The sequence below is a fragment of the Tenrec ecaudatus genome, chromosome 13 (genome assembly GCF_050624435.1).
Source record: "Tenrec ecaudatus isolate mTenEca1 chromosome 13, mTenEca1.hap1, whole genome shotgun sequence".
Taxonomy (NCBI): domain Eukaryota; kingdom Metazoa; phylum Chordata; class Mammalia; order Afrosoricida; family Tenrecidae; genus Tenrec; species Tenrec ecaudatus.
This window is the reverse complement of record NC_134542.1, coordinates 124,359,360-124,431,448: the sequence shown is the minus strand read 5'-3', so window position 1 is coordinate 124,431,448 and position 72,089 is coordinate 124,359,360. Positions and strand designations below refer to the sequence as shown.

The 72,089-nt window shown below is 42.2% G+C and overlaps 1 protein-coding gene and 1 long non-coding RNA gene across 2 annotated transcripts; one reads left to right on the top strand and one right to left on the bottom strand.

Annotated features, from left to right (window-relative positions):
* Positions 1-27,206: 27,206 nt before the first annotated feature.
* On the bottom strand, positions 27,207-32,949 carry LOC142424306 (uncharacterized). The gene is made up of 3 exons (XR_012779362.1): positions 32,829-32,949; positions 32,435-32,546; positions 27,207-27,254 (listed from the first exon to the last, which is right to left on the bottom strand). It is a non-coding gene; the product is annotated as an uncharacterized LOC142424306 (long non-coding RNA).
* Positions 32,950-35,396: 2,447 nt separating this feature from the next.
* LOC142424704 (uncharacterized) lies at positions 35,397-62,805 on the top strand. The gene is made up of 5 exons (XM_075530095.1): positions 35,397-35,487; positions 35,936-36,113; positions 50,730-50,924; positions 58,619-58,745; positions 60,089-62,805. The coding sequence occupies exons 3-5, from the start codon at positions 50,910-50,912 to the stop codon at positions 61,543-61,545; spliced, it is 1,599 nt and encodes a 532-aa protein (XP_075386210.1). The 5' UTR covers positions 35,397-35,487; positions 35,936-36,113; positions 50,730-50,909; the 3' UTR covers positions 61,546-62,805.
* The last annotated feature ends 9,284 nt before the right edge of the window (positions 62,806-72,089 follow it).

Below are 72,089 nucleotides of genomic sequence, written 5' to 3'. Positions count from 1 at the left end.
CTACCTATAACCCCCTCTCAGGGAGACAGACAAAAGTAGTGGGTGGAGGGAAACATTGGTCAGTGTAAGACATGAAAAAATAATAATTTATGATTTATTAAGTGATCATGAGGGAGGGAGAGTGGGGGAAAGAGGAGGGGGGATGAGAAGCTGATACCAAAGGCTCAAATAGAAAGAAAATGTTTTGAAAATGATGATGACAACAAATATAAAAAATGGATTGTGATGAGTGATACTATGTATCACCACCATAGCATATGTGACCCCACCACTGCAGACCCTTACCCAAGGGCCAGCTCCAAGAGTAGATACTGGTGATGGAATAACCAGAGACCATACAGGTGAGGGTCAACAATGGACTGTGCTTGACCAGACCTGGACAAGACTCCTGAAGCAGCACCTGGGACAGTACACATAGAAATAAAGAAAGTAGGTCCCTGTCAGTCACATGCACTCACCACAGGCCCCATACACCAGCTTTGATATCTGAGGCCCTCACCTTGGGGAACTCTCACCTGGCACAGGAGAACACATAGCATCTTTGACCACAACACTGCTTTTCCAGAGGACCTATAGCACTAACTGAAGATGTGATGGCTTTCACAGACCAAGGGTGGAATTTTACCTCTACATTTAACGGTTGTCATGGACACTGCAGTGTCCTTTCCCCAGGTGAAATGGGTGCTTCTGAAGCATGAACATTCCTGCTCAGTCTCTTGAGTTGTGGTTTGTGCATGGCCACCGAATAACTGCTCAGAGAGCTCACCTTGAATTTATTAATCAAGTTCACAGATTGATCCATTTGGGAAAATTATTCATATTTTTGACAATGAATGCAGTGACACTATCTCTGAGTAGGCAGTTTTAAAGCTTATTTCCCATTCAGATTTCTCCTTCATTTTTTTCTTTTTGTGAGTCAGTGAATAAGAATGAGTGAGTCAGTCACTGAGTCAGTCAGAGAGTGAGAGTGAGTGAGTCAGTGAGTAAGAGTAAGTGAGTCAGAGTGAGTGGGTCAGTGAATGAGAGTGAGTGAGAGTGTGAGTGAGAGTGAGTGATTGAGAGTGAGAGAGTGAGCGAGAGTTGAGTGTGAGAATAAGTGAGAGGGTGAGTGAGAGTGAGTGAGAGAGTGAGGGAGAGTGAGTGTGAGAGTGAGAAAGTGTGAGAGAGTGAAGTGAGTGTGAGAGTGAGTGAGAGTGAGATTGAATGAGAGTGAGAGTGAAGTGAGAGAATGAGAGTGAGAGTAAAGCGAGTGAGAGTAAGTGAGTGAGATTAAATGAGTGAGAGTGAAGTGAGAGAGTGAGAGTGAGTAAGAGGGAATAAGAGTGAGAGAGTGAGTGAGTGAGTCTTCTCCTTCATTTCTGTCCCTCATATCAGTAGTTGTAAAAAGTTCCAGACTTAGGGTTGACCTCTACCATTTTCCTCCTTACTTATAGTCACTGTATAATCTCTAACATATTCTAATTTTTTTAAGGTTGAAATTAAATAAAAAAGTCGTACTCGCATGGCTTCTGTTGAGCAGATTCTGCTGATGGGAATAAGTAATGGCTTGGTAAAAAAACAAACAAACAAAAACCCAGAGGTTTAGTCAATATCCAGAGATTCAAGCACAGGACAGTTTCCTGGTTGTCAGTTGGAGATCACTGAGCTGGGTATTTTCTCTCCTGCAGGCTGGACTGTCATCACTTGATCCTGGTCACTGAAGCAGACTGCCATCTCATCCATCTCATGGCATCTGGGGTTGGTGGGTGTCTGAACAATGTAAGATTCCGACTGCGTGTATCTCTGCCCATTAGTCCAGGTCACTTTCTTTTCTTTAGTTCAGGTCACTTTCATTTCTGAATTTGATTGTTATGATTACCTCACATATTCTCCTAAGAGGAAAGATGTGGCTCTTCTGAAATTTAAATATGATGATAGTATCTGTGTTAGTCTGGATAGAGAAACAAACCCATGGACACATATATGTGTATAAGAAAGAGATTTATATACAAGAGAAATTGAACATTGAGAAAACATACTAGTCCAGTCCAGATCCAGTCCATAAGTCTGATATTAGCCCATATATCCGACAGCAATCTATAAGGTCCTCTCAGACTCACGAAACACATGCAATGATGCCGAATGTAGAAGATCACAGGCCAGTGGGTAGCAAGTCTTTGGATCCAGTGTCATTGGAAACATCTCAGTTCTGGCAGGAGTCTTTGCACAGCTTCCCCAGCACCCAGAGCTGCATCAAGATGGGTCCATGTGTCTTGGCAGCTGCTATGTCTCCCAGGATGTGAAGTGGTGATAGAGAGTCTCTCCTGCCTTCCAAGGAGGAAATAATGCATTTCCCAGAATTCTCAGGAGAAGGCCATGGCCACAGAGAGGCCTCATTGGCTATGATCTGATTGGCAGGCTAGACTTCACCCCTACATTCTTAATCCTCAAATTGACAAATGATTATAAAACTCCCACAGTATCCCTTTGCAGACGTTATTATCATGTGAGCTACAAAGTACCTGTGTAAGCTGGCAGTTTCCTTCCACAATGCAAAGGCATTGCTTGGGCTCGATACTCCATGATATGTTGTTTTTGGTTTTTTCCCACTGCTCCAAATCATGAGGTGATATATGGTCAGTAATGTAATCAATGTACCCATAGAACTTTCTGATTTTTGGAATTTGGAAGTGTTAGGCAGGGATGGGATGTCCATTGACACATGCCCAGGAGAGCCAAGCATAGAACAAAGGCCTAGGCTTTCCCACCAGTGGGCAGGGGTGGGCACTAATCCTGGATCAGCCCACCTGGGCCAGGTGAATTCAATCTAGGCAATGGGGTCGATCTGGGGTCGTCCACCACGCCTCCCCCTGGAATCCTTGAAAAGGCAGGAGCCAGGGGGAAAGAGGGAGAAACAAAGGAACTGGGGAGAGAACTTGAGAAAGAACTTGAGACAGGGCTTTATGGAGGAAAACTTGGGAGAGAGCTCTTTGCGTGACCCCGAGCATTCTCTGCCAGGCTGCATGGTAGAAAGGAGTCCTATGGGTGCTGCCTAAAACCTGAAGCTTCTTTTAAGTCTCATTAAATTCACTTGGATCACGAGCCAGGCTTCAGCATGAATTGTTCCTCACGCAGAGCCAAGTACCGAGGTGTAACTGTAGCACGAAGAGAGAGATTTTACAGAAGCAACCCCTCAAATAAGCTGGATCTTCCCCTCTGGGGACCAGCCTGACAGTCCCCAAATAGAGTACATCACAAGCACACACAAAGAGGGGTGAAACATATTATTGGTTTAAAACTCAAACCCAAGTCTGGTTGCTCAGCTCCAAGGAGCACATCAGTGGAGACCCTTAACATAAATCAGCATAAGAAGCAACCTAGCTAAGGAATGCCAGAACTCAGCTACAGGGCCTGGCAGCTTTTAGCATAACAAAGACCTGCTGTAGCAAGAGTCAGCTTTAAACAGCAAGGAGCTGCAGCCCAGTGACTGTGAGAGACAATTATATTTGAGTATACTCTAGCTGGCCAGGGAGATAAAAAAAATAAATTAAAATCCTCAGGCTCATTGGGCTTGCTTATTAACTTTTTTGTCTCCTCTTTGCTTCTTTCTTGGTCTCTCACATTCTACTGCTAAACTCCAGACCACACTCCTTAGCCTAGGGCATTTATACCTGTGCCACACCCAGTTAGGTGAGCTCCACAATGTGTAGCTAGCTAGGCTGGGAAAAGCCCTGCTGACTCCCACCAGGGGATGCTCTGCTCAACTTCTTACTGAGAAAGTCCTGCCTGTGTGCCTGAGTACATAAGGCAGCTCGGCCAACACTCCTCAACAAAGGCTGCTGAAGGAGCCTCTGCCCAACCTCCTCAACACCTGAGAGGGAAGCCACAGGAGGATAAAGTGGTAGGTTAGTTCCATAGTGAAATAAGCTATAGGCAGTTCAAAGAAGCACTCCTACAAGTCTCCCAGAGAGAGCGAGTGCTCTTTGACTCCCAGGAAAATGGCACCTGGCTCATCTAAAACAACATAACGCAAACAGCCATCAGCCCCAATGACCTCAACATAACAATGGGAGAAACAAAAGGTAACACCAGAAGATATGTCCTGAACATAATGACATGCATAGAGGAAGCAAACATTGAGCTGCCACAGAAAGAAATTTTCAGAATGCTACTTGGAGTCATAGACAATATGAGGGAACAATACAGAAAAAGGATTAAATGATAGAAGAGGTAAAAACTATAAAAAAAAGAGAGAGAGAGAAATACAGGAGCTTAGGGAGGAGGTAACAAAAACCAGTAGCATACTCCTGGACCTTGAGAAGCGACTGGAGGAATCAGAGAAACGTATCAGTGACTTGGAGGACAGCCAAGCAGACTTTAACAAACACGAACAAAAATCTAAAAAGATCATAAGAGAGCTGAAGAAAACCTAAGAGCTATGTCTGATGCAATAAAGCAGAACAAAATTAGAATTATTGGCTTACCGGAGGAAGACACAACAAAGAAGTCATCTGCAACAATAGTGAGAGAATTCTTGGAGGAAAGCTTCCCCAGCTTAGTGAATGAAAACCAGGGAACCATTCAGGAGGTTGAAAGATCCCTAGTAAAACTCGATCCCAAGAAGAAGTCACCAAGGCACATAATAGTTAAACTATCCAACTTTGAGGAAAAGGAGAAAATCATGAGAATAGCTAGGGAAAAACAAGGAATCACATATAAAGGTTCCAAATAAGAATATGCTCAGACCTATCAGCAGAAACTATTAAGAAGAGGAGAAAGTGGAGCAACATATTTCAAAAATTGAAGGAAAACAACGCAAATGCAAGAATACTCTACCTAGCCAAATTATCGATCAAGATCGATGGAGAAGTAAAAGTCTTCCCAGACAAGGAAAAACTCAAAGAATACGTTAAAAGAAACCCAGCCCTACAAAAGATCCTTCCCAACCCAGTCTGGGCAGATGAACAACACTCACCAAGCATACATAAGAGGCCACCACATAGAATCACCTCACCCAGGGGGCAAAAAAGAGAAAACAGACCTCAAGGTAGCATTGACTTAAAGATAGAAAGACTTGAAAGGCTGCTGAGGCAAGCTAAAAAATAAAAAAGGCAAATGTGGCATAGGGAAAAAGCTACAGTATACAAATATTCCTTGGGTGAAGGACAAATAATATGGCAGGGACCAGATCAAATCGAGGATACACATGGTAGACAACTAAAAAAGGAGGCGGGGAAAGGAAAATAATTATAATATTAAAGAAAAGAGTAGAGGGGGCACAGGGCACTAACACACACAAGGGGAGGGTTTGTTTCTGTCTCTACAGGGAAAGAGGGACCAGATTTCAGCCCGATGCTCCAAGATGTGAATGCAACATGCTGGCGTGGAGTAGAGAACCAGTGGTGAGGTCTGGGGGGCAAGCCCCTACCCCAAGTACTAAGGAGACATCTGCCCCTACCCTCATAATAATTTATTTCAGAGGACCGCAATGAATCTACAGCTCAGGAAGAGGGACATATCTGATCAGAGCGCATGGGGGCAAATGAAGGGGGAAGAGGAGAGAGTGGAGCACATCATGGCCCACCAGGCCATGAGGGCGATGTTCCCAATTAGAACAGTCAGTCGACAGAGAGGACCACATGGCCGTCCCCACTATGAGACAGAATGTCCTTCACTGACCCATAGTCCTACAGGCAACAACAACGGAGACACAGTGAAGGAATTGCACCCGATTGGATCTGCCACACCGACTCAAAACATTAAGGGGGTGCAACAGAAACAGCAAGGGAATGCTGAAGGTGGATGTTGGGGCCAGGGCACGGTGCCCCAACATACTGGACTGGAAAATACTCCCAGAGGCCAACAAACAATCCTTGAACTAACTACAAGCTTTTCTTTCTTGTGTTTTGCTTTATTTTTGTCATTGGTTTGTTGTTGTGGTTGTTTTGTTGTATATTGTTGCTTGGTTGTGCTCTGTCTTGTTTTTGTGCATGTTACTATCTCCACAGGTCAGTCTAAATAAGATAGGCTGGATGAACAATTGGAGAAAACAACAGGACTGATACTTCCATGGGGACATGGGAGACGGGGAGGTAGGGGGAAAGGTAGTGGTGTTAATAAACCCAGGGACTAGGTAACAATAAGCGATCCAAATCGGTGGTGAGAAGGGTGTGGGAAGCCTGGTTGGGCATTATCAAGGGTAATGTAACTAAGAGGAATTGCTGAAACCCTGGTGTGGACTGAGCCTGATAATGGGACAGGAGAGAATTCAAATGAAATAGAGGAAAGAGCTGGGAGGCAGAGGGCATTTATAGAGGTCTAGATAAAGACATGTATATATGAAAATATATTTATACACAAGGATGGGTAAATAGATGTGTGCATATATTTATAAGGTTAGTATTAAGGTAGCTGAGGGACATTGGGCCTCCACTCAAGTACTCCCTCAATGCAAGAATACTTTTTCCTATTAAATTGGCATTCTATGATGCTCACCTTCCCGACACAACTGCTGAAGACAAAGTAGGTGAACAACTAAATGTGGTTAAGAAAGCTAATGGTGCCCAGCTATCAAAAGAGATAGCGTCTGGGGTCTTAAAGGCATGAAGGGAAGCAAGAGGCCATCTGGCTCAGAAGCGATAAAACCCACATGGAAGAAGCATGCTGGCTTGTGTGACCACGAGGTGCTGAAGGGATCAGTTAGCAGGCATTAGAGAACAAAAAAAGTATCATTTTGTGCTCACCTCCCTGATATGATTACTGAAGACAAATGCATGCATAAGCAAATGTGGCGAAGAATGCTGATGGTGCCCAGCTATCAAAAGATATAGTGTCTGGGGTCTTAAAGGCTTGAAGGTAAACATGCGGCCATCTAGCTCAGAAGTAACAAAGCCCACATGGAAGAAGTACACCAGCCTGTGTGATCACAAGGTGTCAACGGATCAGCTATTAGGCATCATTAGAACAAAAATCTTATCATAGTGAATGAGCTGGGGAGTGCGGAGTGGAGACCCAAAGTCCATTTGTTCGCCACTAGACATCCCCTTACAGAAGGGTCTTGAGGAGGAGACAAGACAGTCAGGGTGCGACGTAGCAACGATCAAAAATACAACTTTCCTCTAGTTCCTAAATGCTTTCTCCACCCCCCTCCCACTGTCATGATCCGAATCCTACCTTGCAAGCCTGACTAGACCAGCGGAGGTACACTGGTACAGATGGGAACTGGAAACACAGGGAAGCCAGGGTGAATTATCCCCTCAGGACCAGTGGTGTGAGTGGCGATACTGGGAGGGCATAGAGAGAGTGGGTTGGAAAGGAGGATCTGCATGTGACCTCCTCCCTGGGGGACATACAAGAGAAAAGTGGGGGAAGGGAGATGTGGGACAGAGCAAGATGTGACAAAATAATACTTTATACATTATCAGGGGTTCATGAGGGAGGGGTAAGGGGAGAGGGAGGGAAAATTAGGACCTGATGTCAGGGGCTTGGGTGGAGAGCAAATGTTTTGAGAATGGTGAGGGCAACGAATGTACAAATGTGCTTTACACAATTGATGTATGTATGGATTGTGATGGGAGTGTGAGTCCCTTATAAAAAAAAGGAAACAAAAAGAAAAGAAAAGGTCTAATACTGGCCAATGCAGTGCCTCCTTGCATATCTTTATTGGTGGCTAAAGCATCAGCTTTTAAGACTGTATTCACATATACTCCCATATATACTCTCTCATGCTGCCTAAGGCTGTAAGATGGGAGTTACACCAGGGTTAACACAAAGATCTTGTTCCACCACATGGGGCCTACTACTTTTCATCCTGAGTGTGCAACTATATTGGGGGTATTTCATTAAAATGATTTTGTTTTTATATTTAAATAAAAGATCCTCTTGAGTTTCAGTGTTTAAATACTTTAGGAAAGGGGCTGGATTCTAGACTCTGTGAATGTCCTCCAGGAATAGAAGATGATGAGCTGTAGAGGAATGCCACATTCTGAATGATTGTGAAAGAAATACACTGAATAATTAGCTAAAATCAGAATTATAAAATTGATGAAATGGGGAGATCTGAGCAGATGTTTTTAAAGTTACCAAGTAAGCATATGGAATGTTGTGGTCCATCAATTATCATTAAGAATTGCAAGTTAAACGGTCAATAAATTACTAACACGTGCTAATTATTGTGCTTCTGATTCAAAAGACAGACTGATACCATGAAAGACTGGTGAGAGCGTAGAGTGCCAGAAATTCTACCAAATGCTACCGTCACATTAGAACAGTCTGGCAGCTTTTCAAAACAGCAAATGTAATTTTACAATATAATCAAACTACCATTCCCCTCAAATCATTAAAAATTAAAGCTACATAAAATATGCACAGCAATTTAAAGTGCTTTTATGCATAAGTTGAAATATACCAAACCCAACTCAGTGACACTGCATAGATGCCAAGTCATAGTGACCCTATAGGACAGGGTAGAACTGTCCTTGTGTGTTTCAGATACTGTAACTCTTTAAAGGAGTAGAAATCCTCATTTGTCTTCATGGAGTAGCTGGTGGTCTTGTACTGCTGAACTTGCAGCTAGCAGTCCAATGCATAACCACTACTCAACCAGGGAATCTGTGAAAAGAGGGGAGAAGGAAAATAAACTCAAAACCATCATCCCACAATGCTGGTATCTGTAAGACTGAGGTCAGGCACACTTCAGCTCCTCAACCATTCCTCCCAATGTACTCTTTGCCAAGACTCTTGAAACATGGTGTTCAGTAGCTGATGTATGTAATTCAACAGTAATAAAATTCTTCTATTTGTTATTGTCAGGTTGGAAATAAGACATTTTGATTTTAAATATATGATAAAACTTTAGAACTGAAAGAGTTAATGTAATTGTATACATTACAAAAAATTAGGGGATTTCAAGATGGAAAGCAAGATTCTATTAAAAACGCCGCTATTAAAATGAATAGAACATCACTCAGGGTGGTACGGTGCAGCACGCTAACATAAGTAACTTTTAGGTGATCAACGACTGTAAACCTAAAGCAAAATAAAGTGCACAAGGCACAGTGCTTTCTGTTTTATAAATGTCATTACCATGGGTATGTGTCCCCATTTTATGAAATCATTACAAGTCATTGAAGAATTACACAGTGCCATTGAAAAATACATAACTTGAAATGTATAACATGAAATGAAATGAAAACGTTTTCAATACATAAAAAATCTGGACAACTATGAAAAATAAAATACATAATTTAGAACTGTATTAAAATGGAAAGGATACAATTAATATCCCTGAGTCAATACCACAATAATAAATGATTTAATGAATAAAATTAAGGAGGGAAATGAAACTAACATCTCCTACATGAGAATTGCAAGTGATCTATGTATTTACCACTTTAAAATAGTAAAAGTTCTTCAGGATTTCATTGCACTTGGGTCCTAAATTAAACTATATCAAATTAGAATAGACTAAACTAAATCAAATCAAACCTAACTAAATGACATATTGCATTTGCTGAATCTGCTGCAAAATATCTCTTTAAAATTTTAATAATAAAGAGATTCTTTTGAGGAATATGGTGCACCTGACCCAAGCCATTGTATTTTACATGGTATCATAAATGTGACCACCTCATTCTCAACAATATGGTATTGTGTTTGCTTTGGGTCTTCCACTGCCTGCAACTGATCCCATTGACACCTCATGATCGCACAGGCGGTGTTCTTCCATGTGGACTTGTTGCTTCTCTGCTAAACAGCAGCTTGTATAACTTCAAGCCTTTAAGACACCAGATGCTATGTCTTTTGATAGCCAGGCACCATCTGATTTCTTCACCACACTTGCTTATGTGCCTATTTTGTCTTTAGCAATTGTCCCGGGAGTGTAAGCATCACAGAATGCCAGGTTGGTCAGAACAGAGACACAAACTCCATATGTAGACAATGGGACATCCACTTACACAAGGGTCACAAGGAAGGAATGAGTCAACCACCGCTCAAAATAGCAGCAATGAAATATACAATATCCTTCTGGTTCCTTGATGCTTCCTCATCCCCGACTATCATTACCCCAGTCCTTCCTTTCACTGTAGGCTAGACCAGAGCATGTGCACAGGTACAGATAAGAGCTCATGAACACAGAACATAGAAAAGGAATGGGAGTAGCAATACCAGGAGGGTAGCAGGAAGGAAGGAAGAGGAGGGGAAGAAGCGGGAACTGATTACAATGATTGACACATAAACCACACACACACCCTCCAGGGGGACGAACGACTGAAACTGCGAGGAAGGGAGACCGTGGTTGCTGTAAGATGTGAAAATAATAATTCATAATTCATCAAGGGGTCATGAGAGTGTTGGGGAAGAGAGGGGAAAAATGGAACTGATACTAAGGGCTCAATAGAGAGTGAATGTTCAGTAAATAATGATGGCAATATATATACAAATATGCTCGATACAATTGATGTATGGATTGTTATAAGATCTGTAAGAGCAACCCAGGTCGATCTATGTTGACCCTCTCCCCAGAAGGCAATACAGAGGATGAAACTGAAGATATAGCCCAGGGAGAGAGGCGGCTGTGTCCAGAGCACACAGGAGTGAACTAAGAGGGGAGGAGAGAGAGAAAGAACTTCATCATGGCACACCAAGCCCCAGGAATGACATCCTGCTCAGAACATACAGAGCACCATAGGGCCAGCCCCATCACAAGACACGACATTTTATCACTGACGCGGGACAGCACTGGAGAAACTGTGCAGGAAAGTGTACCTGATATGCCCCATACATAGTGGGGTGAAAGGAGAAGGGAGTGTACCTGGAAAGCAAGGGGAACAAAGTAACCAAGTCATCAAGGAATCCTGAAAATAGACTTCTGACCTGGGGTACAGGGCTTGTCACCTCATCAGAATTGATCGGAAAAAATACAGAAGGGCTAGCAGACAGACCTGGAACTATCTATTATTTTTTTGTTTTGTTTTATTATGTTTTGGTTTTTTTCTTTCTCCCTATGTCTATTTAGGAGAGGCAGAATGAGCAATCTCGAGGAGAAACTACAGGACCAGCAGTTCAGGGGGGACATGGGAGAGAAAGGGTCAGGGAGGGAGAGTGGAGAGCCAACAAACTCATAGATAAAGGAAAAACAAGAGATCTAAAATTGATGGTGAGGAGGGTGTATAATGCTGGGTAGGGCTTGATCAAGAGCAATGTGTCTGAGAGGAAATAGTGAGAGTCGAATGGAAGGTGAGCATGACAGTGGGATAGAAGGAAGGTGAAAGGAAATAGAGGGAAGAAATAGGAGGCAAAGCTATTTATAGAGGTGTAGCTATAGGCCTGTATATATGTAAATAAATTAATTTATAATGAAAGGGATAGAGGCCAATGTACATATATTTATATGAAAAGGTTTACAATAGCAGATGAACTTTTGGCCTCTACTCAAGGCCTCCCTAAACACAAGAACACTTTGTTCTGATTACCTGGCACTCTTTGAGACTCACCTTCCTGACATGAGCGCTGTAGACAAAATGGGTGCATAAGCAAATGTGGTGAAGAGAACGGATGGTACCTGGCTATCAAAACATATAACACCTGGGGTCTTAAAGGCTCGAAGTCAAACAAGCCGCCATCTAGCAGGGAAGCAAATAAGCCCACATGGAAGAAACACACCAGCCTGAGTGATCATGATGTTTTGACGGGATCAGGAATCAGGTATCAAAAGATCCAAAACAAACAACTGCATTGATCCAAAAGAGGGGATAATTGGATACCTCCCCGCCCCCAAGTTGTATTTACAATGAAAACCTTTAGAGCAGTGTCTTCTCTGATTTCTGATCTGGCAGATTGTGGTTCTCCTTCTTTTGTCATGATCAGGAAAACTGGCTATTTATCACTTCATCTTCTCAAAGAGTCAGCTTTAATTTAATTGGTTTACTAATTGTGTTCCTTCTATTTCAGTTATTTAACTTTTCATATTTATTTATTCCTGTCTAGCCTTCTGCCCTGCTAACCTATGATATGGCATTCTCACCGTTTTCTAGTTCCATTAGTATGAGTATGATATAGCATATGCAACTTTTTCTAATTCCATTAGTTGAAAACTGAGGTAATTAATTTCAGAATTTCATTTCTACATGATAAAGACATTTGTTGCTATAAATAGCCCACACGTGCTCTTCAGTTAAATCCAACAGTTTGTTCTGTTGTGTTTTCAATTTCATTCAGTCCAATACACTCACCCAGAATATAAAATCTTTAAATACATGTCATAGCTAACAATTATACAGGTATACATGCACACATACATTTTAGTGCATAAATAAAATCTAAAAATTAATGAATATTACAATATCCGTGACGTTTTGTTATGTAAATTAAGGAAGGGGGCATTACTGGAGCAAATATTTTGGTGGGAACGGAAACCCTAGACGTTAACAAGATGGTCCTGGCTCCCATGCCTCCCCATTGCTCTGGTCCCAGAAGTCTTGTCCCTGTGTTTCCTAAAACCCATGTGATCCCTATAGACCACTGTCATTACGGCAGGGACATTGTGTTTGTGATGGCACTGAGTCTTCTCACTGTTCCTCTCATACAGTATTGGGCAGCTGTGCCCTCAGGGTCATTGTGCCCACCTGCAGGGAGAACTGCTCAGTGGAAATTCTTCTGGAGCTGGAGCATCAGTTCCTTAGGGATGGGCGGGTTTTCTTCTACTAGAATATATTGCTCACAACTACTCCAACCTCGTCTGCAGGTTTTGGCAGTTCCAGCTCTGAAAACATGGAGTCACCAGAGACAGCAAAGCTTAGGGAGAAGATCTGTGAAGGGTTCATCACTCCTGGGTCCAAATCATGGACAACGGGAACAGGGAAAATAATCACTGATGACAAGTAATGGAACCCTAATTATGTCAACCTATTTTTGGAATCTTGACACAACTAGTGAGAAGTACCCACTAGGCAGAAGAATCTCCACAGGAAATTCATGCCTTAAGGACAAGGTCTGTGGATCCAAGAGAACCCTGCCCATGATGTAACGTTTTTCACTAAGTTTCAAATTTCAACTGGAAATGGATGAGGTGCTCTGCATATTAGAAGCCCAAGGAGTAAAATAGAGAAGTTCCTCATCTTCTCAGAATCTCAAAAGAGAATGTATGACCCCATGTTCTGGGGGGGATAAAACCAACATGAAATTCACTGCCATCGAGCTGATTCTGACTCAGTGACTCTAGAAGACAGAGTATAATTTTATGTTGAAAAGCACTCAGGAAAAAGAAATGTGTGACATGTTACCAACACGACTCTTGCTGAGAAACAAAGACAGGAGCTGCATGAAAGTGGAAGGGTCTGCTTTTCTTGGAGCAAGCCAGGACTGAACAGGAAGATTCCCCGAGGGAAGCTCATGAACAAAAGAGTGGACCAAGTTTACAGTTATAGACAACTATGCCAATACATTGGTATACCAATGTATACAATTAATGTTTAATACACTTCACAGGGATGGTCATGAGTACAAATTAGGATGGGGTTATGATTCTTCTGTTCCTGTGACCTGAAGGTTGGGGATGTCCTTTGTGGACATGTTAGCCTGGCCAGGTTTGGTCAAAACTGATACGCATGCGGTGTAATGGGATATTTTTCTGATGAAAGGGCTCAACAGAGGCAGGGTCTCGGGAAGGAAAATGCAGAATAATTATAGGCAATAAATGAGGCATTCCAATATCCTGTGGCAACATCCCACATCCAGGGGAAAGTTGGACAAGCTGTGGGATCTGCATTATCACACAAAGTTAAGCAGGTTGGGGAATGGTCTCAAACAGACTGTTCAATGTTCATGGTTGTTCTTATTCTGTAGGCAGATTCTAACTATATATTATATTTATAACAAATAGAATCTTGCCACAAAAGATTAGTTATTGAAGGCATAAAGATAACTTTTCCCAGAGATAGTAAATCCATTGTTATTTATTGTTTGTTCTCTCTCTCTCTCTCTTTTGAAAGGAACTGGACAGTGATTAGAAGACATCTTTTCTCAAGAAATTTACATAGTATTTCCTCTTCCTGTTCCTCCTTCCAAAGAACAAACTGGAGTTTGAGTTACTAAGTAGAGAGTTTATTGACAGAATCAAGCAATCCTGGAGTGGCCCATAATAACTGTAAGGATGCACCAAGTACTGCAGTGAAGAAATCTGTCAGAGTTTAAATTCAAAAAGATCCTGAAACGTACAAGAACACTCTAATTATTTGATCTTGAAGACAGGGCAATATCAAAGTCAATTTGTAAAATCTGAGCAATGTAAAACATTCTTATTTGTTTTGTTTTTAAATATTGGGGGGTGAGAATGAATGCTCTTTCTCACAGCTGTTGTGAGAGTAGGAGGAAGGAGGGAGGATGCCTGGAGGTTTCCTGCGCTATGCTGATTTTAAAAGTTAGTTCAAAATAAACAGTAATCGTATACAACTTTAAAAAGTTGGAATCTGGCCTGCATCTTTTGTAGAAGCCCCTGCTGTTTCAAATAGAGTGCTTTTGCTTTCTTCACAGGCAAAAAAAAAAAGGTATGGGGGGCAACCACAATATTGTGGCTGCTGGGGGATTGATTAAACACACCCTCTGGTTTGACTTTAAGATGAAGAGAGGGGCCATGATAAGGATAGGGACAACAATGACATTTTAAAACCTTACAAGATTGGATCACAGCCCTCTGTTTTACAGATGTGATTCACGAAATGTTAGCCTAATAATCCAATATTTGTCAAAGGCAATCCAGCATGGGTGAGTTCCTGAGAAAATGCTAAAGTGTGTCTTCTATCCAGAAAAGACTCACAAATATTCTTCAGAATTACTTTACATTACTTTTTGAATTGCAGGTCAGTGGTCAGAAATAAGCAATCGAGGTTGAAAGTATGTGAGGCTCAAACTGAATTTAGTAGTCTCATTATCCTCATTTGAATGAAGGTTCTAGTAAAAGGTACTGCTAAGACTATGGATTGCCAGAAGAACAAACCAATCTGCCTTGACTAACATTCAGCCAGATGCTCCTTGGGTATAAGGATGGCAAGACTTCGTCTCATGTACCTTGGACATAGTATCGGGAGAGGCAGTCCCTGGAAAAGGGAAACATGGATGGAAAAGATGCACAGCAACTGAAAGAGGCAAACTCTCAAGAAGATGAATGGACACACTGGCTACAACAATTGGCTCAGACTTAGTCACAATGATCAGGATGATGCAGGACTTGGCAGTGTTTCAGTCTGTGAGCATAAGGTCACTGATTCAGACCTGACAGGAGAGCACTGTGTTAGTCTGGGTAGACTAGAGAAAGAAATCCACAGAAAGTCATATGTATACAAGACAGAGTTTTATATAGAAGTTAAGTGTATATTAAGAAAGCATCCCAACCCAGACCAGTCCAAGCCCATAAGTCCAACATTAGCCCACATGTCTGACATCGATCTACGAAGTTCTCCTCAAACTAGCAGAATGCATGTGATCATGCCAAATATAGAAGGAAAGTCAAATCAGTGAGAGTGTAAGCATCTCAGCACTGGCAGGGGTCTCCACGCAGCTTCTCCAGCACCCAGGGCTGCATCTTGGTAGGTCCATGTGGCTTCTCCTCAGGCATGTCTCACAGAAGGGAGCCTTGCACTGAGATAAAGAACTCGCTAAAGCAGCCACACATTGGTCTGACCATCAGAAAACAAGAGCCCAGAGAACAAGAAAGGTAAGGCTCACCGAGCCATTTTTCTCTCTGCCTTTCAATTAAATTCACATGTGTTTATCGGCCAGGGTGGCACAAGAAACCTTATCAAAAGGACCTGACAACAACAGCAACATGTGCAAACCTTGGCTTCCACAAATGTAGGCCACATAAATTTATCCCTAAGCTAAACTTTTAATAGCAGTTTATTATAAACTAATGCAAGAATACAAAGTACATGTTTCTTAATTTGCTGTCTGCAGTGTGTACTCCTGATGCTGCAACCCATCACAGGACCTCACTGGGGCTTTGTGTGCTTCCCTTTTCTCATTTCAAATTTGAAATTTGTTAGATAACAGTGTGTTGATGCACCAGTGCTATTCCTCCTTTGCAGTACAAAACTAAGCCCACTTTTATCTGAAGGACAGAAGTTGTTAACGTCTTTAGCTGGGATGTGGATAGGCCCCTATGAACAAGTAGAAAAATCTGAAAACAAAAAACCCATTTCAAGTTGGCTGGTGCAAGAAAATCATCATCCTTAAACACTGTTTATAAACACTCCTGGACATGTTGCTCAGGGAGATTTTGATGGACAAGATGAACTGTGTCCTCCTGAGTTCTAGTATTAAATAAATATTTGTTTGCTCACTCCCATCCATGCTTTGTTAACTGTTTTACGTGGGGACAGGCTGCCCAAATCACTTTGTCTGCATAAACAAATTTAGATAGGTAAGGCCAATTATAGAGTGCTTTAGTTTGTGTGTTTGTTCAGACATACTCCTGTGGGCTCCCAAACTAGTAAATCTTTAAAGGAGCAGGAAGCCTCTTCTTTCTCCGAAGAAAGGACTAATTGATGTGGACTGCCAACCTTGTAGTTAGAAACACATATGTATATCACTAAACATACAGAACTCAGGAAATAAACTATAGTTTAATTATGGGCAGTGCATGCTGTAAATGTAAATTTAAACATGTCTCATATCCTTTAGCTTGGTTCATTGGACAGCGTGTGGAATTTACATGGTTACATAGGAGTAATATTTTTGAGGGGGTTTCTAAATTTGTTAATTGAGTCTGGAAATACCCCTCTTAAAAATTTTCTCTGTGACTGACTTATTGACTATTCACCCCACACAGTGAGCCTTGTCCTGCTTTTCCAGTGGCTGCCTCCATGCTGATGGTAAACAAGCCAAGAAACCACCTTCCTGGTTGAATCCTAGCTTGCCTTCCCTAAGGAGGGCCAGTGAGGCTTTAGAATAATATCCTAGGGGGACAGATGTACACAATGGGAACAGGTAAGTTGTTTCCTTGGTCATATAACCTATTAAAAATACTTTTACCACAGAACTCTGATCAACAGGGCTCTGAGAACAATGCAGTAGTAGGTCTGCACCAGACAGACATAAGTAGAAGAAACAGAGGAAGGCTAGATAAATGGAGATGTAGAACTAAGTTCTGGAGACTCAATGTCTTTAGCTGTGCTGGGGTACAATGAGACACATCCTTGTGTTCAAAATTTCATCATACATTTAGGACACTGGTTATTTACAGCATGACAGGGAGGTTGGGGGAAATAGGGAGCTAATAACGAGTACAATCAAGTAAAACGTGTCCTAAAATTTGCTGTGTTGATGATTGTACAACTCTTCTTTAATATGATTGAACTATTGAATTGTATGATGTGTGAATTATATGTCAACAAAACAGTTAAAAGACAAAGAAAACTCTCAAGCTATAACCTCTCCTCCAGGCAGTCTTTTGTAGGTGTCATCAGTCAGATTCCCACTCATGCCAGAGCCCTGTGGCAGGGTAAAGCTGCCCCACAGGGTTTCTCAGGCTATGGTCTGCAGGAATCAGTGGCTAGGTCTTTCTTCCACAGCGCAGCTTTCAGTTAGCTGCTGAGAACTACTTAACATAGTGCCATCAGGGTGTCCTCCACACATACTCTGGCTTGCCATGAGCTACTTTCCATGTTATAACTGGCACAATCATTTGAAAGAGAAAAGTGCATTATGTCAATCTTCAGTCTAAAATATCCCAAGTGCCTCCACTCTCTTTGGGAATGGTCCCATCTTTCTGCAAGATGCAGGCATCAGCCTTCCCTTTCCATTTCAGAATCGAAGCTCCAGTAACAATGATCTCCTTGAATTCCCTCAAATTTGCCAGCCTCTTGCCTACCTCACAATCATCCTGAATATCCTTGGTGGCATAGTGGCTATGTATTGTGCAGCTAACTACAGGTCAGCAGTTCAAAATCATCAGCTGCTCCTTAGGTGAAAGATGAGGCTTTCTACTCCAGTAAATAGTCACAGTCCCAGAAGCCCACAGGGGCTGTTCTATCATGTCCTAAAAGGTCGCTGTGAGTCAGCATTGAGTCCATGGCAGTGAGTTTGTTTGATTTTTGTTCTTATTTTTTCTCCTAACTGGATTCCTTGGATGGAACGGTCAATTCACCTGACTGATCAAGAGATTGACAGCTGAAATTCCCAAGCATCAACACCATGACGAAAATCCTGGCATCATACTTCAAAAACATAACGATCATTGAAAACCCCAAGAAGTGTATCTTTCCTATGACACACGTGGGTCACTGAAATCTGGAATCCCCTGGATGGCAACTGGTTGACTTTTGGTGAACTAGCTTCTGCTTAAGGAGCCCACGAGGCATAATGCATTATGTATTGGGCTGATAACCACAAGGCCAGCAGTTCAATGCCACCATCTGCTCTGTGGGAAAACAATGAGACTATCTTTTCCCAGAAAGAATTTCATAAGTTCTCAAACTTATTTGGCCAACTGGCCCTTTACAGAAAAATAATTGCTCAGCACTTCCCTGGCAATTGAAAACTTCTGTAGCGTAGCCCATAACCTGAGATAAAGTGTAGGTATCTGTGGTTGCAATCTCCCTGCATCATTCTAGGGATCCCCACCTCCACCTCAGGGGAGCGCTGTTGCCCACTTTGGGAAACACTGACTTACAGGCTCAGGAAACCACAGGAGGCAGTTCTAACTGTGTTCTAGAGCGTCCCAATGAGTCAGAATTGACTGTTGGTAGTGTGTGGTGTTAACTCCCACTCCTGCAGGTCTCAGCAGCAAGGTTGGTTCATCTAGAGTCAGACTGAGGAAGAAATCTCAGCCTTGCTACCTACTGATGTATGAGTCCAGGCAAGTTCACCTAAGTGTCCTTGCTGCTATGAGGATTAAAGGATTCCATCCTTCTCAAGTTTTCCTAACACGTGGCCAGTTCCCACATATGTTCATTGTTCTTGTGAAATCCTGTCTTGGGAATAGCCTACACGTTTTGAGTTGTTTTATTAATAGTTCACTTATAAAAAAGACTCCCTTTGTAGTTTTGACAATGTTTTACCTCACATAAAAATTACTTCTGAGTAAATTTCTAGTTGATTTGATTGTAGTTGTTTGTTTATAATGGAATTAATGCACCGTAGCCTGAAACTGCAGTGTTGTGGGGGAAAGGCCAGCCCCCCACAACTAATCACAGGTTTGATAGGCGTAATTGTATGTTTAAGATAAAGAGGATTATAATAAAGTCATGGAGAACATGAGGGATAGAAGATAGATTGAAATAATAGAGTAAGACATATTTCTTGGTAGCATGCTCACCGCAGCCCCGCTTGGTGGTCCACATGGACAGAGCCAGAGAGAGCAGGAGAAAGGGATTTTTATTGCTAACCAAGGCTTATCTATCTCTTTAGGGGGCGTGATTGTATAATAGGCAATACAAGCATTAGGAGGTGGATATACAAAAGCATAACAGGAAGGGGAAGAACTAGGGGTGTACACATGATAGGAAGGGATGGAACGAGAGGTATCTATGTGACAAGAACTGCAGACCCAAAATTCATAATGGCGGCCTAACCTTGGTCACCCTTGAGTGGGCTTGACCTCCCTGGGCTCTCCTTCAGGGCAACAATTTACTACTATCCATATCAGAAGGGAGTGGGCCCTACTTGTGGCATAAACAGTGGTATCTGCTTGCACTGGATGGCTGATAACCCTTTGGGAGAATAACCCCTGACCTACTCCTGTTGACCTCCAAGTGTATAGTCATCTGCCATGCCTCACAAACAGCTAAGTTTAGGATATATTTGGGGAAGACAACTTGGGAGGAATCTTTCTGTTTCCCACACAGTGCTAAGTGTGTCATCGTGTCCTGATATCTAGTCATTGAAACATGGGAACATAGGCACAATGTTTCATTCTTGCCTCTATGAGTGCTGTCTCCAGGGATTGTAACAGGAGAAGTCCTGGATTTCCTGGACATCTAACAAATAAAAAAGTGAATAAACTTGGTCTTGTTTTCAAATAAAGAGAAATGATGCAACAAAACAAATTTTGCCTAAGAAGGAGCTTATAAAACACATTTGTGGGCGGGGGGGTGTCTGGAAACGAGACCAATTAGCAACCACAGTGGGCTTCTGAGGTAGGTAATGCTGTCTCCTGTTTGAAGACTTGTGTGCATGTTGAGAGGTTGGAGACAGAGGCATGGATGGAGACAGAATTTAGGCAGGAATGTGAATTTAAGAAAGGTTTTATTGAGGCATGGAAAGAACTCCCAGGAGGGAAGGGACAGCAGAGAAAGGAACGGGGACATCTTGAGCCCCCAGGCAGATTCCAAGACCCAACTAGTTAGGCCAGGGAACTGGCACCTGGCAGTGAGGCAGTGGGACATATATAGGACTTGAGTCAAGGACATATGTACTGATAAGGGGAAGGAAGGCCTTCTGGCGCTGCAGTTGCAGGGTCTGAGTCAGGATGTGGTTGGTGAGTAAATCATCCTGGAATACTGAGGGAAGGGGCTGTACAGACCTGTCCTGGAGAGATAAGCTCCTTGGAATGCTGGCTCCAGGGACTGCACAGTCTAGCTCTGGACTTGAGAGGCAGAGGGAAGAGGCCATACACCCCAGCAGGTTATCTTTTGGGAGAGCTGGGGGAAGCCACTGCATGGTCCGTACCCGGCCCAAACACATGTGATTTGTTATCTTTGCTTTTGGTGAGGATTGAGGTTGGAAGAACTGACTCACAGTGGGGTGGCTCTAATGCCTGGCTACACAGTATAATCACCTATGACGGAGCTTTTAAAAACCCTAACAGTCCAGACCACAGTCCAAATCCATTAAACTTCTGAGATGAGAGCTAGGTGATTCCTGAGAGCAGTTCATATGAAGAAAATTAGGCTGTCCGCTTGTGGGGAAGTAGCCACTGTAAACCTCATGAATAGCAACAGAACTCTTTCAGATGTAGTGCCAAAAATGAGCCCTCAGTTCAGAACTCAACTTGTTGCCATCGAGTTTATGTCAACTCTTAGTGACCTTATAGGACAGGATAGAACTGTCTCTCTGTGTTTACCAGACTGTAACCCTTTATGGGTGTAGAAAGCCTTGTCTTTCTCCCAAGGAACGATTGGTGCTTTAAAAATGCTAATTAGTCGTTAGTAGACCAATGCATAACCACTAAGGCACCAGTGCTCCTTCTCAGGATGGAAGGCAGTCAAAATATGGACAGGGAAGAGCCGCCAGCTCAATGGAGAGTTGATCATACTGACGTGGATGGAATAAGTCCTTTGAGACCTTGCTGATAGAGGAAGACTCAATATAAGAAGAAACAGTGACAATAATCTCATCATTGAAACTTAGAATACGAAGCATTAATATAGAAAAGTTAGAAGTTATCAAAAATTAAATGGAACTCAATAGTTGTTAGTGAGAGGAAATGGACTGATATCTGCCATTTTGAATCAGCCAGTGAAACAGTGTGCTATGCTGGGAATGACACATTCAAGAGGGATCACATTCATCTTCCTAAAGAACATTTAAAGATCTACCTTGAAGTACAACGCTATTTTGATAAAATGCTATCTATCTGCATACAAGAATAGCCACTCAATACAATTATTTAAATTGATGCACCAACCAGTAAAGCTGATGATGAAGAAACTGATGAATTTTACCAGCATCTTCAGGTTGAAGTTGAACAAACACACACTCTAAATGCATGGATAATTATTGGCGACTGGAATTCAAAAGTTCTTGGTGATAAAAATAATGCTGGGGATTACATGATAGAATTTTACAAGACTAACAACTTCTTTATAGCAAACACTTTTTGAGAATACACAGGAATTAAATTGACTAAATCTATGGGAAGAGAAGATAGTCTGGGAGTCAACTATGGAACTGACCATCAATTCCTCATAGTTAAGTTCAGATTCAAGCTGAAGAAAATTAAAACAAGTCCAGGAAAGCCAATTACAACCTTAAGTCTATCTCACCTGAATATTAACATGTCAGAGACTGATTTGACTCACTGAACACTAATGACAGGACATCTGATGAGCCATGGAATATCACCAAGAACATGAAGAAAGCAAAAGGTCACTTAAAAGACAGGTAAGAAAGGATCAAAGTGGATTTCAGAAGAGAGTCTGAAACTTGCTTTCAATCATGGAGTAGCTAAGGCACTTCATAAGAAATGAAGTCAAAGAGCTGAACAGAAACTTTCAGAAGGCAGCCTGAGAAGTATTATAATGAAATATGCAAAGACCTACAGTGAGAAAACCAAAATGGAAGAACATGTTCACTTATATCTTAAATTAACTGAAGAAAAAGAAATCCAAGCTTTGAGGTGCTATATTGACATATTCCATGGGGAAAATATTGAACAATACAGGAAGCATCCAGTGAAGATGGAAAGAACACACATTACTCTACCAAGAAGAACTAGTGGGCATTCCACATCTCAAGAGGTGGGATATGAACAAGAACCAATAGTACTAATTGAAGAAGTTCAAGCAGCACTGATGGAATTAGGCAAAAACAAGTTGCCATGAATTGACTGAACACGATGAAAATGTTTCAACAAATTGATGAAGCACTGGAAGTGTCAGTGAAATGATGCTTTGGAGTCCAGGGACCCTGCTGGAATGATGCTCTAAGGGATCTGTGATCCCACCAGAACGACGCTCTGGGTTCCAGGACCTGCCGGAAAAAAATTTTTGCGCATCTGAGACGTCGCCAGAAAGATGCTCTGAGAGTCCTGAAACCCACCGCAGAGATGCTCTGGTGGACCAAACACCTACGGAACTATCACACACCTGGAGCATGTTTCTATGGGGATGCCAAAAACTCCCTTCCCCAAAGCACACTTCTTGCGGGATGGCCGCTCCACAAGACCCCATCCCCCCACTGCCAGCATAGACTGGTGCCAACAAAAATTAAGAAAAATTATTGTTTGTAAACATTGTTCTCAGCCCTCGAGAATCTTTATTTTATTTTTTTTTGAGAATCTTTATAGTAAAATACTTACTTGAAGCATAAACTCTACCAAGGAAAACAAACTATTTAGATTATAATAAATGTGAAGTTAATGAATAATATGCTGTCGTGGAGCAGAGGAGTGAACTTTACATAAGATGTGAGAAGGCTTGACATTTAAACTGAGACCTGAGCAAAAGTGAGCCATGTAGAAAGCTGAGGTTTTCATGGATTGGTAGAATGATTATCATCCAGAGGCAATATTCTACAATTGATGTACAGACTCAACCTAATTCCTCTCAAGGTTTTCATTTTTTCCAGAAAATGACAAGCTGATTCTAAAATTTCTATGGACATGTGATGGTTTAAGTGTAGCTAAATAATCTTGAGAAACAATAAAATATAGGTGGAGAATGCACATTGCCGGATATGAAAACTTACTAAAAAGCTATAGTAATTAAGACCATGTATTACTGACATAAAGGTAGATGGAATATAACTGAGATTCTTAAAATTCAACCTCATACATCCATAGCTAATTGATTCCAAGAGTGCCCAGAGAAGTCACTGTGCTTTTAGCAAATGCTGTCAAAACAACTAGATACTCACAGGAAACAAGAATGGGCTTTGACTCCTACCTTGCACCACATAAAAACACTAACTCAAAATAGATCTGAAGACCTAAATGTAAGAGCCAAATGTATAAAACCCTTAAAAGGAAACATACACATAAATATTTGTGACCCTGGATTAGGGAATGGTTTCTAAAGATATCTTCCATTTTAGGCAATAATGACATCTTAAGTATAAGCAGCCCAAGGAAAATGTGCATAAATTGAACTTTGTCAAAATTAAAGTCCCTTACGATCAGAAAGACACAATCAAGAATTTCGTGAGATATCTAACAATCTAGTATTCGGAATATATAAATAAGTTTTACAAGTCAACAACTAAAAGACAATAAACTAAAAATTATTAAAGAAGTTAGTCAGTAATCTAAAGATATAAGTATTTTAAACATAAACCATACAACTCTGGTATAGATTTAGTCTAAATTTTTGTACATTGTTTGAAACAGAAGAATATAAAAACAAGTCCACGAGAGCCAAAATAATATTTTGAGGCTATCCGATCTGAATTTAGGGAACATTTCAAGAACAGACTTAATGCAATGAACACTAATGACCTGATGAGCTGGGGTGGGTAGGGGGGCCGATATCAAGAACATCATATGTGAAGGAAGCAAACACCATTAAAGACAGAAAATGAAGAAAAAAATGAAAGTGGATATCAAGTAGCTAAGGCAAATGGAAGAAATGATGAAGAGCTGAACAGATAATCCGAAGCACAGCTCAGGAAGACAAAGTATTTAAGAATTCATGATTTGGCAAATGCAAATCAAAATCACAATGAAATGCCTGTGGTAGTCTGGGCACTTTAGAGAAACAAATCCATAGTAACTCATGTATAAGAGAGTTTTATATAAAGGTTAAGTGTGCTTCAAGAAAACATCTCAACCCAGTGCTGCCTAAACCCACAAGTCCAACATTAACCCCTTAATCCTCATGTCCAACACCAATTCACAAATTCCTCCTCCATCTCACAAAACAGACACAATGACACCGACTGCAGGAGGAAAGCTGAGTCAGTGAATGTGAAAACATCTAAGCTCTGGCAGTGGTCTCCACGTGGGTGCTCTAGCACCCAGGGCTGCACTGGGGTAGGTCCATGTGGCTTCTCAGGGATGTCTTGCAGAAAGTGAGCTTGGCCAGCAGAAGCAGGAAACTGGTTAAGGCAGTTGCTCCCTGGTCTGACCATCACAAAGCCAGACACCCAAGAACTAGAAAGTCGATGCTTACTGAGCCATTTATCCCTCCACCCTCCAATTAACTCCACATGTGTTTATCAGCCAGGTTGGCATTATAAACTAACAACCTCAATGACACTTACAGACACAAGAAAGCTATAATAAAACAAATAACATAAATTGTCTAGGATGTTGAAAAATCAAGTGTCCTCATGCACTGAAAGAAGGTACAGCCTGTTTGGGAAACAGTCAGGAAGTTGTTCAAAATAGTAAAGATACCACCACGTGGATGTTGTTAGATGCCATCCAATCAGTTCAGACTCATAGCAACCCTATATATAATAGAAAGAAACACTGCATGATCCTGAACCATTTCATCTTGTTGGGGGTATTCTTTGTTATCCTTCTAGCAAGCACGATGTCCTTCTCCAAGGACTAATAACGTATCTTTCTGATAACATCTTCAAAGTATGAGAGAAGTGTTCGCATCATCGCTTCCAAGGGCCATTTAGCTGTACTTACTCCAAGACACACGTTAGTTCATCCGACACGCTATTGTAATTTCAATATTCCTCACCAACACTTAGTTCAGATGCAGCATTTCTTCTCCGGTCTCCCTTACACATTGTCCATTTTAAACATCCATGAGGTCACTCTAAATACAACAGCTAGGGTAAGGAGCACCTTAGTCTTCAAAGTGGTGTCTGCACTTTTAACACTTAAAAAGATAATTTGCAACACAATTCCAGGCAGCAGTGTTCAGGCAGAAGATAAATGCAATGTCATGCCTCTTCAATATTTAATTCCCAGCATAGTAAACCATGACTGCAAGATTCAAAATGGCCTGTAGCAATCCATTTTTGATGACTTCAAATTTTCCAAGACTTTTATTTCGCACATTCCACACCCTGATTAATGGATGTTTCAATGGTTTCTACTCAGTTTGCGTTATGCCATATTAGCCAATGAAGGTCCCCCAAGACTTGCTTCATCCAGATCACTAAGGTCAATTCTACTTGGAGAGAATATTGGAAGTGACCTGTCAGAAGAATAACCCAAATCTGTCTCCGAGGAAGAACAGCCAGAATGCTCCTAAGACGTGAGGTTGGTAAGCCGCAGTCTCACGTATTTACACATGTTGTCAGGAGAGACCAGTTACTGGAGAAGGATATCACACTACGTAAAATGGAGGGTCACTGAAAAAGGGGAAGATCCTGAATAACAGGACTGGCACAGTGGCTGCCACATGGGCTCACGCACAGTTGTAAGGATGGCCCAAAACGGACCAGTGTTTTTTACACAGTGACTGAGTGGGAGACAACTTGAGGATCTCTGAGGACCTATCTTTTGAGGAGGCAACTCGTCCCTAATCCTAGTTTGAGTGTCTTCCTACCTGATGGACCATCTTCTGGCACTCTATCAAATGACGTGCTGCTGCTATTTGTGATGTTTTCAGTAGCTAATGGTTCAGAGCTGGTCTGCCTCTCAATCTTTGTCCGTATGAGTCTGAAAACCCTATTGAAGCCTGATTACCATGGGTGGTATTTGAAATACCAGCTGGTCTAGCTGCCAGCATGACACAAACCACCAGAATCTGACCACCTGACGGATGAACGGTGACATCCACTCTGATTGTGCATATGCCCAAAAGACTTGAAAGCAGATCCTCGAAGAGAGACGGGAATGCCAGTGTTCATTGCAGCAATGTCAACAATAATCAAACAGCTTCAGTAACATTAATGTTCAACAGATGAACATACAAAATGTGATAAACACAAGTACTGCTCTGACAGTAAAAGAAATGTAGTCTTGATACAGTACAGATAGAGCTTGAGGTCCTTATGCGGAATGAAACAAGCCAATCACAAAAGGGCAGATACTGTAGATCTACACTTGTAAATAAGACAAGTAAAGGCAAATGTATAGATATCCAAGTTTATTAGTGGTCACTAGGGTCAGTGTACAGAAAGCTGGGATGGAGGGTAGGGGTGATGGTAAAACTACAAAGATCATGGAATGTTACCTTGCAAACCGATCCTTGTAATTGCTGTCAATAAGGCTTAAACCTGTAAATAACTGAACAGGCAAAAGTTGTGAGACAGATACACAAGGAGGCTTCAAAACGTTGTGGGAAACTTCCATTATTTTCAAATGTATTTAGTCATCACTGGGGCTCTTTCTTGCTGCTGGTTTCTCTGCTGGCCTGCTCTTCCACCTGCATGACCAGGACCGGGGCCTTCTTGAAAGTTGGAATAACATGGTCCACTGGGGTGAGTGGTGTCCCCCAGGTCCCATACTCACCCAATACACATCTGGCAACACCTGTAGTTGTCCAGGAGCCAGCAGAACCCCACCCCCACTCCCCAGCCCTGAAACCTCCAACCTCCCTGCAGCCAGCCCACCTTGCAGGTACTTGGGAAGCATAGCTATGGTGGATTCTGCTTTGCTCTCAATTTTCTCTGGCTGCTTGGCCATCTTGGGAGAGTTTAAGTCAGGTTGGCCCTTGCTGAGTCACAGAGGGAAAAGACCCAGCCAGTTTACTAACTGCCAGTCAACTTAGCAAGTTATTCCTGGGCCCTTCCTCAGGTAAGCAACACAAATGCCTGCATAAGATGCCCACATCCTGCCTCCTGATCCACATCCAGGAGGTCCCCAAGCTTTGCCTACATCACAAAGCTGAGTGTCAGCTTTTTTTTTGGACCCTATATGCTACCACATCCTGCCAGACACCCCTCTCCACCATTTTGCCCCAACCCAAAATGGCTCTGGTATTTCCTGTCAGCCCCAATACAATCCCTATGCCACCACCACACCTCATTCTTGAACTATCCCAACCACCTCATACCTGCTCTCCCTGCATCCACACCTGCACCCCTTCTCTAAGTACCTGCACCAGGCTCCACACTGAAGCCCAGTGATAAACCTAATGCTGCCATGAGCATGTCACTGCTCTGCTCAACTCCCTCCAAAGGTTCCCTGCACTCATCAGGAAGCCAGAAATGAGTTCTGGGAGGTCGGTTAGCACCAGAACCTAGCTCCTTGTCCATTCAAATGCCTGTTCCCTAAGGCATTTGAAAGGGAGGACAGGCCCAAACAATTTCCCTGCACCATTATGCTCAGGTTTAAATCTCCCATAACCTTCATTTCCAATCAGCCCATCATTAGGATGTGTTTGCATGCCTCTCGGCAGCACAGACCACAGCAGAAGCCACTGACTGCCTGGCAGACCCTGCCCTGAATCACTTAACCCTCAAGTGCAAACATGTGGCCCACTTGAGAGACAAACCAATAGAGGCCCAGTGAGGCTCAAAGACTTTCCCAAGAAAATTACCTAATGAATAGAAACACAAGAATTTGATTTCAATTCTGACTGTAGGGCCTATCAGCCTACACAGACATGTTGGAGGGCTTTGGTCTCTACACAGGAGCTGGCATCTAGAAAGTAGTGTGAAACTTCATGGAACGAACAAGAGCACAGGTCTCTGCACATGAATCACCCCCTCCAAACTCAGGCAGGGACTGGAGCAGAACTTCCCCCTGGCCAGGGGGCTGTAGGAAGTCCCGTGTGCTGTGCGTATTAGCTTTCCTAACACCGCTAGATTGCGAAGTGGAGAATGAAGACTACAGTTGCGAGCAGGTGTCCTGGTAGTCTGGTGGGTTGCATGCACAAAGTCATCAGCTGGAAACCACTGACTGGAAAAGATGAGGCTTTCTACTCCTGTGAATTGTTACAGTCTGGGAAACCCAGAGTCAGTTCTACCCTGTCCATATGGTTGCTGGGTCAGAGTCGCTGGCAGGGAGTTCGGAGGGGAGTACTGTCACATGTCCTGCAAGCACGTGGTCAAGGAATGGTGTCGAGCACCAGGCCAGCTGCTCAGTCCCTCACTGGCCAGAGCCTCACCCACCTGGATGATCTCCTTGAGCTACTCTACGGCCCCCTGCAGCTCCTGGATCTGGTGGCTCATGGCTTCGTTAAAGCGGGAACTTTTTCTAAAATCTTATTCAAAAACAAAACCAAACTGAAAAGAACCCCCCCAAACCAAGCAACACACTCAGGGAATTCTCATTAGAAAAGGGATAAAATGATTCCAGGTGGGAAAACACAGTTGAAATAGAGTTGGCATAGTTCTAAACATAGGACAAGCTACTAGAAACTTCTTCAGAGGTAACAAAAACAGAAATTTCCCTTTGGGCAATAAGCAGGAACAGCTCCCCCACACTAACAAATTTGCTGAAATAATGGCTCCAGGTCAATTCCCTGGCTGTCGTTTACTGGCTACTTTCTTTGCATGAAAAACAATTATTGGTGGCAATTCTCTCCTGTCCCTCTTGAAGAAACCTTCCCTCCAGCTGTCTGTGCTCCAGTAAGAAAGCTTTCCTCCAGCTTCTTTCTCCTGTTAAAATAACAGGGTTTTGTAAAAATGAAACAACAGGCAAAATTTCTGAAGAGTGTATGTGGGTACGGGGCATCTTTTGTAGTGGAGGGGTCTTGCCCTTCTATGGAGACCTATTAATTTTCCAAAAGACTGGCTCTCACTTTGGGGGAGTTCCTGCTCACTGAACCCCATCTTTGTACAGCTGGGCCCGCCTCATTCTGCTTTTACTTTCCACCTGCCAGACTGCTGACGGATAGCCACCAAACTGGGCCATCTCTGTGAGGTCCCCAGTCCTGGAAGGACTTAGCCCAGCAACCTGGAAATGCCTATCATGTCTCAGTGCGCGGTGGGTGCACGGGAATGTCACTTCAACACCCTCAAGGCTGAGTATGCTCCCTGCAGAGGCCCAACCAGCTGCGAAGGAGCCAGGGAGTTTCCAGACCTGTAACTTAGGTTCACCCAGCTCCTGGGGGAAGTTACTTCTCAGGCAGTTTCTGGACTGGGTTCACCCTGCACCCCCACCTCCCTGTCCAGCCCCCAGGAGAAGGTGACAAGACAGGACAAACCTCAGGAGGAAGTCCTAACGTTTTGTTAAGGTGACCAGATTTTAACATTGGTAAAGCGGGACACCATTGACGGAGGGTGGGGGTAGGATATTAGGGGGTTCTTGACCAAATATTTGGTCTATATGGAGCAACAAAAATTTCCACAGAACGCAAAAATAGTATTGTAATATATATATTTTTTAATTTCAACGTTTAGGTACAATTTACAAATATAATACATTTTTAAAATTATGCATAGTAGTTTATTCTTTAGCATCTTTCTCATTTGAGTGAATTTTTTTAGCAGATTGTTGTCGTTGTTTAAAAGGCCATGAAATTTTCACAAGAAGTTGTTAAATTATATTTCACACATAAAATGGCTTTCAAAGTCTCAACACTTAATTGTGATTTTTCTGATGTCCACACTTTATTTACCATAGAAAGAAAACACGTTCAGTCGCAGCATTAGTTCCTGGTAAGGACAGCGCATATTCCACAATTTTTAGTGCATTATTGTATGGAACATGGGTTGTTTCAAAATCATGAAATATTTCCAACCATTGGTTCTCTATAGTGATTTTCGCTGATGCCTAGATTTAACCTTTTCCTTATCAATACATTTCATGATATCTGCACAATTTATTGCACCTTGTTCTTCTAGCTGGCTTATCCTATTACGGATAGTTAATGGAAGAAAATTATTTTCTAACCGCTCCTGACATTGAAATTTTAAATTATTAACTTCATTTGCTACTTCGATTACCAAAATTTTGTCATCTTCAATAAGTTTTATAGCATTTTGAAAAAGAGCTGCTTGATTGTGTACGAACTCTAGCCAAATTTTTGAAGATTCTTTTTCAAAAAACTCTTCTAAAATTCTAGGACAGTTATCCTGTGATAGAAAGTAGGATTTAAAAGGATCGTATATTTTCAAAATTATTTCAACAGCTGGCAAAAGACCTAACCAGCACGTTTTACTGTATACATGGTTCTCATATTCAACTTCTGCAGTTTCACAAAATTCTTTAAACATTCCAACGCACACAGTGTATATATAGAATAAGAATATATTTTAATAACAATATTTTCCACATTTACGGGCAACCAATCAGCAGCTGTTTGAATGGCGCTATGTATTATGTGCGCTGCAAAACCAACACCAATATTTTGATTAAGGTTTTTGTTTAATAATAAAAAATATTATTTGTACCTCTTCTCACTTTTCCTCCAAAATTTGCATTTGTGCTGCCTGCACAATATGCAATAATTTAATGTTTTAAATTTTCTCAAAATATTAATCGAACTGAAAAGTATTTCAGAAGTTTGGCCAGACACAGAAACAAAATCTAAAATTCTAATTTTTATTCCAGTTTCCAAATAAAAAATCTAATAATGGTTTGAAATAACTTTATATCCTTATGATTAGATGTGTCAGAATATATGGATATAAAATTAATTTTCTAGATTTTTGTTTAATTCTGAAAATGCAGATGGGGAAAGCACGTTACACAGAATTGCCTCGGATTTTGCTCTAGCAACGGCAAAATTTTGGTTGATTAACTTTTTGAAAACTTGTGATGTACCGGCCACAGATCTGAATGATTGTGATTAATAGGCATGAAAAGACCTAAGTCCTTCTGCTAATGCTAATTTCTTTTCTTCGTCTCCATAAGTTGTTTTCTGAAAAATGTCCCTTATTTTGGAGGAAGATGCAGCAGTATGTTCTATGTTTTATGTTTCCTGTCTCCATGTGCTCTGAAATACCATTCTTCCCGCCGTGCGACACAAAACATTCACCATTACATTTCCCACATTTTACCATGTAATCGCTTGTTTTATAAAGGAAATCCACTTCTTAAATCATTTAATTTGCATCCTCTTTTCTTACTCATTATGTTAAAAACAAAAAAATAACTTAAAATTATATTATAATTATATACCTATTGCTTCAAAACAAAGCAAGTAGGTACAAAATTACATGAACACATTTTATTGTTAACTTTATATATTAAATTGATAAAGTAACTATATATTAAATTATTTAAATTTTAATCTTATATTTCTTTCTAAATAATACAAACTTGCATCATTTTTTCTCTGAATTTGCCGTAAACACAAGTCGTGTCACTTTCAAGGCCAGCACCAGACTTTTTGTGGCCACTATAAAATATAGAGCAGTCTGCTAAATTCAAGAAAATGTATGTATTTATGAACTAAATTAATAAAATTATTTAGCTAAATTATCGGATAGCTGATTTCTTGCCATCACTTTTCTATTTATTTATTTATTTATTTATTTAACTTTTTATTTTTTTATTTTAACAATTTATTGGGGCTTCCATCACTTTTTTAACCAGCACTAGCACGCAGTACGATGTGTATCGTCTGAGAGACATTTACAAAATATTTTCGTCGTTGCCAATGCCAAAAAATGCCATTGTTCATTAAGTCCAAACAATGGTGGCGAACTCTAACAACTGGTCAACAGTGCGAACTTTGATAAGCAGTTCTCGATAATCAGTTCTCAACAACTATTTGTTATTATTAAAGTTTAACATTATAAAATTAACAAAAATATAAAACTCATATCCTGGCGAAATAGCCACATGGCAGACGAAAACCGTGTATTTCCTTCCCAGTCTCCCGCCGTTCCCTAGTTTGTCTGCATTCTTTCCAAAAATCGGGACTTTTTTAAAACGCTGCGGGGCGCGGGGCGATTTGTTAAAAATCGGGGCTGTCCCGCCAAAAGCATGGCGTCTGGTCACCTTAGCGTTGGGCTCCAGCTGCAGCCACTCGCTTCCTGATCGCATTCATCCTTCGTGGTGAGAGAAGCACCTGTGAGCTGCAGACGTGCAGAGACTCCGGGAGGGGGCGCCGCTGTGCGAGAGGAAACAAGGAGGGGGGTGAGGGGAGACCTGCAAGGCGATGAGGGAACCCCGACGCCCAAAGCGCCAGTGGGATCCCCCTTTCTCCAGCAGGGAGTCTCCCCACAAAGCCCTACCAATCCCAACACTGAGGGATGGGACCAGTCTCTGGGACACCCCACCACATCCCAACACACTGCTGCTCGGGGAGGGGGAGGGGGAGAAGGGCGCTTGCACCCCAGCCAGGCTGCTGTGTGCACCAGCGTCACCCCAAATGGTCCGGAGCGACCCCCACCTGGGCGCGCCCACTACACACAGCTCCGGCTGCTGGCGCTCCTCTGGCACCACGCCCCGGCATGGCAAGTAAGACTCCCACTCCGACCCTCACTTCCGGCTAGGACACCGCCACTTCCGGCCCATCTCAGCGTGACCCGGAATGGGAGGAGCACAGTCATGAAACCATGTAAGTGAAAAATCAGTGCGAAGATAAGACTTCATTAAGCATAGGCATTTAGGAAAACACGTATCGTACGTGATGTGGAAGAGATTAATGTCACACAAACGGCAGTGCCTAAATTGCCACCACCATATTTGAAAGTTTGTTCTTCATAATACTGACCATCCAGGAAGGAATTCCAATGAATTGTAAATAATACAATGTGTAGGTCTTAGAAAAAACAAACACCCAGATTCTTATCCTGACAAACGGTTAGATTATTATCAGATGTATGATCAAAGTCACATACCTCAGTGACTGAGCTAAAGGCATCAGCCTCCCTATGCGACACTGAATATCCACGTCATAAAGGGTGACACCGGAGTCACTTTGATCATGGATCAGGATATCATTCTCTTACAACCAGAACCTGACAGCTGTGCTCAGGGTCACGCAAAACAATTGACAAAGTACTTCTACCATATCAACACAATTTTAATGTTACACAAAACAAACTGAATGTTTTCTTCATCTCTGGGATATTCAAGTAAGCTTTAACTTCCATGTGGTGTTGATCCATGTCTGAGACTGAAAAAATAAACCACTACATCACCTGTCTAATTTTGGACTATTGTTTAAGGACACTACCTGCTATGCTAAAGATGAAACCGTATGTTCTATAAAATGGAAAAAACAAAAGCCTAAGGAGCTTTTACTCTGCTCTCTATGGTTCTATGAGTCAGAAATCATATAAAAGTTCTGACTTTATTGTTCTTATTTTAAATACATTTTCTTATTCCATATAAGTAAAACCTTAGAGTGTTTGTGTATTTGCAAACCAGAGGCAAATACAAGAGATACATCGCTTCAACCGTGGTGCTATGTAACATAGAGGGGCAGCAAACAAGAGGAAACCTTTTTAGATAGTCAAAGGCTGAAACCACGGGTACACAGGGAGAAACATGATTTGGAAGTAGTTTAGTGACACCTAACAACCACCTCCCTTGTACAGGGACTCTATGTACAATAAGTACTGAAATGTTAGAGTGTATCTTTTTAAAATAAGCCGTAAAGTAATTATCATTCTAGAATCATTGTTGAAAATATATAATCATAGTTTTAATATATATACCTGCTAGATGAATCAATCGTCAAGGACAAAATTGAACAATGGTCGGTTTGTTTGAGAAACTATATTTATCTATTACGTTAATGCATTAGAAACTTTATAAGAAAGCTTTAAGACTACAGGGGGTAAAATTATTTATAAAATACACTACAACAGGATATATTATACTGGTGTTTTAACAGTAAAGTAATATATTTGATGCTTACATAACTCTATTGCTTTAGGAGAGTGATTGGATCATACATCACAACAGTTTATCTTTAGATTTGTGGAAATGGATGGATTGAGTTAGAGAGCACCTATCTCCGCCTTTGAGTTCATATTTTAATTTGACTAAGAAGGATTATTACCAGGGATGCAAGGATCTTTCAATATTAGTAAAACCAACCACATAAATAGGACAAAGAATAAGAACCATATGATCATATCCGTAGATGCAGAAGAGGCATTTGATCATATCAAACACCCATTCCTGATGTAAAAAAAAACACTCAATAACATAGAAACAGAGAGACCTCAACACATGAAATGTGTTAAAGGAAACACAGTCCACAAAGGACAATTAGTTGAATGGAACTTGCTGAAAAGAAAACACTTATTCACAAAGAAAGGTTTCATCAAAAGAGCAATAGAGAACCCACAGATTGGGAGGAAATAAATCTGTAGCAGTGAGGAGAGAGGACGAGAGCAGGGGAGGAGAAGAGGAGGGGGAGAAGATGGCAACTGAAGGACGGTGGCTTTTTCAGGAATTCCCCATCTCCATGCTCACCTGCACATGCACAAGGAAAAGGAGCCTTGAGTCTGGGTGCTGAGGCACTGGGAGCAGAGCCTGAAACCCGTGTCTGAGGATGAAGCAGGTTGTGAAGGGTCTTCCCGTTGTGGCTCTTGATTCTACAAGGGTCAGGCCTCTTCTTCGACTTGGGTGGTTGAGGAGTGTTCAGGCGGAAGCCAGGAGAGAAGTGGTCATGGGGAGCAGATGGCATCAGACGCTGTCAGTGTGGCTCTGTGGTCCTAGCAGCTGGATTGTCTCTTGGTGAAGTTCCCATTTGGGAAGCAGGCCTTCCACCCACCACGTTCCTTTCAGTTTGTCTGTGTGTCTGGGCTTGTGTGTTGTTGTGATTCAAATGCAAACGCGTCCCAAATGCAAGCAGGGCCTCCCAAAGAGGACAGGTTTCAGCAGGGTTTCCAGACTAAGAATGAATGAATCCATTGCCACTCAGGGCCCTGAGCCTCACCTCCAGGCCCCGCCCTCCCCAACTCCCCCATTATCTCCAGGTCCCGCCCCTTCGCACAGGCACCGCCCCTCTATCCCCACATGATGCAATTTCCTGAGGACCCCGCTTCCTCCGCCTGAGCAGATCCGAGTGAGCGTCCCACGTGTTTCTACGGGTGAGTGGGTTTCGTGTTTCTGTGCTGGGCCCAGGTGCGGAGTCCCCGCAGGCCTGGCTCCCCAGCTGTGTCCGGGGTCCTGCGGACGTTACGCTTCCCGCACCCCGTCCGCCAGTGTTCCAGGTCGCCGCCAGCCCCTGGGACATTTCCAGTGAAATCCTTTCGGAGCTGGCTACAGGCCTCTGCCCTGGGCCCGGGAGTCCTCTGGCCGCTTTTCTTGCTCAGAGCTCCGCCTGCACCCTCACCCCTCCCTCCCGAAAGGCGTGGGTTCTTCCTGGGGCCGGTCCTTTCCGTGTCAGGTCACGGGCCTGAGAGCATGGGGACCCCAGAGTGGCCTTACTAAGAGTTTAACTTCTCAGCACCTTGCTTTGCAAAATGGTACCATCGCAGCACGGTCCCAAATCCCCGCATAGTTTAAGTCCTCACAGAGATTGCAATCTCCCCACAGAGTAAACCTCCATTGAGTGCTTTCTGCCCGGGAAGCAAGATCGTAGCTAATATGACCGCCAGGCAGAGGGGGCTTTGGAGTGCGGCCAGCTCCAGGAAAGCTTTTCATTTGGACCTTTTCGGTGTGGACCTGAGTAATCTTGAGACCTGCATAGAAGTTTCTTGGAACCAAATTCTAAGTATGTAAATTCTTTTTTCCTTTTGAATTATTTTTTCATATGTTAACTGGTTCTCCAATTTGTTTGAATTTACTGTGTAAGAACTGTGTCCTACTAATAGCTCCTCATTTTAAAATGTGTCATAATTATTTCTAATACAAGATAACTTCCAGATATATAACTCTTACATATCGTAAGAGAGGATCTTATTAAAATAAGCTACCATTTTCTCTATGCCCCCACTGCATGGTAATGCTGGAATGCGCTAGCCTTTTATCAAAGTGTTCTTGATAGAGGTTTGTGTGACCCTCTGCACTGCAGTGGATTCTGGGAGTGATGCCATAGCACCTTAAACTCCTCCTTATTGTTTCTAGAATATAATCCACGTGGTACCAGATGGCCACCTCATGGGACACAACTGCTTTCATTTCAAGGAGCTGCCAGTCCTGTAACCACTGGAGCAGAAGGGCTTCTTCACAGACTAATTTAGATAGGCCACGCTGACATGTTTTTCATTATGGACATGGTGATTCTTTATGGGAATTGTTTTTGTTATTTTGATTTGGTCATATTTTCAACATGACATCCATGTGCATACTTAGACATGCATATGTGATCATGTTCAATTTCCCCTTTGGTTAGGTGTCATGGAGGTAAATCCATCTCGTGGCTCCGTCGTGTTACAGAGTAGAACAATTCCATTGTGTTCTGGAGCATCATATTGGTGGAAGCAGATCTCCTGTTCTTCCACAGTAATGCAGGCTGTTTACCCCTTGAAGCCTCAGGGGGGCAGTCTAGTGCAAGCTGTTTATGCCACCTGGAAAAGTTCATTGTCCCTGACCCACCAAAACAAACTCACTGCCACAAAGTCAATTCTGACTCATAGTGTTCCTCTGTAGGTGTCTGAGATCAAAATCAACACAGGAGCAACCAGCCTCATTTTCCTCTTGCAGATGTGCTGGTGGGGTTGAACTGCCAGCCTTGAGGGTAGCAAATGAAGCCAGAATCCATTTCTTTCCCCTTAGAAATGAACCAAATCAAGCAGATGCCATCAAATCCGCACCAACTCCTGCAGACTCCATGTGTGTCAGAGCACAGCACTGTTGCAGAGGGGTTTCAGTGACTGGTTTCTCAAAGTGCATCACCCAGACTTTCTTCCCTGGAGACTCTGAGTAGACACAAACTTCCAATCGCTCCATGAACACTTATCCATGGTAACCATCTGTAATGCTCAGGGACATCAAAAACAAAGCAAGATACCCATGTGTGCGCATACACACAATTAGAAAAGCCAGAACCTGTATCAGTTGGAAATATTTCAGAGAAGGAAAACTCAAAACTAAAGTGAAGTTGAGTTTCGAACTATAACATGAGAAACCACACAGTTGAATTTGTAAAATTTGCAGTGCCCAGAAAAATAAAGTCATTCTGTTAATTTTCAGCTATCAAGTTTTTATATGAATCATACAGATATACTGTAACTGAACTGGACTTTTTACAGTAGCTACAGCATAAAATTAATATCAACTTTAATAGATCTTCAAGAGAGATGTTATATGTAAATAGCTTAATGTTCTTTCTGAGTTTTCATGGAAGATAAATCCTAAAGATTTTTAAGATGTACAGTATTTGAGGAATTAAAAAAGATTTATTACATTATTCTCTTTAGCATAATATTGTACTGTTAGAATAATCTCTTAGGAATAGATCTGCAGCAGCTTGAAAAGGTTCATGGATAAATTGCATCATCTTTATTCCATTTTTCCATGACCTTTTTGAAAGCCCCTTGTGAATTCATGGCATGAATGATTGGCTACCAATGAGCTCCTGTATCTCAATTCGATAACAGTTGGATAAATAGCAGTCATTTTTCCTAACATATGATTCCCTATGGTGACCATATGTGGTTTCAGAGTAAAACTCATCGTAATATTTTCAGTGGCTAATGTCAGAAGTTGGGTGATTTCTTCTAAGGTACTGCTACTTTGCCTTCAGTCTCCAGTCTTTTGTTTGATAGCTGAGCACTCAGTTGGTCGCATTACTCGGGACTCCACTTAAGGATCTACATCTTGAAGTGTGAGTGCTTAATGTCAGAGCCCTGTATTTCCTGATGTGTCATGAATTAGCTTCCCTTACAAATTGGTGAGTGTTTTCTCTGGGGCAGCTTTTCTTTTTCTGTTGGTCTTTCATGTGTTACTAGAATGGTACTTTATTGTATGTGGAATATATCAACAAAAGCACCCCTTTGTCACAGTGGGTTAAACATTGGGCTGCTACCGCAAGGGCAGCTGTGCAAACTCGGCAGACATGCGCAGAAGATGAGTCTGCCTGCTCCAGTAAAGATGTACAGGCGTGGGAGTCCCATAGGGAGTTCTACTCTGATAGCTCTGCTGTGAGTTGGACCAGATGTGGTGGCAGGCAGTCCTGTGTGGACAAGTCAATGGCTTATTCTTGACCACTTATTGGATATTTGACACTAAATGCAGTTAGATTCACATTTTTGTGCACTCTTGTGAAGTGCAAAAAAAATTGCAACAGTTTTGGGAACTGATCTATTTGTGGAGGAGAGTTGTTTTGGAAATGCTACCTTTTTATTGACTTCAGTCTTTTTGTATATCTTCATTGATGAGTCAATGACACACCTTTCTGACATCCTTTATCCTTATTAAAATTCATTTGGGCAACCTGGGGCTTAACTATTCTTAAAACATGTGAAGTACACTCCCTCCTGATACCCTGTGGTCTGGTATTTTCTCCTCCAGGAACAAACTCTTGGTTAATTCCTTAGTTAATTCCATCAACAAACTCTTGGTTAATCCCTTGGTTAATTCCATCACATCCTTCAAATCACTGTTATCAATGAGTTCAATTAATTCGAATACTAAGCACAGAGGACGAAGCTCTCCCCTAAACAAAAGTGTCCCATAAGCAGACACGCGGAATGATTTCACTGTAGAAGTCAGCTGAGAGAGTGCCTGTGTGTCCTTCCCCCTGTTTTGAGGACAGAAGTTTGCTCTGGGTCCTAACTAGATGAATTCATTAGAGGCAGTGAAAAGAATAGCTTTCTGGTTGTTAGCTGCCATCTAGTTTCCCCACTTTAGAACGACACGATGCACCCATGCAGTGGGTTATGCGTTGGGTTCCTCACCACACATCTCAGCAATTCAAAACTACTAACTGGTCCCCAGGAGAAAGACAAGGCTTTCTATTTCTTTAAAGAATTGCGGTTTCAGAAACCCACAGGGCCTGTGCTACTCTGCCCTGTAGGGATGGTTTGAGTCAGAATTGACTCAATGACAGTGATTTTTTTTTAATATACAACAGAACAAAACCGTGCCTTGTTCTTTAAGAATGGAATGGTGAATTTGGGCTCTTCACATCTTGGTCATAAACCTGAAAGCCCCCATTTGCATTTCTTATTAACTGTTGCTTGTTTTGTTTTATTTTCTTGCTAGTGTGTCTTCATGCTCTTTTTATTTTTCCAGTGTGGGCATTTCCATGTATTCTTACTGCTAATGAGCTTTTCATTTGGTGAGTGAACATGGAGCTTCCCTTTCCTGGCCATGAAGACCTGGGCGCTCTTTGACTCCTTCAGCCTGTACATTGAGAGTTGAAGTCTTTGAGCAACTGAAATCTGAGCATTTGCAAACTCATCACAGGACCCTCCCATGTTGTTAAAATCTTGATCGTGCCAGGGTTTGCTGTTCCCTAAAGTGATCATTTTTGTTTCTCCCTACACTAGCTCACGACATGTAAACATGATTGTGTTACTGCATAGATTCCACCTCTGTTGCATTTCTCATAAAAGTTAAGTCCATTGACCTTGTGTTTTTGTTCTTGTTAGTTGTTGTGGATTCATTTTCAACTCATAGCCACCTCACATGTCCAGGGTAGAACTCTTGGCTTTGGAATGGTGTGTCCTCTCAGAACATATTTGCCTTGTTTTGTTTTGATTTGTTCAATGTTGTATCTGCTTTGCCTGGTGTTTATATTATCTCAATCAATCTAATAAATGAAAGAGCCGGATATATGGGCCTGAGGTAAGCTGTCTTTGTCTGACACTCATGGCTTTCTGGGGAAAATGAGTTCCAGTTATCTGAATTCAATAGTTTGTTTTTTCCATCTCCTATTCGTACTACACAGAAGATCTCCAGATCACCTCTGTAACTGATGACTGACAGACTAACAAACTCATGGCATATGAACGGAAATGTAGCTGCCAGGCATTTAGCTGTATACTCATGGACCTGCATGCCGACCTGTTTCAACAACTCCCCATTTGAGCAACACGGAAATGTACTTACTGGTTGGGGACTTTCTTCAGCTGTATCCTATTGAGAAGAACATCTGCTTAAAAGACACAAGAGGACTAAATGAGCCAATGTGGCTAAATCTTTTTGGAAATTGCTTCAAAATTGTGGTTGCGGAATAAATGCACTGTTACCATGAACATGCTGTGTGAGAGACCCTACTGGTTATTGGTGTAAATGATTGGTTGCTGACCATGGCCTCTGTGGTTCAAGCAAACCGGGCACATCAAGGGAGGTCGATGAGGCTGTTTGCGCCCATAAAGAATGAGTCTTGGAAACACTACTGAGCAGTTTCACTCACTGTTTTATATTCAGAATGGGTTAGAATTGACCCAAAAGCACTGCATGTGGCTTTTGTTCATCATAAAGGAATGGAACTTAGACTTGTGAAGGCTTTAAAATACGTCACTTGGTGCACTGTGCGGATGAGACTTTTGAGAGGCTAATTGGATTGACATTTACATTCCACTGTCAGAGCAGAATTGTAGAGTGACCGTGGCCACTCGTGTCACTGTACATTATAGCTGTGCTGTGAAATTTTAGCATCAAAGTACAGCCTTTTCTATGCTGTTGTTAGGTGTCATCGTGTCCACTCCAACACCTAAAACACTATAGCAGAACGAAGCATGGCCCTGTCCTGCACCATCCTCACAAATGTCCCCATGTTTGAGCCCATTGTCACAGCCCCTGTGTTTGTCCATTTTGTTGAAGGCCTTTCTATTTTTTGCTTCTCTTTTCCCTTACCAAGCATTATGGCCTTCTCCAGGGACTGGTCTCTCCTGAAAAAAGTGGGAACAAAAGTATGACAAGTCATAGAGGCCAGCCTCACGGCTGAGAGAACGCTAGCGGTCATCATGTTCAGCTAGTCTGCTTTCCATGATCTGTAAATGTGAAAAAGTCTTGGAGTGGCCCATCTCAAAGCCTGGTGTGTAAGTCCTTGCACAGTTTAACAGTTAAATACAGTGAAATTCAGTCAAAGTAAAAGAAAATTGAAATCTTAACTACTTTTTGCCAATCAGCCAAAAGAAGGGTATGTTATACAGAGTTCTCTAGAGAAACAAAACCAGGACCCTTAGGATTTTATGTATATTTATATAGGTAGATAACCTAAGAAATAAACAACTAATTAATCTACACAGCAATACAAATGGCTCCATGCAACTCACTTCCAATAGACAGTTAGTGCACTGGCAGTCCTTTCAGTCTTGAGGGCCACCGGGTGCAAGTCAAGGAAGCACACAGCTGAGTCCCATGTAGAACAATTCAGACTGTCCAGCCACAGGCAGCAAACAGCAAGGCAGGTCACCAACAGCCAGATGACGGTCCAACAGTCTCCAGCCCAAACGATGTGCACTCCAGTAGCGTGGCGAAGTAAGTCTTGAAGATGCCTCAAACTACAGCGACACATTCCACAGGTTAGGTGTCCCACAGGTAGTGTAGCTTGCAAATTGAGGCAGAGAACCAGCTAAGGCAGCCACACACTGGTCCGATCATCACATAGCAAGAGACAAGAAAGGCGAGGCTTGCAAAACCATTTATCTCTGCCCTTCAATTACTCCCACACATTCATTTGCCAGGTTGGCACAATAAACCTACCTATCACAAAGGGCATGCTATTATGATACTTCACATATTGTGCTCTTTTGTCAGTATATCCTGTGAGCTTAGTGTGTATTTATGTGTGGATCCAGGTCGTTTTTGACGGGAGCAGTCCATAATAATTACATGACAGTAGCTTTACGTCTCAGAGTGGGAGAAGTTTTGCGAATACCTATGTTCTATTGTTACCTTTCACTGTCGCCCTATTTCCCTTTTCAATAGCCTAGTCTCTCCATGAAGGTACAAAATACACAAATGTGCAACCATAGAGTGACTGAAAAGTAGGGGAGTAACATGGAAACACTATAGAAAATGTCATAATTTCCCCCAAATAATGACCTGTTTCAGTAGGTAATATGCCAGCTCTTCATCCAAGAGAATACCATGAATTCAGGGCTTTGGGTTGCTACTTTGTTGGTTCACATCAGTAGCTCTCCAGTGGCTAATGAAGGGCTACAGGAAAAAATTTAAATTCTGCAGTGTTTTCCTGTTGTTACCTTGCTTTCACCCTGTGCTTCATGTTCTGATAAATATTCTGGGTGGTCTGGTGCAAGGAGGTGAATTTCTCTCCTCCCTCCAGTAGAAGAGGGGATATAAATCTCGAGGCTTTTATTTTTGATCATTTGTCTGGTTTATGTGATCTGACTGTTCTCTTTTCTGAACCATAAAAAGAGAGAGGAATTAGCTTGCACTTGGTCACAGACAAACTGTCCAGAGATAAGCTCATTGTGCTAGAAGAATGCAGTCCTTGGGATAGCATGCCATTAGTGAGGAAGTGAGTGTAGGGAGTGAAGGGATGAGGCTGCCAGCTAAACCCTGATGGTGATCCTTAATAGAACAAGACCCCTGTGTCTAATCGCCATGTGAAGTCCCAGTTTCCCAGAACTGTCCTCTTCTCCCTTTTCACATATTGCAGTGAATGGTACCTTGCTGAACCAGATAGATGGGATGTTTTTTGACACCGTGACGGTTGAACAGGTGGCCGTGGACTTCTAGGGACAATAGGCATTGCTGGATCTTTCTTTTTTTTTTTTTTCCTAACCCTAACCCTAACCCTAACCCTAGCTGGATCTTTCTTAGAGGAAACTTCTGTAGACATGTGATGAAGGAAACTTAGAAACCTGGCCTCAGTAGGCATGAGTATTTTCATTGAAAAGACAAATGTCTTACTCAGTGATGCTACTCTATATATGGACTGAGTCATGGGAATACCTTGTTAAATGAACAGGTGTAGCAATCTCCTCTCAGGAGCATGCAGGTCATGCTTCCCCCATGAATATAAGGCTCTTTGTATCATACTAGTGACATCGAGTGTCACTGAGTCTACTAAGTGTCCTTACATGTTAGAAATGTGAGTGTTGACTTTTGGTGCAGAGAGAATATGTGTGTTGTTCCATGCAAGTGCTCTATGTTTTTTACAAGGTGACCATGATTCTTTTATTAGAAATAGAATTACACCCACCTAAAACCCACAGACCTAGAGGAACAGAGCATTGACGCGGTGTCAGGGAAGTGTTGGTTATCTTTTCAGATTTTCCTTGTGATGTGCCTTTCTCCAAGAGCAGCTTGTCAGATTCACATTTTCGCCATCATGACACAGTGTGGTGGGGGGACCTTAGTTAGCTTAGCTTGTCTAGGACAATAAAACTATAGACACTGACATATGCATAAGGAAGAGCTTTACATTAAGAAGTAAACTCCCCCACCCCCATCATGATCCGAATTCTACTTTGCAGGTCTGACTAGAGAGGATGTACACTGGTGCAGATAGGAGTGGAGGCACAGGGAATCCAGGGCGGATGATACCTTCAGGACCAGGGGTGTGAGTGGCGATACGTGGAAGGTAGAGGGAGAGTGGTTTGGAAAGAGGGAACCAATTACAAGGATCTACGTGGGACCTCCTCCCTGGGGGACAGACAACAGGAAATGGGGTGAAGGGACACGTCGGACAGATCAAGATGTGACAAAATAATAATTTATAAATTAGCAAGGGCTCATGAGGGAGAGGGAACGGGGAGGGATGGGGAAAAAAAGAGGACCTGATGCCAAGGGCTTAAGTGGAGAGTAAATGCTTTGAGAATGATGAGGCCAATGAATGTACAGATGTGCTTTACACAATTGATGTATGTATGGATTGTGATGAGTTGTATGAGCCCCTAATAAAACATTTTTTAAAAAGGTAAACTTTATCAAGAGAATATTCCAACCCAGACGCCATGGGTCCAATGCTAACTGGAGCATCCATGGCTCGGTGTGTTCCAGTCCCTAAACTTTAGTTTTGCAGTGTGCATCAACCCTTTCTGCTGTCCAGTTCAATACATGTGTATGTATCATATACATATATGTGTCTATATATGTAACTATGTAGTCACTATGTGCACAGAAATTCCTTGTTTTAGTTCACAAATTCATCAGTATATAAGTAGCTTCAACACTACAGAAAAATATAGGACTCTAAATCCATGATTCATCATAAAATGGGTGGAAAGAAATTCCTTGTTTCAGGGTCCTAATCTCAATAATTTTGTACGTCCTTTTCTGTAAGTTAAATGCTGTAATCTTTATCATGCTGTATTTTCTTCAATCATGTTTAAAAGACTTGTTTTATTCTGAAAGGCAACTCGCTTGCAATTGTGTGCCCGTCTCTTCGGTATGGGTTTAGAGTACAGCTTGATTATTGCAATTTCATTGTCTATCAGTCAGTACACATACATCTTCACTGTTTGAAGGGTGTTCACAGCTGTTAGGGAACCTTCATAGAGCTGGAGTAGATCTTGTGACCTTGCTGTAGGACAGTAACATTTCCCTATTGCACATGTTATATTCACAGCTATGAGAGATAGGCGCAGAATTACAAGACACGTTCAGCACTCCTCTAAGGCAGCTGCTTTTCTAGGGTTTGTTTACAACCTAAGGGAGATCCCTCCCTTCAGACCTGCAGGTAAAACCTTCTTTTCTGGTCATCGATTTCTATACTTTCTCTTGAATGAAAACTGGCTCTGACCGAAGTGATGATCTCTAAAGACAAATAGTTCACATACAGATTATTTTAACTTCTAAGGAAGCCCGATACATGAATTCATAGATCTCAGGGCTTTGGAACATAATCATACAAATAGAGATGTTTTCTTGGGGAAACTATGAAACTGAGAATTCCCAGACTACAACAGGAAACCCACCCTGACAACCCATCTCTCCCTGCCTCAGAGCCTGGTTCTTGTGCTCACTTGATCATAAACATCCCTGTAGCCCATTCCTGAAGGTGAGGTTTGTCCCTGGGTTCACACTGACTTCCCTCACTGTGTCTCACACAGTGCTAGCTGGCCATGTCCCACATTCCAGCTATGGATTTGCAGTTATAGCTCATCCTTGACACCTCTGTAACTGGTCAGTCAGTTCTTCCTGGAGCCTGCATATTCTTAGCACAAGCATCAGGTTATATTGGGCAATCCACTGCAAGCCTTGCCGTGGAGCCTGACACACCCAGGACATCAGTGATTACTGAAGAGGAATGCAGAGGGGGCACAGCTCTGAGGCTGCCCCAAGTCTCCCCTAGGCTCCTCCAGAGTCATGAGTATACACTTATTTGATGTTAAATAGTTTCCATGGTCTCTTACTTTCACTCGGCTTCGCTTAGGTGTAGTTCGTATCTGCTACCTGTTTAGTGTTTCCTGTGTGTGTCTGCGATCAAAGGTGTTCCCAATGCTGCCCAGTGTTCTCTAAGAACACCCCCCAGAAGCAACCTACCGTCATCAACCTTGGGTCTACTCTAGCTTCATCTGGACTAACCCAAGCATGGCTGTTCCAATAAGCAAGGTACTGGAGAATAAATTATATTGATTTGTTGATCATGCTGACGTAATTTCTGGGTAATCACCATTTAATCTGTCCCTCACCACCCCTTTACTTCCCAGTTTGTGCTCGGAACCCAGGTGAGCCTGGAGACAGATAATTCGAGGTGCTGAAATGGGGGCAGATGTGGGTCTTAGATCAGGCTATGATGTGTGGGAAGGTAATAGATCGTTCTTGGTTATATGTTTTGTGCTGCCTGGAAGGTAACAGATCCTGGAACCTGGGCAGAGGGCCTTATCCTAGGCCAGGTACCCTCAGCCAATAGGTATGTATGACAGGCTCAGGGAGGAACTCTGCCTTTTGCCTCTTGAAGCCTCTGGGAATGCGCTCAAAGGTACTCAGTCCTGTGCCATTATCCGGATTTTGAAACATCCACTAGTGACTTCTTATTTGCTGATTTGTCTACACCAAGGCCTCACTTTCACTGCAGAGTTTATTGAGATATCCATGTGCCCAGGGAGCCTGGTCAGCATTTCACAGGGAAGGTCAGAGAGGGGTTGGCCTGCTGCTGTTATCCTGAGACAGTCTTTGAGGACTTACTTCTCCATGAGTGAAGAACCCCAGTGTGCTCTGAGGGGGAGTTCCTGTCACTGGACACACAGGGTGTCCATAGGATTGACACGTTTCAAGTATGGGGGTGAAGATAGAGCCCCACTTGCAGTATGTCCTGTGTGGTTAAGTTATTGGCTCACACCAATCAAAAGGACGCAGGGAGCCAAATAGGTTAGGGCCATCAGCTAACGCTGGTAGAGGGGGTAAACAAAATCTTTCTCTGGACCTTTCCCTAGGTCTGGGCCAGTGTTAGTTTTGAAACATGGATACAGTGGTTTCAATGCATGCACCTTAAATTTTCTCCCTCCTACATCTCTTGTGACATGAGTGTCCACTGGGAGTGAGCAGCAGGAGGGGACGATGGCAGAATAACAAGTAATAAATATGCCTTATTTAACATGGGTTTTGAAACTGAGATTTACAAATTAGTAAATAAATACAACTGAACGCTCCGGTACCTTGCTTACTGGTTAACACATCCCTGCATTTGTGTAAGGGCAGAAAAGGCTGCTTGAGGCCAGGACACAGTAGAGGGGAGATCCACAAGAGACCTGTGATAGCCCTTGGACATACTATTTATCATATATAAACATTTATAAGCCACTTTATTTTGCCAACTACCGTGAATCAGACACAAATGATTTAAAAGTTTGCTGAAATTTGCTTGTGATTCCTGGTTAGTTCCTTACATGGACGTAAAATCTGAGAGAGAAGACTGTTCCACATACATAATTAGCAATGTGAGTTTCTTGATGGGTTAGATTTGGGTTCGGTGTAGGGTTGTAAAGTGCTAGAGGCAGAGTCTGTAGGTAAGATTGGATTCTAGATCCTGGGAATAATGTTCCCTGTTCAAAAACGCGAGTCAATGGATAGAAATAGAGCAAAAGTGTCATGAGGTAAGAGTCAGGTGTTAGTGGACAGTTTAAAGGGCTTTATGTTTAGGATTGTCCTGCCTAACAGCCTATATTTGGAGTTGAGTTGGGTTTATGTGTTTGTAAGTTTGGCTTGTGAATTTGAGACATTGGATCTTAAAGTTAGGATTCAGATAATAGAATATATTCAAAGCTGTGTTCCTGATTTTAAAAATGGGATTAAATGAATAAGGATAGTTTTAGAGTGTCTGGTGTTTTATTTTTTTTCATTGGATGTGGGTATCAATGAATGTTCAGAGTGTGATAGACATTCCGGATGGTAAGGAGCTTTTCCGGTAGTTAGGGGTTCAGTGTTTTAAAAGATTATCAGTGTGTTGTGAGGATGTTCAGCATGGTAAGGTGTAAGGTTTAATGGTTTGGGAGTTTTTGATTAGCACTTATTGGTTAGTGAGCAAAGTACCAAAAGTTATTTTTATGTGTTGAAATATATCTTACTATGTTTTTATATTTATTAGCTGTTGATGGCATATCTTGAATATTTTATGGATATGATCATTAATTTATGATTAGAGGAATTTTAATTTATTTTTGGAAACCCCTTTTCTTCCTTTAAAAAAATCTCATTGTGATTGCTCTAGTTAGAACATACAGTCATTTTTTAATATCAGTAATGAAATTGGATATCTATGTTTGTCCTTTTTCTGAGGTGGGGTTTTTCTCTTTCCTTTAAATGTGACATTTTGACTTTTCAAAAAATAAGAATGTATATTAGCATATTAACATATTGAACTATATCTGTTTTGTGTTAGATTTATAGAGTTGTGTTTTTTTAACATGAAAAGCCTTTGATTGGTATGTTTCATGTATCTATTTAGATCATTAATTTTTTGCATTATTTGCTATATCACAGTGCTTATTTTCTTATGTTAAATCAACTCTTGGACAGATTCCAATTAATCATGGTATATTAATTATTTTAATGTGTTGTCTCACTCAGTTCCCAATATATTTAAGAACTTTTTCATGTAGATCCATTTTCAATCTTGGTCTACAGTTTTCTTAAAGTATTATTATCTGTCCTTGGTATCAGGTTATTACTGGTCTGATAGAAAATGTTAGTAATGTCCTCTCACAACCATTGTCATGTTTGCACCAATAACTTGAACTTAAACAAACAGAAAAAGTGAAGTGTTTATTCATACTGTGTGAATCCTTTGTTGTCTAGCTACCAGAACCTTCAACTTTAATCTGTCTTACACTTAGCCTTGAAGTTTCCCATGGAGTTTCATCTTGATTCAATTGATCATAGACCTTCTTAGCATCTTGCAAGCCATTCAACTCTCACAGATCATTTGCTCTGCTTGGATCCTCTTTTCTTACAGTTGACCACTCAGTGTAGAGTGATAAATGATTTACACGAGTTTTGACAGGCACATCGTCACTCACACCTGAACAACTGTGTGCTGCCCTCACACTTGAGTCTGTTTGGGAAATACTGAGCCATAAGACATGCTGTGTGGATCTTAGAGAATTTCATTCAGCTTACCTCCAGGAGAATGGTGTAAATCAATGACACAGGAATTCCTCAGTGATTTTTGTCATCACTTTGTTCTGTCATTACTATTATTGTTTAAATCGTTTTATTGGGGGCTCTTACAACTCATCACAATCCATACGTCCATCCATGTGTCAAGCACATTTGTACATTTGTTGCCATCATCATTCTCAAAACATTTGCTCTCTACTCGAACCCCTGGTATCAGCTCCTCATTTCCCCCACCCCATGAACCCTTGATAATGTATAAATTATTGTTATTTGGTCATGTCTTTCACTGTCTGACGTCTGCCTTCACTCACTTTTCTGTTGTCTGTTCCCAGAGAGGGGGTTACATGTAGATCCTTGTAATTGATTCTCCCTCTCTCCCTCCTTCCCTCCACCCTCCCCGTATCATCACTCTCACCAATGGTCCTGAAGGATTCATCTGTCCTAGATTCCCTGTGTTTCTAGTTTCCATCTGTACCACTGTACATCCTCTGGTCTAGGCGGATTTGTAAGGTAGAATTGGGATGATGATAGTGGAGGAGAGGAAGCATTGAAGAACTAGAGGAAAATTATATGTTTCATTGTTGATACACTGTACTCTGACTGGCTCGTCTCCTCCCTGTGAACCTTCTATAAGGGGATGTCCAGGTGCCTACAGATGCACTTTGGGTCTCCACTGTCCACCTTGCCCTCATTCACAATGAGGTGAATTTTTTGTTCTTTGATGCCCGGCCCATCAACACCTTGTGATAACAAGGCTGCTGTGCTTCTTCCATGGGGGTTTTGTTGCTTCTCAGGTAGATAGCCTCCTGTTTATCTTCAACCCTTTAAGACCCCAGACACTATATATTTTGATAGCGAGGCACCCTCATCTTTCTTTACCACATTTCCTTATGCACCCATTTTGTCTTCAGCGATCATGTCGGGAAGGTGAGCATCATGGAATGCCAGTTTTATAGAACAAAGTGTTCTTGCATTGAGGGAGTTATTGAGTGGAGGCCCAATGTCCATCTGCTACCCTAATACTAAACCTCTAAATAAATGCATGTAGGTCTATTTCTCAATCATCATCATATAAATATATTTACATATATACATTCTTGTATTTAGACCTCTATAAATGCCCTTTGCCTCCCAGTTCTTGCCTCTATTTCCTTTTATTTTACTCTTGTCCCACTATCATGCTAAGTCTTCATTTGAGTTTCAGTAATTCCTCTAGGTTACATTGCCCTTGATCAAGCCCTACCAGGCCTCTTACACCCTCCTCACCATGGATATGTGTTTACTATTAAGCCCTGGTGTTGACATGTGTTAAGAGTTGGACTGCTAACCTCATGGTCAGAAGTACAAACCCACTAACTGTCTGTCATGGCTTTAGAGTCTCTGAAACTCTGTAGAGCCGTTCTCCTGTGTCCCATTGCCTGCTTATCCATCTAACTCTACTTGTTGATGAGCTTTAAAGTGTCTCTAAAGTGATTGTACAATTTATATTTCCTCTAGAAAATAATCATCAGTTTATAATAGCTCTTTATACAACCCACTTAAAATGTTCCAGATGCTTTAATTAACATAATCATCTTGAAGGTTCATTAATTTTTTATTCTCCTTCAGAGTCACACAGTAAAGAATTGATAATTTTGTGTGTTGTGAGGTAGGGATCCAGCTTTTTTGTTTCTTCTTTTTGACATGTATATTTGATTGTGCAATCTATTTACTTAAAGTCATATTTTACTCACATGTCTGAAAAGTATGAATTTTAGATTTTATTGCTCATTGTGCACACGTGTTTTCTGTCACTCAATAAGGAACCGTTAACAGTATTGGGGACTTAGTGTAAGAAGAGAAACAGAACTGTAACAGCATCTGGACGTACGGGTTATGTATTACTCACATTGTATTCTCCCATCAGCCTTCAGGTTTTGAATCACCAGCAGCTGAGATGGAGGAGGAATACGTGCCTGGATTGGGTGTTACTATTTCTGGGATGTCCTCATGAGCGATTGAAGTTTGTGAACATCATTCGCGCTGATCGAGATAAGACAAACCTAGAGCTTCCCAGTTGCCGGCTGTGTCCTAAAGACCAAAGAAAATGACCAAGACTCAGGTGATCCTTTTCTGTATTTCCTCCTGGAAGTGTAGTAACCTGAATTATACTGATTCGGTTCTTTGGAAAAGTAGAAATGTGAAATAGTAGAAGTTAGAGATAAACTTTGACTCTGACTTCACCATTGGACTTGAGAAGATTAGGAATATATTCGTCATAGGATTAAAACTAAGGGAATCACATTGACTATAATACGTCACTAAGGTTTTTTGGATGTCATTATCTTTCAACTCATATTCATTGTTCTTTTTTTTTCTTTCATTTTATTGGGTTCTCATACAACTCTTATCTCAATCCATTCATTCATAAAAGCACATTTGTACATTTGTTGCTATCATCATTCTCAAAACATTTGCTTTCTACTTGAGCCCTTAGCATCAGTTCCTCATCCCCCCACCCCATGAACCCTTGATAGTTTATAAATTATTGTTATTTTGTCATGTCTTATACTGTCCGACATCTGCCGTCACCCTCTTTTCTGTTGTCCATCCCCAGGGAGGGAGTTACATGTAGATCCTTGTAATCTGTTTCCCCTTGCTCCCTCCTTTCCTCCACCTTCCCGGTATCACCACTCTCAGCACTGGTCCTGAAGAGTTCATCTGTCCTGGATTCCCTGTTTCTAGTTTCCATCTGTACCAGTGTACATCCTCTGGTCCAGGCGGATTTGTAAGGTAGAATTGGGATCATGATAGGGAGGGGAGAAAGCATTGAAGAACTAGAGAAAAGTTGCATGTTTCATCATTGCTACATTGTACCCTGACTGGCTCGTCTCCTCACAACCCTTCCGTAAGGGGATGTCCAGTTCCCTACAGATGGACTTTGGGTCCCCACACCGTACCCCTCCCCCCCATATTCACAATGATATGATTTTTTGTTCTTTGATGCTTGATAACTGATGCATCCAGACCTCATGATCACACAGACTGCTGTGATTCTTCCATGTGGGCTTTGTTGTTCTGAGCTAGGTTGCTGCTTATTTACCTTTAAGACTCCAGATGCTATATCTTTCCATAGCCAGGCATCATCAGCTTTCTTCACCACATTTGCTTAAGCACCCACTTTGTCTTCAGCAATCATGTTAGGAAGGTGAGCATCATGGAATGCCAGTTTAATAGAACAAACTGGTCTTGCATTAACGGAGTACTTGAGTGGAGGACCAATGTCCATCTGCTACCTTAATACTAAACCTATAAATAAATACACATAGGTCTATATCCCAATCCTATGTAAATATATTTACGTATATACATTCCTGTATTTAGACCTCTATAAATACCCTGTGCCTCCCAGTTCTTTCCTCTATTTCCTTTTACTTTCCTCTTGTCCCACTGTCATTTATTTTCCTTGATAATCCCCACCAGTCCTCTTACTGCTCTCCACTGATATTGGATCACATGTTGATCCCTTGTCCCTGGTTTGTAACACTACTTCCTTTCCCCCAGCTTCCCTTCACCCATGTCTCCCCAGAACTGTAGGTCCCGTTGTTTTCTCCTCCAGCTAGTTTATCTAGCCCCTCTTATCTAAATAGACCTGCAGCAAAGCAACAGTGACAAAAAGAAAAGCTTGTAAATAGTTCAGGGTCTCTCTGTTGACCTTTAGGAGTGTTTTTCCCTCCCCACAGAAGAATTTTCTTCATAGGACAGCACTGAAGCTACAGTTCAGGGAGAGGGATATGTCTGATACAAGCACTTGGGAGCAAATGAAGAGGGAGGAAGAGAGAGTGGAGCTCATCGTGGCCCACAAGCCTTAAGGACGATATTCCTGCTCAGAGCAGCCAATGGACAGAGAGGACCATATGGCCAAACCCACTATGAGACATGAGAAACGTCACTAACTCATAGCCCTACAGGGGACAACACTGGAGACACTGGGAATTGCACCTGATCTGGCACCACGACAGCGAGTCAAAACACTATGTGCATGCAACAGAACAGCAAGGAGAGCAGAGCAAAGATGTCCCAAGGGAGGACCCAAATAGACCTGACAACCCATCAGACTCAACGCTAATGCTTAGTTTTTTTTGTTTTTAAACATTTTATTAGGGGCTCTTACAACTCTTACCACAACCCATACATATACATACATAATTTGTATAAAGCACATCTGTACATTCTTTGCCCTAATCATTTTCAAAGTATTTGCTCTCCACTTAAGCCCTTTGCATCAGGTCCTCTTTTTCCCACTCCCTCCTCACTCCCCCCTCCCTCATAAGCCCTTGATAATTTATAAATTATTATTTTGTCATATCTTGCCCTGTCCGGCGTCTCCCTTCACCCCCTTTTCTGTTGTCCATCCCCCAGGGAGAAGGTCACATGTAGATTCTTGTAATCATTTCCCCCTTTCCAACCCACTCACCTGCTACTTTCCCAGTATCGCCCTCACACTACTGGTCCTGAAAGTATCATCCACCCTGGATTCCCTGTGCCTCTAGCTCCTATATGCACCAGTGTACAACCTCTGCTCTATCCAGACTTGCAAGGTAGAATTCGGATCATGGTAATTGGGGGGAAGGAAGCATTTAGGATCTGGGGGAAAGCTGTATTCTTCATTGGTGCTACATCGCACCCTGACTGACTCATCTCCTTCTCTGGACCCCTCTGTGAGGGGATCTCCAGGTAAGGCCTAGTGTTTAAGGACAAATAAGATCACTTCTTTAGGAGAGTTCAGTATTCCATGGGGTTTTTGTCTTTGTAAATTTCTTTCATGCTGTCTGAGGTGATGTGTTACATATTCTCCCAAACAGCAGCCTTCTCATTAATGCCTCTGAAATGGGCATTGTAGCAATAGGAGTTCTAAAATGGTTGACAGCTTCTCGCCTCCTCAAACTATAGTTGTAGGACAGAGTCAACTGTCAGCCTCAGCCCTGATTCATGCGAGGCAGAACTTAAATATACTGATACCCTCCAGTACTTTTCCACTTCTGACACCAGTTATCTTTCCCACAGTCCTCTCCTTCTCAGCTCATTAATTGTTGCAGTGGCCATGTACAAATTACATTCCAGGGTCACAGGTACAAGTTTTATTAAGTAGCAGAATATAACTTGGTATGAGAATCAATAGGCTACATATTCAGATTCATATTGAAGATTCATTTAGGCAAATCTGCTCTTCTTCAGGGCAGGCCTGTTCTGTCTTTCCCTCTCAGACATTTTGCCCTAAAGGTAGGCTCATTTCTCAGTTCTATCTGTGTAGGCTCCTCTCATCTCCTTGGGGATCTCCTTCTCTTGATCTTACCTGCCTGTCCCACTATCTTGCCTAAAAAGCTCTTTCTGGACCTGTCACCTTTGGCTCTGTCACTATGTCCCTCTGCCCTGGTCATTATCTCCATTGATACAACTCTTGACCCCTGATTATTACAGTTCATTGTGCAGGAGCAGCAGTAGACCAGTCCCTATGAAGTAGAGGTTCAAGATATTCTATGATTTGCCCTCCAGCATCTCACAAAACCAAATAGCCGTCAAGTAAATAAGTCTGCAGGATGTGGAGACTGGTGAGTCCCAAATCTATAAGTGAGGTGTCAGCCTGGAGGTTTGTCCTCATGGATGTGTTTCCAAAGGCTGATGAACCAGATCATTAGGTCAGACAACAGTCCACTTCACTACAAGGTGAAGTTGTAGTATCCGGTCAGTGAATAGGTTGCACGGGCTGAGGGACCCACATTGAAAGGTCACCCAGCAGGCTGTTGGTTCCTGGAGTGGAGGAAACTCTCTAATCAGGTCACATGGGTGCCTCCTAGTTGCAGGGATATCAAGGACATGGCTCATGCATTTCTGGAAGCTGGCAACCCAGGGATTCATTCTGAACTCTGGCTCCATGGCAACAAAACCAAATCAACAGGTCAGGTGACAGGCCAATGTCTCACTGTTTCTTCTCAACCATGCTGGCAGGCAGTTCTCTCTCTCCCTCCCTCTCGCTCTTGATATGATGGCTTCTTTGGCCAACCTTGCACCTTCTGTGCCCAGGCAAGACTAGGAGGGCTCCAGAGGTCGAGCCAATGGCAACAGAACTAGGAGGGGCCCATTGGAGAGCATGTGATGAAATATGGCAGGTCAAAGATTTTGTCGATGAGCTTTCTGATCTTGGTCCTGATCTGTTGCTTCTTGGTCCTGATCCTGAATTGTACCTTTTTCATTAATAAACAACTTTGATCTATGAGTTTTGTGTGGCCATAGAAACGGATTATCACATCCAGAAGAGAGACAAAGAGTGGTGTAGGTGGAATGACTTGTGTAAGAAGATCTGAGGTATGTTTGACCTCCCACCTGTAAACTAAGCCTGATAGCTCGTGCCACGGAAGGTACAGAGCCTTGCATAATGGTAACAATGCTAAGACTCTGATTCCATTTCCCAGCGTACTGCAAACTTGTTTGTCAATATAAACTGGTGTCGTTTTATGTATTGAGTACTACTTCTAGCTCTTTCAGATCCTTTCACTGCTACTCAAAATTCTAATTGTATGAGTGGGTACATTATTATTGGGGTATGAGTGTCCCCAGCACTCAGCGGTCCACAGGAGTGACAATGATTGTGGGAAATATTAAATAGACACTGACAGCAGTGCACAGGACTTGAGAGAGTGAATATATTTTTCTTTTTTTTTTATAAGAGTTTATTGGGGCTCATACAATTCTTTTCACAGTTCATAATATACATACATCAAGTGTATAAAGCACATCTGTACAGTCTTTGCCCTAATCATTTTTTTCTCTTTTCTTTTACATTTTATTAGGGACTCATACAACTCTTACCACAATCCATACATATACATACATCAATTGTATAAAGCACATCCATACATTCCCTGCCCCAATCATTCTCAAGGCATTTGCTCTCCACTTAATCCCCTTGCATCAGGTCCTCTTTTTTTTCCCCCTCCCTCCCCTTTCCCCGCTCCCTCATGTGCCCTTGGTAATTTATACCTCGTTATTTTGTCATATCTTGCCCTATCCGGAGTCTCCCTTCCCCCCTTCTCTGCTGTCCCTCTCCCAGGGAAGAGGTCACATGTGGATCCTTGTAATCAGTTCCCCCTTTCCAACCCACTCACCCTCCACTCTCCAAGCATCGTCCCTCACACCCTTGGTCCTGAAGGTATCATCCACCCTGGATTCCCTGTACCTCCAGCCCTCATATGTACCAGTGTACAGCCTCTGTCCTATCCAGCCCTGCAAGGTAGAATTCGGATCATGGTAGTTGGGGGGAAGAAGCATCCAGGATCTGGGGGAAAGCTGTGTTCTTCATCGATACTACCTCACACCCTAATTAACCCATCTCCTCTCCTAAACCCCTCTATGAGGGGATCTCCATTGGCCGACACTTGGGCCTTGGGTCTCCACTCTGCGCTTCCCCCTTCATTTAATATGATATATATATATACATACACATATATACATATACACATATATACACATACATACACACACATATCTTTTTTTTTTTTGCATGATGCCTTATACCTGGTCCCTTGGGCACCTCGTGATCGCACGGGCCGGTGTGCTTCTTCCATGTGGGCTTATTTGCTTCTGAGCTAGATGGCCGCTTGTTCACCTTCAAGCCTTTAAGACCCCAGACACTATCTCTTTTGATAGCCGGGCACCATCAGCTTTCTTCACCACATTTGCTTGCAATATCCCGGCGTGGAGGAGGGAGCCAGTGGAGAGGTCTGGGAGGCTGGCCCCAGCACCATAAATTAAGTGGATTCCTGCCCCTCCCCCGAAAAGAATTTGTTCCAAAGGACGACATTGACTCTGCAGCTCTGGGAGATGGACACATTTGATCAGAGCACACGGGAGCTGATGAAGGGGCAGGAGGAGAGAGTAGAGCACAGCCTTGCCCACCAGGCCGTGATGATGATGTTCCTGAGTAGAGCAGCCAGTCCACAGAGTGAACAACATGGCTGGCCCTACTATGAGACATGATGCCCCTCAGTGACTAAGGGCGATACAGGGGACAGCACCGGAGACACAGTGTGGGAATTGGACCTGACCTGATCCCACCACACCGAGGCAAATCACTGGGGGAGTGCAGCAGAACAGCAAGGGAATGGAGTGGCAAGGTCCCCAGGGAATGCTGAAAGTGGACTTTGGGGCCAGGGCGTGATGCCCCAACAGACTGGACTGGAAAACACTCCTAAGGGCCAGCAAACGATCCCTGAACTAACTACAAGCTTTTCTCTTGTGAACTGTTTTGTTCTGTTCTTTGTCAGTGGTTTGTTTTTGTTGTTTTGTTGTCTGGTTGTATACTGTTGCTTTGATTTCCTCTGTCTAGTTTTCGTGCATGTTAGTGACTCCACACGTCTGTCTGAATAGGACAGGCTGGATGAACTATCTGGAGGAAAAACAACGGGACCGACAGTTCCGGGGGGACTTGGGGTGGGGGGTAGTGGGGGTAAGGAAGTGGTGTTAACAAACCCAGGGACAAGGGAAAAATATGGGACCCCAAATGGTAGAGAAGGGGGAGTGGCAGGCCTGGTGGGAAATGATCAAGGGTAAGGTTGCTTAGAGAAGAGGTATACTCTAGCCCAGGTGGCGATGAAGCATGGTAGTAGGGCAGGAGGAAAGTCAAGGGAGACGGAGGAAAGAGCTAGGAGTCAAAGGGCATTCATGGAGGTCTAGACAAAGACATGTACATGCAAATATATATAGGAGGATGGGGAAATAGATCTATGTGTCTATATTTATAGGTCAAGTATTAAGGTGGCGGAAGGACCTTGGGCCTCTACTCAAACACTCCCTCAATGCATGAATACCTTCTTCTATTAAATTGGAACTCTATGATGCTCACTCTCCCGACACAACGGCTGGAGCCAAAGTGGGTGAACAAGTAAATGTGGTGAAGAAAGCTGATGGTGCCCGGCTATCAAAAGAGATAGTGACTGGGATCTTAAAGGCTTGAAGATAAACAAGCGGCCATCTAGCTCAGAAGCAACAAAGTCCACATGGAAGAACACACCAGCCGGTGTGATCGAGTGGTCCCAAAGGGATCAGTTACCAGGCATCAAAGAACAAAAAATCATATCATTGACTGCACACCTCCATGATAGGATCGCTGAAGACAAATGGGTGTATATTTTTCAATGGATATATATAATGTAGCTTAGAAATCATTGATAAGGCATGCATGTCACACAGTTAAACATATACATAGTTGATGGATAATGTCATAAGCAGGTAATATAGTAAACAAGGAGGTAAGTCACCATCTGGACCTAGTGTTAGTTGACCTCAAACCCCCTATCCCCACCCTGAGCCATGCCCAGGAGTTTACTATGTTTATGGTGGCTTGACTGTAGTACCTCATTGCTCTCATCTACAGATAACCTTCAGGCATAGTGAAGTAGCCAGACCCAGAAATGATTCTTCTACTGTGATAGCTTCTTTAAGGCTGCTCCTTAATGGAGTGTGATTGGGCAAGGAGGGGGCGTTTACGGGGGGAAACACACACCCACATTATTTGGCCTGGAGAAAATGTATTTCAAAACATTTGTATCTCAGAACCATGGAGATCTTTCTCTAATTAAGGCTTGTTTTCCATGCTATAGTTGAAATTTAAAAATAAAGTCAAATACTCTGTATCAAATCTTCAGTTTACCACACATTGTTGAATGCACTGTCATAGAATAGTTTTTATTACTGTAAGATATGTTTTTAAATCTTCAACCAGAAAATACTGTATTAAACAGACTACTCTAACTACAGGAATCGCTGACATTCAACGATGTGGCTGTAAAGTTCACCTTGGAGGAATGGCAGCTCCTGAACCCTGCTCAGAAGACATTATGTCAGAATGTGATGTTGGAGAACTATCGCAACCTGCTTTCCATTGGTGAGGAGAATACTACCTTAAGTGTTAAAATCTTTGCATAAAATTTGGTTTTCTCAAAGAGGGCGATTCTCATTGCATTCTTGTTATGGTGCTAGGTTAGTGGTACAGTCTTCTACCCTTGAGAGAACACCCTATACTTTGTTGCTTTGAGCATTATTATCCCATAAATAAAACATTTTGCAGACTTCACAAACTTAAGCTTAATTTTGGTGTCTGAGGTTCTGTAATTTCTCATCAACTGGTTATCTAGTTGTCTCCACAGAAGCTTTCTCCCAATTAGAACAAGGAGAAAACTGTGGTCTGTACTAGAAAAAAGCCATAGTGCAGTTTTTCAGGTGAGTGAGCATAAAACCTTATCACATCCACAGTAAGTGTCAGATAGTACATTAAAGTGTGTACTTCTTTGAATGTGAGACCTTACTTTGCCTAGAAATTTTGCGAAATACTCCTCTAAGTATTTTGAGATTAGATTTCCATTTATTTAATTTACACTATTGGTTCCAAATTTTTCTTGATAGTAGTTCGTACACTCCATCTGTCAATTATTAGTGGATGCTTGCAGCTATTCTCATTTTCAGTCATGCCTTGTCACCCACTGAAGGTCCCAGAGCATTGCTGCATTCACATCATTGCTGCTGTCTGTACGTAAGGAAGTTAAAACCTGAGGGGCTCTTGTTCCAAAAGTAGATCAACAGGTTCTCCTCCCAGTCTGAATTTCTGGAGATTCCACTAATCCCTGTGCACCATGGGTGACCCTGCTTGTATTTGAAATACCGGATGTCATTGCTTCCGTAATCACAGCAGCATGAAGGCCACCACAGGACTATACTAGAATACAGGCTCCATAAGCATAAGGAATATGTTTGTGTACCATAACGCCTTTCATAAATAGCTGTAAAAATGGAACATTCTGCATTTTTCACGTTCCCAACGTTGTCTAGTACTGAGTTGTCTTTCATTGAAGATTGATAGAGAGAATACAACTGACCTCTAGCAGTTGAAATTAGTAGGTCTTACTATCCCTGTCGTCTTTGGGTCTCAGTGTCTTGCATATATTTACATTCTTAGAATATTTTCATGGTCCTATTTAAGCAATTACCAAATCAATGTTCATTCATTATTTTCACATTCAATCTGGTTTCTACAGTCATTGCTTTTACCATTTGTATTGTTTACACAATTTTATTTCCACCATTGTCCAAGAAACATTAAGCATAGTGTTTTATTTGCATTCATTAAGAGTGCTGTCACTAAAGAGCTACCTTGTATCAATCAAGGGGTGTTTTCAAGGTTCCATTGTAAATGAAAATAATGAAGAGTTTCAATGTTCTGTTCTTTTATAGAGATCCCAAAAGTTGATCATTTGCTCGATCAGTCGCAACATGGAAGGAAGGTCGACAGAACCGAACAGTTCTATAAATTTAATACATTGGAAAATATTCTTCATCAGCACAAAAACAATTTTCCTCGAAACGAAAATTATGAGATAGTTCGCATACATGAAAAAATAGGAAAACCAGATTTAATCATACAAGTATTAAATCATAAGAGTAGTAGCGAAATAAAGAAGTTAATTGTGCTCAGTGGAGATGAGGAAACTTTTTCGATTGTTGAAGAAAACCAATTTTGTTCTGAAGTGAAATTCTCTGTGTGTGAAAAATCCAGTAGGATGAAGTCACAAAGCATTCAGCATCAGGAACCTGACAAAGTTGAGAAACCAGGCATAGGTAATAAATGTGGGAAAAACTTCATCAAGGAGTGGTTCCTCTGTGAGGATGTACAAGATAAGACCTATGAATGCCGTCAGTGTGGGCAGGAATTCGACAAAGTATTCAAACTCACTGCACATTGTCGAACAGCTCATAAAGGACAAAAACCATATACATGCTTAGAATGCGGCAAAGCTTGTCACAGTAAATCATACCTCCAGGAACATCAGAAAACTCATGTGGCAGGGATGCCCTGTGTATGCAGTGAATATGGGAAAGGCTTCACCAGGAACAGTGATCTCAGTGCTCATCAGCGAACTCATAGTGGAGAGAAAGCCCATGTACGTGGTAATTGTGGTAAAGCTTTCAGCCAGAAGCAATGCCTTACAGCACAGCAGACATTTCACACAAGAAAGAAACCCCATGTATGCGGTGAATGTGTAAAAGCCTTAAGCTGTAAACAATCCCTTATAGCAAATCAGACATTTCACACAGGAATGAAACCCCATGTATGTGGTGAATGTGGAAAAACCTTTAGTTGGAAGAATGTTCTCACTGCTCATCAGCGAACTCATACTGGGGAGAAACCGTATGTATGTGGTGGATGTGGGAAAGCCTTTATCAGGAAGAATGCTCTCACTGTTCATCAGCAAACTCATAATGGAGAGAAACCCCATGTATGTGGTGAATGTGGAAAAACCTTTACCTGGAAGTATTCTCTAACTGCTCATCAGCGAACTCATACTGGAGAAAAACCCCATGTATGTGGTGAATGTGGAAAAGCTTTCAGCTGGAAACTATATCTTACAGCACATCACACATGTCACACAGGAAAGAATCCCCATGTGTGTGGTCAATGTGGAAAAGCCTTTATCAGGAAGAAGAACCTCACTTTTCATCAGCGAACTCATACTGGAGAGAAACCCTATTTATGCGGTGAATGTGGAAAAGCCTTTAACAGGAAGGATGGTCTCACTGCTCATCAGCGAATTCATACTGGAGAGAAACCCCATGTGTGCGCTGAGTGTGGTAAAGCCTTTATCAGGAAGCATATGCTCACTGCTCATCAGCGAATTCATACTGGAGAATAACCTTATATATGCAGTGAGTGTGGTAAAGCTTTCAGCCGAGAGCGATCCCTTACAGCACATCAGAAATTTCACACAGGAATGAAACCCCATATATGTGGTTAATGTGGGAACACCTTTATCTTGAAGAATGAACTCACTGTTCATCAGCAAACTCATACTGGGTCAAAAGCACATGTATGTAGTGAATGTGGTAAAGCTTTCAGCCAGAAACGATTCTTCATAGCACATCAGACATTTCACACAGGAAAGACGCCCTTTGCATAACATAAACGTGGAAAATCATATCTGCCACTCAGGTATCCATCAACATGAGAAAATTCTTAATGAGAAAACTTTTCAATGGTGTAAGTGTAGCAAAGCTTTCAAAACCCAGGAAGCGGCTCTAGAGTTTGGCCTGGGCTTTTTGTGGGGCCAAACGGTTGTGACTTAAAATGTGGCTACCCAGTTTGTGAATTGCTGTCCCTCTACTGATGACCCACCACTGTGGGGAGAGGAAGAGGAGCGTCCAGACCTTCCCAGGGCACGTAGGCACCTCATTTCTCTTCCAGCTTCCAGTGCCCAAAAGAGAGTTGGATCTCCTATTTCTGGATCACAGCTATACCAAGCAGTAGAGTGCCCACCCAAATGCCAGGAGTGCCTGCCCCACCTGCGTGCTCTTTGTTACACCCCACCCCCTACCCCCTGACAGCACAAAAAATAAGAATGAAGGAAATGGAAGACGTTTGGGGATAATTAGTCCAGACGACTTAAGGACCACAGCAAACCTCAGCCTCCACAACCCTGAGACCAGAAAAACTAGATGGTGCCGAGCTACCACTGCTAATTACTTCAAAAAGGATCACAATAGAGGGACCTGAGGAGAGTGAGAGTGCAAAGTGGAACAAAACCCCCAATCATAGACTAGGCTTACTGCTCTGATGGATACTTGTAATCCCAACAATGTCCTTTAGCAGCTTCACTCCAGAAATTGTACTTCCTCCTCTGACTCAGCTTTCAGCCAAAAAACATACAGACATGGAGGGGAAGAATAACATTCGAGAGGTACACACTCCACAATATTACCACGTGTTCAAAACCAAAAGGACAGCATTTGCTAATGGATAAAACTCTTGAAAGCAGGAAGGGACAGGAAAGAACGATGAATAATTATGGGGGGAAACAGGGAGGGCGGAAGTGGGAAGAGTGCTTGTTTTTCTTGGGAACTGCAGTCAATGTACAAATTGATGAATATAAAACCAATTTACCCTGTAAAATTTTAAATCAGAATAAAAAATTCATAAAAAACAAAGAGCTCATGTCTCATCGATAATATGGAGGACAGTTACCATGTAACTGTAATGATTTTTACTTGTGTTCCAAAGTTTTCTTGACATAAACACAGAAAAATGAAAAAGTTTTAAATTCTGTCAAGTTGGGAAAGCTGTCCCTAGGGAGTCGTGTTACATATCAGTGATCGGCAGATGGAAAACCCTATCAATCTAGTAACTTTGTATAGGTCTTCTCTGGCTTCTCTCATGTATCATTAAACCTCAGTGGCATCCTAACTGATGTAGTTCTGGTGGGATGGCTTTTAGCCAGAAAGGAGTCAAGTGACAATAGACAGTAGAGTACAACAGAGAAACCATATGAGTACAGTGATTGTGGCAGTACGTATGCGTTTAGTGACTTTGGTATCAAATTATGTTTTATTTTTTATAAAGCCCATAAGTTTAGCTGTGATTCACTAATTGGATAGGAGGGTTGAACAAAATGTCTTCCTCATTGTATGACTACAGTAGGTATCCTGCAAGAAATCATGAATACAGAGCCTGGGAAAGCCTGATAGACTCATCCTGTGTGTTTATACACATTGATATCAAGACAAATCTGATTTTACATTTGATGTCCCTTTTGATCCATGTTAATGTACTTTAAGTCTTAAAAAAAAAGTGAAGAAAAACAACTCTCACCTTAGACCAAAAATGTGAATGGCCTTGCTATATCATGTAGAATGCATTGGAAAGTGAATTGTTGCAGATGCCGTTAGGTTAAATTATAACCCTTTACCCTCTGAGCTCCTTTTTGACTCATTTTAAATCTATTGTACTTTCTAATGTTCTTTTTTATATTGAATTTTATCTTTTAATTTGTTATTGGTAAATGTATATATATACATCTATACACACACAAAATCCATAATGCTTAATAGTGGTATTGTTGGATCATATGGGATTTCAATTTCTGGTTACTTAAGTAACCCCATATCGTTTTCCACAATGACTGTGTGTGCTTATAAGTCCGACAGCAGTATATATGTGTTCCGATCTCTCCATGCCTTCTCCTTTATTTGTTTTCTGTTTCTTTGATTTGGGCTGGCATTGTGGGAGTAAGGTGTTATTGTGTTTTAATTTCCAACTCCCTGAAGGCTAGTGATTGTGAGCATTTTCTCCTGTGTTACTCGTCTGTACTTCAGTGTTGGTCAACTTTCTCTTTATATCTTTTTTCCCATTTTTAATGGTGTCTCATCATTTTATTGAGATGTTGTACAGTTTAGTATATTTTCATAATTAGCCCTTTGTCCAATGTGTCATTGGTAAAAATTGTTTCCCAAATTGTGGTATCCTGATGCAGGGTTTTTTGTTTTGTTTTTTTTTAATGGTTTTATTAGGGACTCATACATCTCTTATTACAAGCCATACATATACATCAATTGTGTATAACACATTTGTACATTGATTGCCCTCATCATTCTCATAACATTTGCTCTCCACATCAGCCCCTCATTTTACCCCTTCCTCCTCACTCCCAGCTCCCTCATGCACCCTTAATAATGTATAAATTATTTTGCCATATCTTGCCCTGTCCAATGTATCCCTTCACCCAGTTTTCTGTTGTCCGTCCCCTAGGGGGACAACAAGCATGTAGATGCATGTAATCTTTTCTCCCTTTTCAACCCATCCTCCCTTTACCCTCCCAGTATTGCCACTCACACCACTGGCCCTGAAGGGATCACGGGCCCTGGACTCCCTGTGTTTCCAGTTCCTATTTGTACCAGTGTACATCCTCTGGTCTAGCCAGACTTGCAAGGTAAAATCGGGATCATGACAGTGTGGGGGTGGGCCGGGGGAGGAAGCATTTAGGAACTAGAGGGAAGTTAAATTTTTCATCATTGCTACATCACACCCTGACTGGCTGGTCTCCTCTAAGAGAACCTTCTGTAAGGGGATGCCAGATGGGCTTTGGGTCTCCTCTCCGTGCTCCTCTCCTCATTCACTATGGTAAGATTTTTTTGTTGTGATGATGCCTGATCTCTTCGACACCTTATGATCACACCGGCTGGTGTGCTTCTTCCATGTGGGCTTTCTTCTGAGCTAGATGGACACCTGTTTACCTTTAAGACCCCAGACGCTATATCTTTCGATAGCCGGACACCATCAGCTTTCTTCGCCACATTTGCTTATTCACCCATTTGTCTCCAGCGATCATGTGGATGTGAGCACACAAAGATGACTTTTTTGTTGTTCTATGCCTGATAACTCTTCCCTTCAGCACCCCGTGATCACACAGGCTGTTGTGCTTCTTCTATGTAGGCTTTGTTGCTTCTGAGCTCAAGGGCCACTTGCTTACCTTCAAGCCTTTAATACCCCAGACACTCTTTTCAAAGCTGGGCACCATCATTTTTCTTCACCACATTTGCTTAGTCACCCACTTGGCCTTCAGCATTTGTGTTGGGAAGGTGAACATCATAGAATGCCAATTCAATAGAAGAAAGTATTGCATTGAGGGAGTACTTGAGTGGCGGCCCATTATCCATCTGTTACCTTAATACGAAACCTATAAATATATGCACATAGATCAATTTCCCCATCTGCATATATAAATATATTTGCATATATACATGTTCCTATCTAGACCTCTATAAATATCCTTTGCCTCCCAGCTCTTTCCTCTATTTTCCTTGACCTTCCTCCTGTCCCACTATCATGCTCAGTCCCCATCAGTGTTTCATCAATTCCTCTTGGTTACATTACCCTTGATCATGCCCCCACCAGGCCTCCCACAACCTCCTCACAACCGATTTGGGTCACTTGTTCCCTTGTCCCTGGGTTTGTTAACACCACTACCTTCCCCCCTTCTCCCATGTCCCCCCGAAATTGCCGGTCCCATATTGTTTTCTCCTCCAGATTGTTCATCAAGCCTATCTTATTTAGACAAACCTGCGGAGATAACAACATGCACAAAAACAACACAGAGCAAAACCAAGCAACAATATATAACAACAACAACAAACTAATTACAGAACAAAACACAACAAGAAAGAAAAGCTTGTAGTTTAGGATTATTTGGGCACCACGCCCTGGCCCCAAAGTCCACCTTCAGCATTCCCTGCGGATCTTGCCACTCCATTCCCTTGCTGTCTGTTGCAGCCCCTTAGTGTTTTGCCTTGGTGTGGTGGGATCCTATCGGGTGCACTTCCCACACTATGTCTGGTGTTGTCCCGTGTTGGGCTATGGCTCATTAGGGGCGTCATGTGTCATAGTGGGACCGGTCCTGTGGTCTTTTCTGTGCTCTGGCTGCTCTGTTTGGGAACATTGTCCTCGCAGCCTGGTTGGCTGATGCAGTGTTTTCATGTGCATAAGTGATGTCATTTAAGCATGTACAAGTGGTCTATCTTTTCTTTGCTGAATGTACCTCCTCCTCCATTATACTTGGTAGTCTATGCATGCCCTGCAATAAGGTTGTTCTGTGGCGTGTAGTGTCGATATGGGTCATTGCAAACAAACAACTAATTTGGAAGAAGACTTGTCTTACGTATTTTGGATATATTGTATTGTTTGTCGTGAGAAATTAATAGCCACTATAATGCCATTTATGTACAAATTGCGTTTTTTTCTACCTGGGGGCCATTGGGAGGATTCAAGTCTCAGAAACTCCCAGAGGGCCAATATGATACTTAGGCTGAGTTTATAAGGACAAAACTGAAGCTGGTTTGGCAGTAAGGAGGGTATTACATTACTTTCAGTGGGTAAGCAGGGAGGGGCTGAGGCCTCAGCATTCCTTTTAGTGAGTGGTTTACAGAGGGTGAGATAAGCATTCATCTTTTCCTAACTTTGGGAGGCAGGAGAGAATGGAGTAAGGGACAAACTACAAAGGATTGGTCTTATGGGTCACTGTCAGTACCTCTTTCAGGACCAAAAGGGATGTTTTGAGGATTCTCACTATGGGTGTGTAGAGGAGACAAAGCCTGGTCTTTTGATTCTGCAGGTGTTAATGGGGCACTTCCTTCCTGCTAGGGTTTGACAGGCAGGGGAAGGTCTGACTCCTTGGGAAGTGCAGGGTAGACTGCCTTGGAAGACTGGCTTCTGAGGGCCTGGGCTAGGTGGTGCACTACCCTTAGTTGTCAACAAAGACCCTGAGTGCAAATTTTCTAACATAGCCTGGAGACGTGCCTTCTTGGCATTTTTTTTAACCACACTAGGTGTTCTAAAGATTTAGATTGGGGCAAGGAACAAAGGGCACTTTCTGAGAAGAGGATATTGGCATTGGATAACACACTGAAGGGGCAAAATCAACTGTGGGGTAGAAAGAGTTTACATACTTCTAGGATGAAAGAGACTTGGACAAGATTTTTAAAATTCTAAAATGGGGTCACAGGAGTCAAGGTTGGGAGAGGTTCTTACAGCACTGCACTGCTAATCAAATGACTGGTTATGCTAACTCACCCAGGATGTCTTGGAAGTCAGATTTAGTGAATTCTCAGAGGTCTTAACCTTTAAAATAGAAACTCAATTCTACCTTGTTTACAATGTATCACAGCGAATCAGAATCACCCTCATGGAATCTCAAACAATACTAGACTGCTTTGGTTTTGTTTCATTTCTATAAGCATATCAAAACCTTGGTAGCATGGTGAGTAGGGTATTGACCACCTGAAATACAGCTTCTATTGGAATTGACTTGGTGACTGTGTTTATGGCCTAATTGTAAGATTTGAGTCAGGGAGCGTGTACCTCCTATTTTTTTTGTAGCTGGTTTAACAGCCCCTAACTGAAAATATTTCACAAGAAGTGAAATATTACTTTTTTTTTCTTCACTAAGCGTTAAACACCTTTTTAAAAAAGGACAGCAAATCGTGAAAGTCATTCCCCCTAAATTGTGCCCAATCTGAATTCAACACACTGAAGTAAAACACTTAGGGTGTGCAACAGAACAGCAATGGGACCGAACAAGGAACTCCTGAGGGAATATCAAAATACGACTTTGGGACCATGGTGTGGAACCCCATCAGACTCTACCGGAAAACACTCCTAAAGGTCAAGAAACAGACCTTGAACTATTTTCAGGCTTTTCTTTGTTTCCATCATTCTTTTTGTTATTGTTTTCTTTTGTTGCTTTGCTTTGCTCTGTCTTCTTTTTTGTGCATATTACTATCTCTGCAGGTCAGTCTAGATAAGATAGGCTGGATAAACAATCTGAAGGAGAAAACAATGGGACCAACAGTACAGGGGGTGTTGGCTGGGCAAGGGAGAGAGGGAGGTGGAGGAAAGGAAGTGGTGTTAAACTCAGGAACAAGGTAAAAATAAGTGATCAAAATTCACTGGTGCGAAGGTTGTAAGAGGCCTGGTAGGGCTTGATGAAGGGCAGTGTAACCGAGAAGAATTACTGAAACCCAAATGAAGGCTGAGCACGAGAGTGGGACCAGAGGAAAGTAAAATAGAGGAAAGAACGAGGAAGCAAGGGGCATTTATAGAGGTCTAAATAAAGGGATGTACCAGTTAAATATAGATGATGGAGAAATAAATATGTGCATCTATTTATAGGTGTGTTAATGTGGGTACTTTAGAGAAATCCACAGAAACTCCTGTAAAAGAGTTTTATATAACGGTTAAGTGCACATCAAGAAAACATCCCAACCCACTGCTACCCAAGCCCACAAGACCCAACATTAATCCATATGTAACACCAATCCATAAATTCCTCCTCCATCTCACAACTACACCCAATGACGCCACCTGCAGAAGGAAAGCCAAATCAGTGAATGTGTAAGCATCTCGGCGCTGGCAGGGGTCTCCGCACTGCTACTCCAACACCCAGGGCTGCATCAGGGTAGGTCCATGTAGCTTCTCCTTGGGGATGTTTTGCAACATTCAGCTTTGCCAGCTGGAGCAGAGAACTGGCTAAGGCAGCTGCACCCTGGTCCAGCCATCACAAAGCAAGAGACCTGTGAACTAAAAAGGTGAGGCTCAGTGAGCCATTTATTTCTCCATCCTTCAATTGACCCCACATCAGTCATGTTGGCATAATAAACTGTCTCAGTCAACCTCTTGCCAATGTGGCACCTGTACATAATTCTTTAGCTTCACAATTGCAATTAAATAATACCTACACCTTAATCCTATAATCCTGTGAATCTTTTCCCCCACCTATAAAAGTTTGTAAGCCAACTACTTTATGCCTTTATTCCCCCCATTTTGGGTATCGAATTTATATACTGCCCACTTACATCAACCCAGTGCTCTGAGGAGACAGTCACATTTTTCTATATGAAGAGACTTCATTCTGGTTGGAACCTTGTTAAGTCTGCATCCATAAGTAAAGTCAAATGTACACCAGTTCACAGGCTCAAAATTCTCCATCTGTTCGAGTTCTGGTCAATGTAGGCTGCCTCCTTAGCCTCCACAGGGTGCCCATTGGTTGCCTTGCCTTTAGACCATGGTCTCTCACCAATACTCAGCATGTCTAGCTAGCCCCCTCATATTGGTCATGAACTTTAGACCAATCAAACTGCCCTTATTTTCTCTTTCCTGTAAACCAAGTCCACAGGTGTCAGTTTCCAAACTCAACCCATCTCTTTATTACTGCATTATCTCCTGCTTCCACTCAACAAGTAGATCCAGGTGGTCTCCTAGCAAGCCTGCCCACAGACTGCCTTTAACGTTCAGTCCCAGAGAGGATTTTTCTTCATGACTCCAGATGTTTTCCAGTTTCTGACAAAGAACATTGGTTCTCGAATACTCCTAAACACTGTGTGGGGCATATATTTTCAAAGCTTTCTTTGCACGCATGGCCTAAACCCATCTGAAGACCAAGTTTTAATCGCTGAAAGTAAGTGGGCGTACAAGCTTTCTATTTTCATATTTCCCTTATTTTCCCCAGAAAACAACCGAGTAAACAGTGTGGCTTTATCTGACCTCTGGCTAGACAAAGAGGAAAAACTACCATGATGGCGAGGGCAAACAAACATCTACTCTCCATCTTATGATTTGTTTCTCCAGTAGCCCACTCCCAAGGCATTGTAATGTGATAGTCTGGGTACATTAGAGAAACAAATCCACAGAAATTCATGTATAAGCGAGAGTTTTATATAAAGGTTATGTGCATATCAAGAAAGCTTCCCAACCCACTGCTACCCAAGCCCACAAGTCCAACATGAACCCATATGCCTGACACCAATCCACACAGTCCTCCTCTATCTCACAAAACAGACACAATGACGCTGACTGCAGAAGGAAAACCAAGTCAGTGAATGTATAAACATCTCAGCGCTGGCAGGGGTCTCCACACGGGTGCTCCAGCACCCAGTGCTGCATTGGGGTAGATCCACGTGGCTTCTTCTTGGGTGGCTTGCAGGAAGTGAGCCTTGCCATCTGGAGCAGGGAACTGGCTAAGGCAGTTGCACCCTCTCTGACTATCACAAAGCAAGAGAACTAGAAAGACAAGGCTCACCAAGCATTTATCTCTCTGCCTTTTAATTAACTCCACATATGTTTTTTGGCCAGGTTGCCACAATAAGCTTTAACTGTCTCAATAGGTTTAGTATTAAGGTAGCAGATGGACATTGGGCCTCCACTCAAGTGCTCCCTCAATGCAAGAATATTTTGTTCTATTAAATTGGCATTCCATGATGCTCACCTTCCCAACATGATTGATGAAAACAGCGGCTGCAGTCCCCACTCCAGTCACTGAAACTTCTCACCACTGTTGGCCACAAAGCCATTGAGGAACTCTGTGTACACGGCAGTCTAACCCATTGCTATAGTAGGTCATATGAAGCCCTCTGAAAGAATCCTTAATAGCAACGCAGAGAAGGGTCCTCTGGTATCCTAAAAAAGGATCCAGGAAAAATCAGACCACATCACTCCCAACAACAACAATAACAAAACAGAGACAAGAGTAGCAGAGCTAATGTCTCTCATAGAAGAATCAGACACGGATCTGTCACAGAAGGAAATCTTCAGAAGTCTGATCCCAGTAATACAAGAGCTGAGGGGAGCAACGCACTATAAGGATGTAATGATAGAAGAGATGAAGTCCACAATAGAGGGGATGCAGTCCACAACAGAGGGAAGAAGTTCACAATAGAGGGGATGAAGTTCACACCAAAGGGAATTCCAGGAAATAACAGAGGAGGTAGAAGAAGCCACACATGAGGTCATTGAATTTACCATTAGGTTTGAGGAGGCAGAGTACTGTATCAGTGATCTCAAGGACACTCAAACTGACCTAAGCATGTGGGAAAGACAAATAGGAAAATTAAAGAAGTAGAAGATAACCTGAGATCAATGACAGATGCTATGAAGAGGAATAATATTCCATGAATTGGTCTACCTGATCACAACACACTACACAAGTCAACAGCCAAGATAGCGAAGGAGTTTCTGGAAGATAACTTTCCCACCCTAACGAGTGAGAATCAGGCGCTCACAAAGGAAGCAGAAAAGATACCAGCTAGATTATACCCCAAGAAGAACACGCCAAGGCATATAATAGTAAAAATATCCAATATCGAGGAGAAAGAGAAAATTTCACGAGCAGCAGGAAAAAGGAAGACAATCACATACAAAGGAGCTCAGCTAGAACATGCTCAAACCTATCAGCAGATACCGTGAAGAGTAGAGTGGAGCAGCATCTTCGAAAAGCTGAAAGAAAAAAACACCTCCCCCAAATCCTTTGTCCTGCTAATTAACTATTAAGATAGATGGTGAGATAAGGGTCTTCCAGGACAATGAAAGACTCACATATACTGCAAGACACACGACCTTGTGGAAGGTACTGGCTGACATTATGGCCAGAGGATTAACCTCCACCAAGAACAAACAGGAGACAACCATGTAGCCCATCTCCATCTAGAAACCAATGTGCCAGCAACACTTACCAGGACAGCAGAGTCTCAGAGGGAAAAGAAGACAAAATAGAAACTCCCCACACAAACAGCACACTGATATGAAGGGAGATAGGAGAACACCCAAAACACAAGATGGTATGACAACTATGAATCCATACTGAACTCCAATGGACTCAATTTCATACATTAAAATAAAAAGGATGGAGGACTGGCCTGGAAAACAATCCATCAGTCTGTTACCTGCAAGGCACAATTTAAGCACACCGACAAAAATAAGCTAAGAATAAAAGGCTGGTGGAAAGTATACCAAGAAAATGGCAACTTAAGAAAAACAGAGGTGGCTAACTTAATCTCTCACAAAAAGGACCTCAAGGTTCAGACTATTAAAAGAGACAAGGAGTAGAAGGCAAATGTGAAGGAGAATTATGATGGCAACAAA

Coding starts and splice junctions, on each gene's coding strand:
- LOC142424704 (XM_075530095.1), top strand. Junction 58,746..60,088: donor TCGCAACCTGCTTTCCATTG/GTGAGGAGAATA, acceptor GTTCTTTTATAG/AGATCCCAAAAGTTGATCAT.